Source organism: Uloborus diversus, chromosome 4 (genome assembly GCF_026930045.1).
Source record: "Uloborus diversus isolate 005 chromosome 4, Udiv.v.3.1, whole genome shotgun sequence".
In the NCBI taxonomy this organism is placed as follows: domain Eukaryota; kingdom Metazoa; phylum Arthropoda; class Arachnida; order Araneae; family Uloboridae; genus Uloborus; species Uloborus diversus.
Window position 1 is genome coordinate 29,740,376 of NC_072734.1, and position 72,089 is coordinate 29,812,464.

Below are 72,089 nucleotides of genomic sequence, written 5' to 3' on the forward strand. Positions count from 1 at the left end.
CGCGCGCACTAGGCCAGTAGGACAGTTGGGGGCTCTTCATTGTTACGCAACAATGGGGGGAGAGTTATTCAAGGTCGTGTTGAGGGAACGCAGAATGCCCCAATCCCGAAAGAGGGGGTTAATGGGTGCGGGAAATGTGCGGAGGTGAAATGCCCTAAATTTTCGAATCAAAAAAATGCCCTACGCTTTTTGTAGCTCATGTTAAGGAAAATGTATAAATGCTTTCATTTTCTCATGGTTACGATGTTGTATCCATAAAACAATTTTGTCTCTTCTGAAAATATGTCTTCATGATCTAATTTTACTGTAAAAGTTATTGCTAATGTGATTGTGAAATGTATGGAGTTATAACGCAGACACAAAATTACAACAAGAGCAACAACAACAATAATGTTGATGATGTTGGAGATGATAGTTTCAATAACAATGACAGTGATGACAATAATAATAATAATAATAATAATAATAATAATAATAATAATAATAATAATAATATTAATAATTCGGGTGCCATTCTATACGACAACCAACAAGGATGGCGCACAGTAGAGTTGCTGGCGCGAGCGAGCGACAGCAAAGACGGAAATAGCATTAGGCGTCCATTAAACAATATTTTGTAAATAGCCTAGTCGTAATTAAGTTACTCAAATCCTCATTTTTTAGTAAAACCATAAACTAACTTCATTGTCACTTGGAGTGCAAGTTCATTCGTGTCCCTGAAACTGGCGCCAGAACCTACAATAGTAATAACAACAACGAAATAATTCTTTGAAAAAAAAAATTATTACAATGATTATTTGGTAGTTTTAATAACAATATACTATAACAACTACAGCAACAACAACAATAATAATAATAATAATTTATTATTATATTTATTATTATTATTGTTGTAATAATGATAATTATTGTTGTTGTGAATGTTATTGTATTAGTTTTAATAATAATGATGATATTATTATTATTATTATCATTATTATAATAATTAAAATTAATGATAGTAATAATACTAATTATTGTTGTTGTAAATATTATTGTACTAGTTTTAACAATAATATTAATAATAATATAATGATAATTATGATGATAACAAATATACTTTTTGGTGTAATTATTTTTATTATTATTATTAAAATTAATAACAGTAATAACACTAATTATTGTTGTTTTAAATATTGTTGTACTATAGTTTTAATAATAATAATAATGTAATGATAATGATGATGATAACAATTATCATTTTTGTTATTATTATTATTATTATTATTATTATTATTATGAAAAAAATATTATTACTATTATTATTATTAATGATAATAATAATTATTTTTGTTTTTGTTGTAAATATTACTGTACTAGTGTTAATAATTGTAATAATGATAATAGTAATAATGTATTAATAATAATAGTAATAATAATACAGTCGGTCCCCGATTTAACGAACCTCTATTTAACGAATTTCGCGTTTTAGCGAATGTTTTTCATTCCTCGACTAAAATGAAGGCAAAAACTCTATTCACCGAATAATGAACCCCGAATTAACAAATATTTTTAACAGCCGAATTTTTTTTTTTTTTTTTTTGATAATTTGAGTTAGGAAATATTGGAAAGTTTTCCAGATGATGTATGTTGTGCGAAGCAGAAAAAGACGTTTCTTGGAATCAGCAATGTTTGACGGGCGAGTGGGCAACCAATGAATAACCATTCTGTTATTCATGAAGCGATAATGAAACTCTCATTAGAACTTACTTTTTGCTTTACATGGAATGGAAACTGTAAAAACATCTCATGCAGTAGGCTGTAAATGAAACAATAATTTCCTCTCTCCATAAAGTCGAAAGAGAACTATTTCGAGTCAAGTATCAAGGAAATCTTCAAAATTTATTACTCAGCGTAACAAAATTTCAAATTAACTATCGTGTGTAAAAAGTCGCGGAATCCTGAATAAAAAGTGAACACTTTCTAATTATGGATATTTTTGCGCAGCTGCTTATTGGAGCTTTTCGGTAAAGTGCAATTTTTTTTTCGCACCCCGATGTTACGAATAACCCCGATTTAATGTAAAAAAGTTTCGGAACCGATGAATTCGTTAAATCGGGGTCCGACTAATAAATACATAAACCCCTAAATACATGCGTTGAGTGATTTACTTTTTTTGGAAAATGACAGCTGGAGCATGCTTTTTATGTGACCAAAGTTACGGAGGGCAAAATTGATACTATCCAAAGAAATACTTATATCTTCGTGAATATAAGGGATACTTTCACGAAAGCCTAAAATAGTTGTACAAGCTAATTTCTGAAATGTACAGTTTATTCCCAGATTTACAATGAAGTATGATCAAAAAGCGTGTTTGCTTTTTTTTCAATTTGTTGCTGATCCCCTGAAGGCGTAATGCATGAGGATTTAATATTTTTTGAAAAATGTCAGCTGAAGCATACCTTTCATCAAACAAAAGTTACAGAATATTTGTTCTCCTATTTCTCGGGAAATTCTTTAAAATGTTAATTTTTGCAAGTGATGCAGTTTCTTGGTCCGCGACTGCATATAGTATCTTCTTTTCGGGAAAGATCAAAACCTTGTACAATACAACATTTAAATGGCGCAAAGACATTGGCGAACGAAAGCCCTATAATTTACGGTGAATCACTGCCAAGGGCGCCCATATGCAAAATTTTAAGGGGGTCTCAGTATTTTCCCTATATGGTTTAGCATGATATTTTCCCATAAACCGATTTTAGTACAGATTAGAGTTATTAAAATTTGACATTTTTAATAACATACTCATTAATTGCTGGACAAGAAATGTTTTTACATTTTTGCAAAGAAAAAAGTACTAAAAACAAGGAAATTCTGTTTTCAAAAGGGGGGCCTTGAGCCCCCACTTGCTCCCCTCCACATATCTGCGCCTTTGATCACTGGTTAATGCTGAAAAATTTCCAATTTCGTTCTTCCGCAACATAACTTTTAACATAAATGAACCCAGAAGAAACTGAGAATAGTATAGTTCTGCTTGCCCGCGTGTGCAAGGCTGTTCTAATAACTTGAAGATCATTTCCCACCACCCTCAGATGAATACACGAGGCTAGTTGGTGTCTTTTCGAGTTTCTATGGAACTTCAGTGAGCATCATATGTATCAGACAGGTGACTTTTTCACTGAACCATGGCTAATGGTACTTTATCGCCAACTGAGCGGTTCGCCTTGGTCGCAAGAACGTATCATGGCTTATTGTGAACACACTGCATTACGCAATTAATTGATTTCTTCGGCATTCAACTGCGACCAATGTCCAAAGATTTTTTTCTTTTTTTTTTTTCACGTTGAAAGTAAAAGTGCCGTGGACAGGTGGAGGGCAGTAACTGCAAATTTTTCGTTTTCCCCCTTTTTTTTTTTTTTTTGAATTTTTGACGTCGATTGCACGTTGGCTTTATTGTACTAGCTTGCTTATTTGGTTTCCGCTGAAAATAAGTGCGGAAAAAACGTCTAACATTTCCCATTTCCCTATTGTTAATACTGAATATAAAACGCGTTACGTCAAATATCTCGACAGCTCATTTCTGCAGATACTGCCCACGGCAGTATACTTGTGCAACACATTGAGAGCTAATCTTATTAAAGGTTTTTTTTTTTTTTTTTTTTGTTATGCTGTGAACACCTAGTGAGTGAAACTAAGGCCCTGTAAGGGAATCAAATTACATTGAATATCTGTGGAGGAGAAGAAACGAAATGCTCCGTAAAATTCTAAACTAAATGAAGGGCCACGGGGACGAATGATCATCGTCCACCATGCACATATTTTCCTCAAAAAGTTTTTAGGCTTGAAATATCGAATCTTTTCCAAGTTAGCCTCATTCTTCCCTATTAAAACTCAGTCACTTTAATTTTTCTTGCCTGAATAATATTACTCTTAGATAATGTCTAATCCACTTGTTATGATTTATACTTGGTCCCATACGTTAACCAGAATTTATTTGGAAAATGCATTTTGATCGTTCCTCCCCGTAGCCCTTCAAATATTATCATTGAGGTATGTTTTTCAACCAGATTCTACTCTTTATGCAAACGTTGAAATTATTCTGATACGTCAAATATGATAATGCAAGGTCAATAACTAGCAAAATACTTAATAAATATGTAACATTAATTACACAGTTCAGCATTCTAACAGACGTGGCCAGCTTGTTTCTCTTAGATATGTGTACACTGTTAAAACTACAGGTTGCATTCGGCACCTTTCAGGGGTGAAACGCTTGTTCACCAGCGGCACCCAATACGGAGCCGAAATTGCACCTCTAACTAGGGTGAAAAACAGGCACCTTTCAAAAAGTAGGCAGCCGGGGTGAAAAGAATGAACCTACGGAGAGAGAAATGGCACCCCTTACTGTAGATCCTCCTCCCCCCCTCCCCCGTATTGTGTGCTTTTTTTGAATATAATTGTGTTTTTTTTTAATAGTTTTGTTTTGATTCATGATAGTCTACGTTTTGCACACTTTGCACATTGCATGAATTCAGTACTGGAAATGATTAAAACTTGTAATTACAGCATTTGATCATATTTCAGAGTTTTCAACATAGTTAAGGAGTGCTCATTGCTTTAATTCATCTGATCGTTCTCTACATCAGTGTTTCTCAACCTCTTTTGACCCACGGGTCGGTAAAAGCAAATGAAAAACATTGCGGACTTGTGAAATTTTTATCCTTTTCTAAAAAATAAATAATAATAATTATAATAGCTCTCGGGGCGGTAAAAAAACGTGTGAAAAAACTCTGCGTACTGATAAGTTTTTTTTTTTTTTTGCAAAGTAATATTAAAAATGAATAAAACAATAAATATCTACAGACTTTATTTGGTATCCAAGAATTGTCACAAATATATTTAAAGTTAAAGACGAGTAATTATTTCAATAATCATAGTTAAGTTAATGATTATTTGTGAGAAATAACCGCACCGAAAGTAAAGTGTAGATGTACTTATGGAATTATTTACATGAAGAGTCAAAAATATTCTGGGATATTAAAGTCACGGAAAAACAAAATCCTTTCTCGAACGTTAAAAATTTCAATCAAGAGTAACAATAAAATAAAATGCATATGAAATTTTTCGACAGTTGAAAAACCTAAAGAAATAAGAAATTCCTAACGCTAACGAAACATTATAAGCTAACAGGAAATGATTCAAACACTTGAACGAAAAAGAAAAAAAAAGCTAGACGGAGAGAGATTTCCTTTTTATTTTTTGCACTCGCTGTTGTGTAGTAATCTACGAAGCACAAGAATCATTTTATTTAGGTTCTCACTTGTTGATTAGTGATAAATTGCGGTTATTATTTTGGTGATTAAATGTTGCTTATCGAGTACTCAAGAAAATAATGATAGATATATTTCGTAGCGTTTTTAATGATGGAAATTTCACGACAGTAACGGTCAACTGAAAAGCAACAACTAACGGTACTACGATATCGTAACGGACTAACGGTAACTAAAAAGCATTAAACGTACTTTTGACTATGTTTGAAAGCCCTAAAAGCTACGAAGTGATCAAAAGCTGTACTTACTTGTTATTTTAAAGAATTATCCTAGAAAAGTTGAGATTTAATCCAATAGTGTACTTCATTCAATGTGAAAGACATAGAAGCCACGCTTAGATGCAACCTATCATTCGTCCGCCATATTGAAGTGGTTGAATGGTGAATATATGCCGGAAGCGCATGCGCTAACAAGTCATTTTGCGATTGCTTATTGTTTTGGCACCCCTGTCTACGATTGTCTGCTGTTTTCGCACCCCTGCTCTACTTCCTGGCTAGTATTGCACCCTTGGGCCTCATGCTTTCACCTTAGGGGGAATATATTCACTCGTCTGGAACCTCTGGTTATAACAGTGTAATTCAGTAACTTTAGGAGTTCATTCATTGTGGCCCATCAGAGTTTACCCTTTAAAATTTATTTATAGTCGCCTGCATTAGATTTTTTTAACTTATCGTCTGGGATGAGTGCGCATGAATCTTTGCTATATGGTACCGAAAGACGCACGCTCATTGCAGACGATAAACTAAAATATAATGCAGACGATGCTAAATTAATTTTACAGGCAAAACTTCGGCACAATAAATAAATTCTCTCTATTACGATTCGAGACTGAACATATTCTTTTCGTAGAAGGAAGATTAATATCGACCAGAAAACTTATTTAAATTTTGAGATCCTTCAAAAATAGACTTAAATTGAAACGAAAAAGGAAGTTGAAATATATGATAATTATGAAGGCTATATATATAGTAATAAAATGGAAAAAGCAAGTGTGAGACTGTTTTTGGCGGAGTTCTATTTTCTGTGTTTTAAAATCATGTCTTCGTATCATATTAGTATTATAATTGGGTAAAAATTGTGTCTGGGCACTATAGCACTTAAAGAGAACCTTAATTTTTCATGAGTTCTTGCTTAAATGGAATCCAGGCTCGGGGGGAGGCTGGGGGAGAGGTCACTTGCATTTCACGCCCCCCCCCCCCCCTAAACTTTTCATTCGCTGACATAGATCCCTTGAACACCGGAGTGGTCCATGTAGACCATTTTGGGTAGCCTTGTAGTAGAGTCATATAGAAAAGAAAACTTTATATTAACAATTTTATTTTATTTAAATTTATTTTCAATATCCATGATCCGATAGAGTTGGTGCAAAAGTTGGCTGCGAAAATAGAGAGAGGAGGAAGTTCAAGAGAGAGAGTGATGAATATAACTTGAAGCGAGAGTCGGCAGTATTCGTGCATTATGAACTTCCAGATCGTTTCAATTGAATTTCACACTTGCGTTTTAAATTGCGAAGTACTCCTCCCCTTCCCCGTTAGCAAGAATTCGTTTTGCGCTTCTGGACAACATCAGTCTCCCGCCCCATTTGCACCATTGACTCAATTTGATTAGGTGGACCTGAAGTTCGTCCAGAACTAAACGAACCTAATTTTTCGTATACTCACCATCGATGTTCTAACATCAGCCAAATCTCTTATTTAGCTATGCCTGCAAATTATTTCAACTAGATCTTTTCAACAATTGAGACAATTTTCAGAAATCAAAATACGTTTATTTATGCGAAAGGAAACAATTTCCTGAATACAAATATCGTGTTTCTTTGTGAAACAGGAAAACTATTAGATAATACAATGAAATCTCGTTACAACGAATTCCAATACAACGAAAGATCTGTTTGACGTATAAATTTTCAGTCCCGATCTAATTCCCATTACGGCGCTTGACTTTCATTACAATGAAATTCTCGTTACAACGAGTAAAATTCTCGTTACCTTGAAATTCTTTGTAACGGGATTCCCCTATGAAACAGATGCGAAATTTAAACTTTCAAAATGTAAGGCGTTATGCTTCTGAGCATCCCCCCAACTATCGATAATATTTTTACAGAAAATATTTTTAATTCAACAACTTTTTTCCTAACACTTAAGCGTACACACGTAGTATCAAAACTGAATTACAATAGAAATTTCTCTCGGTATGAAATTCAGAATCTGAATTAGCAACATAACTTAATAAATAAACTAAAAAACGATGAATGGTTAATTATTGATGCTCAACACACGCACCTAATTTAAGGCCGCTCTATGAGTAAACCTTCAGGTTTTTGTTGCAAATATATTTAAAAATTTAGAATGGAAGTTTGGTATAGTAAAAATATTAATAATAACAAATAATAATAATTATTGTTATAATTATAATAATGAATATTAACAGTGTAATAATAATAATAATAAAACTATTATCAATATAACAATAATAATAATATTGAGTAATATGATAATAATAATAATAATAATAATAATAATAATTATTATTATTATAATTAATATTAAAAATATAATAATCATTAATATTAACAAATAAAAAATAATAATACTTAATATTAACAACATAAAAAATGATAATAATAACAAATAAAAAAATAATAATTAATTTTTAAAATATAACAATGATAATTAATGTCAATAATATAATAATAATAATAACAAATAATAATAAGAAGAAGAATTAAAACAACAATGATAATAATAATTCATAATAGATTTTCTAATGCAATGATAATAAAATTATTATTTTTATTATTCTAATCATCGTCATTAAAAACTGAACCCGTTTTCTATGAAATTAAATTAACTCCTACCCCTATATTTTACACATATTTTTTTTCTTAGAATATTTCTTTGGCCTTGAATTATGCATGTCAATTCTGAGAATATATGATATAAACTTTTCTCCTCTGTAGGAAAAATACAGCGACGCAAAAATTCTGGATGTACTACTTGCAGTACATGAAGGCTTTCCTTTTTTTTTCTGTGTGGTGTAACCCAATTGCATTTCTCGCTTTTGCAAAATTTCGTTTGATTTTATCTGCATTCCGCGCCAAAATTATTTGTTGTTGTACAATTTGATTGCAGTCAAGTTGTTTAAACCATGGCTGCGTAGTCGAAGGAAAAATGACCAACTACGACTTCGGGAATTTTAGAGCCTTCGACTCCGGCTCCTTTAAACCAAAACCAGTTTGACACCGCCTTGGCTTATCACTGTATTTTTATTCTTTTGAAACGTTTATTTTTTCTTCTTCTTTTTTTTTCTTTTCGAATTTTTATTTTGAAAATTTGATTACTCTATGTTTCTAAAATTTCTAGTTTTACGTAATTTTCAAACTATCTTTCTAAATTTTTATGAACTGTCTCACCCGTTTATAGTGAAGCCGAAGGGAGAAAGCAAAAATTTCGTTATAGCAGTCATTTTGTAAAAAAAAAAAAAAAGCTAAATGCTAAATAACAGAGTACAACGTGAAACGGAATTAAAGCTATTACATTATAGCCACAAATTCGCTATATACGGCCTCGCTATAAGCGGCCGAAACTGTATTACCTGCAACCTTAATAATTCCCAAAATTACACTTAACAAAAATGTGAAAAGCATTAGCAAAAAAAAAAAAAAAAACCCTAGAATCGTGATTGCAAAAAAAAATAGGAATCCTCTACTAAGATCTCGATCTTCAAGCCCCCCCCCCCCAAAAAAAAAAAAATAAATAAATAAAAAGAAAGAAAATAAGCAAAATAATAACTTGTAAACAACTCTATATTCCAACATTTCACAATTTGGATTTGAAAATTACAATAAACAATTCCCCCCCCCCCCCCCTCTCGTTAAGATTTGCTCCTGAATCTGCCACGGGCAGAACAAAATGTCTGCTTTTTCGCAGTGGCGTATTTATATGTCCACCGTGCATTTTTGGTGGACCCCTTTGTCTGCCACAAAACTTCGTTTCCATTTATCATATGCATTTTTAAATTTTCTCGATCCCCTATGTTCGTGGGGGGCCCCTCGAAATTCCGACAAGGGAAAATCCACCACTGCTTTTCCGTGAAATGGCCCTCATAAGCAGCACCCGATTGACCTCTGACGCTTGGGGAAGCGCAATCTCAATTCGGGGATCTCCAATTTTTAGTTAGGGAAAATTTCCTAAAAATTCTACGTTAGATATTTTGTTCTTTACGTTAGCGCAGTAATTCTCAAAGAAAAGGGTGGTAAGTTATTGAATCAGATTTGTCACAAAACAAAATTAATTGCTTTAAAAGTACGTTGTAACACAATTGGGCCAAATTTTATTGAAGCAGTTCTTATGCTATGCGCTTTGAAACAGCGTTTAAAATCAGAAACTAAAATTTTTAACACAATTTTCCAGTCATTTTTGGGTTCCCTGAAAATTCTGAGGGGAAACTCAAGCTTCCTGAGCCTTTTGGGTGATCAGAACCTGCCCGTGAGTGAAATCTGAGCGCTCCCCACCCCCCAGACCCGTCTTTTAGGGGCTTAGACCATTGATTCTAAGTTTAGGGGGTCAGGAGGGGCAATTGACCCTCCTTGACTTTTAGAAATCAAAACATGTCCAGAAATGTAGGAGTGGCCTTTGCGGTTTTTCAGTTTGCGTCGGGTATACATACTCTTTGACACCCCCCCTCCTGGAAGAATTTGAAATGGCGGGCATGGTCTCTCCCCCCCCCCCTTGAAAACATTCCTCAACACGCCACTATTTTATGTTTTAGAAAGAGGAAAATGGGAGAGAGAGAGCACAAGCAGAAATTTTGAAATAAATTTGAGGAAATAATGACTTATTGATGACAACCAAACCAGCCACTGGTCCGACCGAAGTGATAAACGAAGATACCCTTGAGTTATAGACGCCCGTTCTGTACATCCTAGTTCCGCATTTCGCCAGCACAGCTACACCGAAATTAAACTTGACCTTGAGCACAATAGATTGTCTATTATTGCCGACCCCCTACCACCCACCAATGCACTAGCTAGCTTATGCCCAATTTCCAAGCTGGCCCAAATTCGGCAGTTGGAGACAACCAGGGAAGCCCGAACAATGGAGACAGATAGAAGAGCAGGCGGGGTCTCTGACGTCACGGGTCGTGCGATTATGTTCGGTCTGCGGGGAGGTGGAGTCTCCTGCCTAGCTAGAGACCTCTAGAGAGACTGGTGACGTCACGTAACCTTGAACTGCCTGCCGCTCGCTACAATGTCAATAACCCTTTCCTTACATGTTATGCGACCGTTCCCTCTTCTTTTTTTCTTCTTCTCGTCTGTTTTTTTCTGTCCGTTTTTTTCTTCTTCGCTTCTTCCCTAAATGCACTTGTACTGGATCGTGTCTGGAGTCGCTTGTTGCTAGCTATGTTTCTTTTTTTAATGTGGCAAAGGTTGCGTATACGGCAGGTTCTTATCAGGCGAGCGGGTTTTTCGAACATGGAAGAGACTCATGAGCGAGCGCGAATTTTCTTCCACTCTGCTGGGACAGAAAACTTTTGATCTCAGGCAGTATTTTTCGGTCATTATTTCGGAAAGTGTATATTTCTCGATTTGTTATGAGTGAAGTCGAAGCCAGGACTGTATGCAAATGTATATGTGCATATGCAATTGCATATTTTATCTCTCTCTCACTCTCTATTATACGCATAGAAACAAAATTAAATAAAAGCACATTACTACGGTTTTTGTTTGCTTTAAGTTTTTTTTTTTTTTTTTTTTTTTTTTTTTTTTGCGTTTGAGATCTGTAGTTGTTGAAAACATATTTTCAGTTTTATAAATGAAATTAAGTGAGAAGAAAAGGAAACACAAAGAAAGCCTCTAAGAACATATTGTAATTTATTGCAATAAAAGTTAACAAGAAGTTTCGTCCAGAGCAAAACGAGCCATTATCGACTTTCTAGTATCTAATCAATGTTCTCAAAGTTAGGCAAGACTGAATGACATGTCAAACATACCTTTTTAACATTTTAATCTGATTTCTAGAAACAAAATATCCATCGCATATGTGATGAAATAGACACGGAAAAAATTAAAAGACGAACAAAGAAAATAGCCGCACCTTTAAAGGATGCAACTAATATATTTTGTCCATAAAAGAACTTCTTAGATCGATTTAAAGAGTAAAAAATTAAAAGTAAAAAAATTCATCCAAATAAATATTTTTTATCAAAAAAAAAGCTAAACTCTTTCTTATGGGTAAAAATATATGGCCTCGGAATATATTTCCCCCCCTGTTGCAACAAATCAAATAAATAATTAGGAAAACCACAGAATGAAAAAAAATTCATTATTTAACAGTAAAAACCAGGACTGTCGGAGTCGTGGAGTGAGAGTCAGGCTGATTTTATGGCAAAGGAATCGGAGTTGGGGGTTTCAAATTCCAAGAGTCAGAGTCGGTCATTTTTCCTCAAAGTCCGCAACTCTGCCAGTGCTTGCGGAGTCGGAGTCGGACTGATTTGGGATCAAGAAATCAGAGTTGGGAGTTGATGAGGGCTAAAATTCCAAAAGTCAGAGTCGGTCATTTTCCTGTGAGTCTGCATTTCTGCCAAAGCTAAGAAGTTAGTGTCCGAAGTCGGAGTCCGATAAATTTTGCGATACAGGAGTTGGAGTCGCACAGTCGGGAGTTGCTCATCAAGAACTATCTCCAACAAAGGTTGTTTGAAGCAAATCTTCCTTTAAGTTTGAGATCCAAATTGAATTTAAGTTTCCCCGTTCGTTGGCGCTAAAATTAATGTAATTGAACTGTTCAAAATTGAACGGAAAATTGTTCAAATCAAAAACATATTTTATGTAGATGTTCTTCATCAAGAGCTTTTTCCAACAAAGTTTTCCAAGCAGCGGAGTTTCGTAGTAGTGAAGTCAGAGTCAGATTGATTTTGATGTACAGGAATCGGAGCCGACGGCCCTCAAATTGAAGGAACCGGAGTTCGGAGTTGGTCGTTTTCCCTTCGAGTCCACAGCCCTGGGAAAAAAACATTTGCGCTATGAATTCATTTCACTTTGATTCAGTCATATAAATCCCTGAATTGTGTCAATGTTAAGTTTACAAAATTAAGTCTACAAGCAATATGGGTGATTCTCCAAAAACCTGACGTTTTCCAATCACTTTTTTTTTAAAAATAAAAATGCTGAAAAAAAAAATTATACTTTTTGCTAGGAACTTATTAAGAGAAAAATAGACTTGACCACTTAAACTATGTTGCACCCTCAAAAGAGGGGGTGAAATTTTCATACAGCAAGAGACTGACGCAGCACCATGAGAGTTACAAAATGAATTTCTTCATGGGTTATCTAAAATGTAACTATAATAATAAAGAAATAACTGAAACCTAAATCAAAAAGAATGGTAATAAAATGACAAAACAAAAATTTATGTAAAACCTCCATTCACGGACACCCCCAATTTCTTCGAGTACAAGTCCGACATAGGTTTTTCCATATTATTCATTCTGAATAGCTTACTTCGAGTAACGGACATTCATTTCAAAAAAAAAAAATCGATTGTTACATTAAAACTTTCTTTAAGCTAGCCATACACAATATGATAATATTGACAAAAAGAAAAGTTACCTTATCATTACGTGCAAATTGTTTTATGGTTTACGTGCGAATTGTTTTATGGTTAAACAACTTTTGTGTTCGGTTTCTGGGACATAATATTGTTAGAATTTTGGAGAATAACCCATATATGAAAACCGAAGAACAAAATAACAATTAATTTGTAGATTTTTAAAGAATCGAGATGAAAAATTTTATGTGATAAAATCAATGCAGGTAAAAATTGTTTCTTTCTTACAAAAAGTGTGTAAAAACGTTTAAAATCGCTGCGCCATTTCTGTATAGGTTTCGCAAGTTTTCAGTTCAGTACAACCTCGATTTTGCGAAACCCATTTAATCGGAATATCGTTTAGCCGACGTCGCTTTGAATTTAATTTAATTTTTTGTTTTGTTTTGTTTTGTTTATTTATGTAGTAGTAGTAGTAATAATAGTTGTAATAAATTGTAATAATAATTTATTTTTTCTGTTTTTGTGTCAGTAAATGTATGACTTCAGGATCACTGGAAGGAGGCAGCCATCCCTAATCCTTCACGCATTTCTGTCACTTTTTTTTTCCTTTTTTCTTTTTTTGCAAGCATATAACAGTAGAAATTTTTTAAATGCTAGTGTAAATAATGCTAGGATTTTAAAGTACTATTAACCTTGAAAGCGTTCGAGTCTTACAGTAAAGTGTTGTGTTTAGATGTTTATTTTTATTTAAAACTAAAGAGTTAAACTTAAAGTTAACTGCATTATTAATTAAATAATGAATACTGAAATTTATTTTAATATCCTTTTAAATTCACATTGCATTCTCTGATTAGCAGGTGCCATTTATGTTAAACGAATTTATTGTTGATAATTACAGCAGCAGTTTTTAACACCATGATGAACTAACTGTTTCAAAGAAGGAATTTAATATTACTTTTATACATTAACTTAAAATACATTAATAGTCATTTTATAAGAGTGTAAAAGGTCGTTCCATGTAAAATCGACCCCCCCCCCCCCAAATAAGTGAATAAAATCCTTAATAGTTTAAGAGTCCATGAGTGCAAGACCTGCGTCATAGTGTAAAGGTCTAAAATTTTTCCGCGTAAACAAATTACAGCAGGTAAAAACGGTTCGCTAGTATTTAAGCTGAATCGCTCTCGGTTTGGCAGAAAACAGGGAGCAAAGGTGCGTAAAATGCAGCAAAAGCTAAACATCATAGATTCATTCTAATGTCACGTGACCTGGTGGTCCCCATCCAACCATCTCCGATTCGGAGGACCTTTCATTAAGAGAGGTACAGACAAGTCTTTGGAACTAACCTATGTAAATTTTCAGCTTCCAAGACACAAACCATGAGGGTGCTCACCCCCCTATAAGAGCAGGGATGCACCCCCTTCTAAATATCGCATCCCCCCCCCCCCAAATCAAGAGACCCTTCCTTAAAAAATGAGGAAAATACCCCTCAAAACAACCCCCACAATTTTGATTCCCCAATAATTTCAATGGCACAGTCTGCGCTATATGATCCCCTCCCCCTAGTGGCCATCCCTGAAATCTAGGATTATTTCAAAAAGGAAAGGAAAAGTGGGCACCAAAATGGCCTCCATTGATGGATACCTAAATATGGCAATTCGCTTGACAAAGCTGATCCATTTTGGAGTCTTTTCTTTTGTTGATCCTAGATTCTCAGGATTTGAGCCTTGGAAGCTGAAAATTTGTACAGGTTAGTTTCAAAGGCATGTCTGCAACTCTATAAAATTTCGTTCAAATTGGAGATGATCGGGTGGAGACACCGAGGTCACTTGACTGACCCAGGGCCGACGGTAGGCCATGCCAGCCTAGTCGGAAACTAGGGGCCCGGCCCTTTTTGGGAACTCGGCTCGGAATTCATATATTTTATCAGTTTCATGGGGGAAGGGTTGCCCGGTGTCCAAACTGACAAAGGGCCTGCCTTGGCTCTCGGCGGGCCCTGGGAATGACTCAATGCTGTTTAGTTTTTGATTCTCTCACCTTTAATTATCTGCTTCCTGCCAAAGTCAGCGTAACTCAGCTTGAAAATAGCGAACCTTTCTTACCTGCTGTGATGGACTTACGCAGAAAAATTTTGGGGCCTAAAACTATGACGTAGGTTTGCCGTTCACGGGCTCTTGTTAACCTTACCATCTCAGATTTTCATGTAACTTTCAGAAGTCTTACGCTTTGACATTTTAAAATAAGATATCATTTTTAAAAAAAATTATCCTTCCTATCCAGTGGCGCACACAAGGGAGGGGTCCAGGGGGTCTGGACCCCTCCCATAGGTCTTGCTTTTTTACCGATTGATTATGATTCTATGTATTTTGTACGTAGAATAATTTCAAACAAAGGTAACAATACTTTCAGTTGTTATAAGTGAAATAATACAATCCTTATGTTAAAAGATTTTTTAAAATGTTGTGCACTTTTTCTGTAATGAATTGCTTGTAAGAAGCAGAATGGTGATTATAAATGAATATACTGCAATAACCATGTTTTTAGTTTTGTAATTACAGAATAAAATGAGATTCTCTGAACTTGAATCCATTTTTCAATTATAAGAAAAGTAAAAGCATAAATTATTTTGCTCTCTGGTTATTAATTTAAGTATATTTCATTAAACAATGCTAATTAATTTTCAATAGTTTATTTTTTACTGTTTTTCATTCCCGGGAATCGATAAAATCAAGCCAATATATTTGACGGCATATTGGGGTATGATAGGAGAATAAGACTTTTGACCTTGGACCCTCCCCTTACAAAATTCCTGTGTGCGCCACTGTTCCTATCTTATGAGTAATTAGTTTTTGAAATTCGTTAAAAAGCACTTTAATTTTTCATGTGCTAGTAGTGCTTTAAAATGTTATGACTTAAGTTCTGTATTGGCTCATTTTAAAGACAATTATATGCACTTAAATATGTAATTTGAATAAATGTTCAGAAATTTCCTTTTCATAAAATTTTGAAACTTAAAACTTCAAAATGTTTTCAGATTCCTTTGAAAATTTAAAAAAAAAAATTGATTCTTAATATGCTTTGATGAAAACATCGAAACATTTTCAGAGTGAGATCATAAAGAAATCAGCAGATATTAAGAAATGTAGCAAAAACTGCGAAAATTTTCTTACGTTATTTACTGTAACTGTTGATCCATTCATGGTCCGACTCTCAAAATGTTGCACGTATTCGTTAAACTGCATCATAAATCTTTTCTTTTTTTTTTTTTCAAAATTTTTAAAAGACAATTTTGTTTTACAAATTAATAATTTTATTTATTTATAATTTATTTATGATTTATTTATTTACAATTTAACTTTTATTACTTGGTTCCACTTTTTTTAGTTAAATATTTTAGAATATTTTTATTTTTTAATTTAGTGGAAAAAAAAATCTGAAAAATTATTCAAAATACATATCTGTTTAAAGTTTATACAATTGTCTTCAAATCTGTAGCTGCCATTGAACTGGAGTTTTATATTTCGAAGCACTGCCAGCAAATTTTAAAAATGCTTTCTAACGAATTTTAAAAATTAATTGCTCATAAGTTATAAATGATAGATTTTTTTTTAATGTATCGAAATTTAAGATTGCGTAAGATTTCTGAAAGTTTCATGTAACTCCGAAACGGTCAGGTTGAGTAGGAGAAGAATACAGTGAGACACGAAAATTCAATTGCATTTTTTATTATTAAAAAACGCAGAAATCTATTTCTTTCAAATGGTACAGTATTTATCACTGCAATAGGTATTATAAAATTATTTTTTCTTCGTTTTTTTCGATAGGGAGCCATACCATGTTTGCACACCTCTTTCTGTTATGCAAATGTATTTTTATCTACCAGTGTGATAATCTACTCAGCTCTATAAGAGGTTTTTGCCTGAGCATGGTTTTAGCTACTCCAGACTTATGAGCATAAAGCTAGAACGCAGCTGCAATCTCTGGATGCTGTAACTGACATTTTCGGTGTTTGCTTGCAATTCCGTTTTAGCTCTGCCCATGGGGCCGTAATTTGTAGCTTTATATCCAACTGAGGTGCATATAATGTTTTCTGACCTTTAAAATGTTCACGAAATTATTTATATTCTTCAGTATACTATATAAGTTTATTTCAAATAAAAAACCGTATTTAAAGTCCTAAATTTTTCGGTAGAGGGACCCCTTGCACATTTTTTAAACAAGGGTGTATGTCCCTCTAAGAGCGATCCCCCCCCCCCAACCGAGATTGAGAGTATCCACAAAAACGACGAAAAGGACCCTCTAAAACGGTGACTCCCTACTTAGACCGAGGTTAGCTCCCCCCCCCCCTGCTCGAGTTCTAGATCCGCCACTGCATGGGAGCAGTGAGTAACGAATTAATGGTGGTCCTTCATTGCAAAATATAAACTCAATAGCTGTCATTCTCAGACAAAGAGAATTAACAACATGATTCTACTGCTTAAAAAAAAACGCTAATTAATATAGGCTATTGTAAGATTAATAATACCGATATGTAAAGTTTATGTTAACAGTTTAGAGACAGCGTAAGAAACAATGGAGATATTTTACTTCGATGTGTTCAAACTATGATGACATAGTAGTTTTTCTCACATGATACTTAAAAGCAACCTTTTTTCTATAATATGTATTGTTCACAGTATGTCGATCTGACTTTTCAAAAGTTTTACCAGGTGGAAATATCCAAACAGAAAATATATTGTACTCACTTCTTCCCTATTTAGTTGATTTTACATGGTTTGACCCGATATGTATTTCAATTCAGAGTTAAGGTTTCTGCTGTCTCCTAGCAAGTCATTTTCAATTTTAATCCGGAACCTTCGATTTAACGGATTTGGTCCGGTTCCAATCACTTCGGTAAACCGCGTCTTCTGTATAACTTCAACCGTAACGTTTCTATTCTGAGCAGATCTTCGAATTAGACTCTTTATGCATCTCCAGACACATATCCATTCATATTTTTCCAAGAAAGGTGTCTGCACTTGTTTGCCTTAAAACACAATTTTTATTCATTATGCAATTGTCTACGTTTGCAGACAATACAGGAAATCGGGAAAAACAGTGTACCTGTCGTTTGTTTTTGCATGTGTGTTTATGACTGTTTCCAACGATATGACAATATGCGATATTCTGATTCATGCTATTCAAATTTCTTCATAGTTTTAGTATCCAAATAATCTGTGCAGGAATACAGAACCTACAGTCCGGCGACATAGGCACCGGCAGAATCATGTGAAGAAGCGGTGCACCCTCATATAAAAAAGAGAGAAAAAAGTTTACTAGGGGAAACTAGTTTATTTATTTATTATTATTATTTATTTATTTATTTTTTAAAAAATATTTTCTAATGTTTAAATTTTGTTTTAGTTTTTTGCATTATTATTTTTTACTTTATTGTTTAGATATAAATTTTTATTATTAATTTTTATTCTTCAATTATTTTATGCATTTTTTTTTTTTTTACAATTTATTTATTCACTAGCTGCGTTGCCCGGCTTTGGCCGGTCTACCTTGAAAAGAAACCATTGCGTCAAGTGATCTTCAATAACCAGGATTTAAATGAAAAAAAAATCATCATGCAAAATTTTCTCACCAAACAATGACGACAGATACTAAAATACTTTTAAGAAATTAAAATAAAATGAGAAAGATGAATTTAAAAGGCGTAACCATGGAAACACAAAATAAAATAAGTTTAAGAATTGATAATGAGAAAGATGAAAATAAACAATGGATTCAAAAAGCGTTACCGTGGAAACGCAAAATAAAATGGTTAAAAACTTGAATAGAGAACAGATTTTTGAACTTTATTTAATTCGCTTGTAACTTTTTTTCTAATGGAGATAGAGGGTTAAACTTTCGACTTTAGGTCGAGTTAGATCTGCAGTAAAAAAAGCAGCTTTTTAAAATGGTGTCAAAAAGAAAACTGTGGGACAATTCCTTCACTTTTTATTGATGGATTTAATGAAGAAAGTAGTGCCTAAATTTCAGCTAAGCCTAAAAAAATTCGAGCTAAAAACGTAAAAAACTCCCGCCGCAATTAAGTTGGAACATTGAAACAAATTGCGTAGAACGCGAAAAATTCTTCCCTTTCCAACGATATATAATATTACTATTTGCGAGTAATTTTTCACTCCCATATTCGGGAATTTATGTGAAAATTGGGCCTAAATTGGAATTAAAAAAAGAACTATTCATCAAATTGTTTTCGAACTGGTCTGTAAACCTTCTCAGGACTTAAAGGAACAAATTGTGAAAATTTCAGCAAAATTGATCAGGTAGTTTTCGTGTTTTGCGAGTTCAAACACACAGACGCTTTTTGGAGACTTCATTTTATACTATGTACAGATTGGGCCTAAATTGGAATAAAAAAAAGAACTAGTCATCAAATTGTTTTCGAACTGGTCTGCAAACCTTCCCAGGACTTAAAGGAACAAAGTGTGAAAATTTCAGCAAAATCGATCGGGTATAGTTTTTGTGTTTTGCGAGTTCAAACACACAGACGCTTTTTGGAGACTTCATTTTATACTATGTACATACTAGAAAATTTGAAAACTTAACATTCAAAAAGGCAATTTTAAGCCGTCTTTGACGTGAAAAGGACGTTTAAAAGACGTGGCTTACAAAGCATTTTGGGGGAAAATGAGCTCAGAAACTTTCCTCGGTAATTTCTCGAAATTGAAATTTCAAGAATCGCTATTTTAGTCAACCTTTGATGATGTTAGGGGAACACTCGATTCGGAGATGTTTATGGGGTTTTGAAACATTCTCCCGGAATTATTACGAAACTGAAGTTCTAAAACGCAATTTTATAATACCTCTTTCAACGGAAAAGGAAAGGCTTGATGACTTCCTTGGCAAAAAAAAAAAAAAAAAAAAAAAAAAAAAAAAAAAAAAAATGCTGTTTTCTCCCCCCTCCTCAATAATGTAATCAGATGCGTAGTAAAAGGTAAGTTAAAAAATCAACCGCCCCCTCCTTGAAGCACTTCTGGATCCGTCCTTGCAGGCAGGGCCGTCCGAAGAGCTGACGGTGCCCGGGGCGAAAGTTTCCTGGCGCCCCCCACCCCTAAACACACAGAAAAATCAAGTTAGTTATAACTTATAACTTCAATGCATAATACATGATTGTTTTTTTTTTTTACATATTAATGAACAGAAGAATCAGAGGGGCATAAAAAAGAAATTAATATTCTTCATGATGTACTTGAAGTTTAAGTATTTTGCAGTTTCTTCTGCGCTTAAAATGAATTTAATTAATTTATTGCATATTACCATTTGTTTAAAAAATAATTAAATTTTTAAAAAATAGTGAATTAAATTGTTTAAAATTAATGTTATTTTACTTTTAGAAACCACGGGGTGAAAGTGCACCTTTATGCAGTCCCCTGCCGTCGATGACGGGCATATACGTGAGATCGAGAGTTCATGTTGTATTTTGTAATTTTAAAAATATTTTGTAGTTCGTCCTTTTTTAATTAATTAAATTTTGCTTTTTAAAGCTAGAGGGTGAGGCCGCTCTTCTTACCAGCGCTCATGAGATTAATATGTTTCGTGTTGTACTTCGTAGTTTACGTATCTAAAATGAATTTAATTTTATTCATTTAAAAAAAGAAATTATTAATTTTTTAACTATACATTTAAAAAAAAATATTTTTTTCCCCTAAGCAAGAACGAGAAAGCAGAGACGAGAAATTAATTTTTAAGGTTACAAATTTGAAAATCCCCCCCCCCCGGGTGGGATTACCACAAATTACTGCCCCGGGTGTCACCCATATTAGGTGTGCCACTGGATTTAAATGATTGAGCGAGTAAAAGAAATCAACTTTTTCACTTTGCCCCGCATGTACTTGACTGAATGTAGAAAACATTTAAAGTGCAAATAAGCTTAATATTAAGTAAAAAAATATTTCACAGACTATTAGAAGCTCTCGATAACAAAAATAAATTTTGACTTGCAACAAAATATTACAGTATGAGTATCAATTTTTGAAAATTGCTTGTATTATTACATGCTTTAATATTCCGTGGTATTTTTTTAGCATTATGAACTGACTACTTGTGCTGCTATATAGTTAAAATATTACAAGATAGGTGGCGCTAAAAGCAGAGTAAATATTTCACCATTTAACTTCGCCCCTAATTCCCTTGCTTTTCTCATCTCTTCTTTTCCTGTCATCTTTTATTCAATCCTTAGAAAGTTACTTTTTTTTTTTTTTTTGAATTCAGTAGAACCTCATTAATCCGCACTAATAAGGGATCCAGGTCGTCCGAATTAATGAAAGTTCGGATCAAACAAAATAACCTATAAATCCAGCCAAGGTGCATAAACAAACTACTTTACACAGCAAAAATTGTGTTTTGGAGAAAGGAGAATGAAATATAAAACTGCATAAGATAAAATTACAAAAATACGAGTACATTCCAAAAACACAAAATAAGGCCTTCAGAACATACTATTGCGCTAACTCGTCTTTTCATTTATCTACAGCTAAATGGCTGCTCGGATTAATCGAAATCCGGTTTGATGGGGTCTGGATTAATAAGCGCTTACTGTTATCACTTTTATTATGCTTAGCCCTGTTTTTCGTGTATATTTCACTTCTCCAAAATGCTTCTAAAAAATGTGAAGGAGTTAAAAAAAAAAAGAAATAAAATTTACAATTTCTCTGGTATCAAGAAACATTTTGACAGAACCAATTTTCTGTATTAAATATCAAGACCGTTAATCTTCCCCATCATTAAAAACCGGTTAATAAAAATAATTCAAAATATTGGTTACCAAGAAAACCTTCGAGCGCATAGCGCACCTGTCTTTATTCCATGGGTGATTTTTTATGCCTGCCGCATAACGGTTCCGCACTTTTCTCACAGCATTCCTTAGGAAGTCCCCTATTTTTCAACCCCTCAACCCTTTCTTACCACTATTTAAACCATGGGAGAAATCCTTGCCCTAGTTAACCAAACCCTTTGTATCCTGCGATGCAGGTTAACTCTTAACCTACTTTTGAGTCTTTGTACTTTTTTTCCTTTCAAAAGTGAAAGAATTTAAAAATGCTTTTGTAGTTCTTGACCGAGATTTTGGAGTAATAGATATACTGCAGAAATGAAATTTAAAAAAGAGGAAAAATACAGTGAAACATACCTGTTTCGATTTATATATATCTTCAAGGATCTTCGCACATATTTTATTTATTTTTATTTTTTAAGAAATATAGGTTTTTTTTTTGGATTATTTCTTAATCCACATCGAAGTAAGTATAAGCCGAAGTATCAAATGATCAATAAAACACAATTTTATCTGTAGAAAATTATAAAATCGTTAAAAACTGTAGTATTTCGTAAATCACATTACACGCATTTTTATTGATGTGTCTAATTCGAGTCCGATTAAAATATTGGGGGTCCCAAACACTTTGCTGGGGGCCCTCCCACTCAATGGGAGCCAGGGGTGACGACTGAAGAAGTGTGGCAATGTTTTAACCATTCGCTCAAAATACTTGATGAGGTGCTAAGCCCTCCACACAAGTAAGCACAGGAAATTTCGAAAAACTAAACCAATCAAGGAGAAAATGTTTTTTGGCGGTTTAAACGAAAAATGGTGGAGAAATCCAATACATGAAAACGTCTAACTAGCAGAAAACTACAAATGTTTCTAAGTCGTTTCCTTTAGGGATATGTTTAGAAGAAAATTACGGCTGCATATTCTTCTCAGAAACAACTTTTGAAACCTTATTAAAATGTACAACCGTATAAAAATGGTACATACGCATAAAATGATGCTTTAAAGATCAATATATTACAGGTAATTATATAAAGATGAAGACTGTAAAGTGTTCGAACAAAATACTTATTTTGTGCAATGTAAGAAATTATATGCTCCACGCGGTTACATTGCGTAACACTTGACAGGGATCCCAAGATTAATATGGGATCTCCATAATTGCGTAATGGGGCTTTCCGCGATTGCCTACTGTGCAGATGCATGAGAGCACCTGAGTTATAATGCTATAGACAGTCGTGAAGGCTGAGTGGAAAAAACCTCCTGACCGAATAGCGGGATAACTTTATGGCATATCTTTTGACCGCTATTCGGGAAAAAGGGCAACTTGGCTGCCCATCATGTATATTGTGTCAGTAAGTAGAAATATAAATTAGCTTGTGTGTGTTGTGAACATGGTCTCTTCAATTCGCTCCCTCTCCAAAAGTTGATTTATGAAAAATGCGAAAAAGATGTGGCTAAGAATCCTCTGCATGCAAAGACAATACAGTAGATGCTATGTTTCGAATTTTAAATAAATTGTTGTATTTGGGATTCACACATTAATTGCTAATTCTGCTGAGGCAGTACATCACGCCCAATTTGGTAGCAGTAATACTTACATTTGAAAAGAAAAAAAAAATAAATAAATAAAATTCCATGTTTTTCACTCGATTGTTATAAATCCATTATTGGCAGAAGATGGGAGAAAGCACAATGATTTAAAAATTTTATCTCTTGACATTTTCTGTTTGTTAACAAATAAAATACTTGTGATTGATTTTTGCACATAAGCAAGAGTTTGTAAAAGATTTATTTTCCCCTCTTGATTCTGATTTTGCGAAAATCAGAAGTTGTGATTATGCGTAAGGAACGAAAATTTGTAGGAAAGATATAGAAGATAGTTTCGTGATAGCCACAACATACTAGATTTTCTTTTGTCTTTAATGATTGAATTGTCAGGAAAAATAAACAGGATTTTCTCCACAATGGGAACTATAACTTGTTTTCTGTGACCGCTTCCGGAAATAGAATAGGGAGAGAAATAATTCACCTACTTGGAGCCATAAAAAATCCATTCGATCTAAAAAATAAATAAATAAATAAATAATAATAAAAAAAACCACCATCACGACAAATTGAGTTGTGATAGAGTCTATCTGTCACTGAAAAAATCTTAACTTCCGTCCTTAGCAGAAATTCAATGTACAGGGTGTCTCATAAATGTAGTTACAAACTTTTAGAGAAAGAAGATTAAATCTGAAAATCTGAGAATTGCCTTTTACCCGTAAAGTCAGGGGGAAATCGTAGCAGAGGGAGAAAACATGACGGAAGCCGTCGATTAATCGAAGTGATCGGTTTCGGTTAATCGGAAACTCCGGATAAAAGAGACTAAAACGATGATCAGATTTTGAAGCTCGAAATTCTGGCCCCTTTTATTCTTATTCTTTTAAACAACAAATAAGTTATTTCATTATTGTTGCTATTGTGATGGATATGGTATGTGTCCCTTCAAAGTGTTTGTCTGAAGCTATGGTTAATCATTACTCTAAAAACTGTTCGTAAATGGGCTATCCACAAATGATATCAGGCTATTTTTTCTTCAAAATTTTGATCCCCTCCCTCCTTGCCACAAAGTATCACACTTCGCCATATTTTTTCCTCTCCTGTGTTACATGTCACGATATTTTTCATAAACACATTCAAAAAAAAAAAAAAAAAAAAAAAAAAAAAAACATGATGTCACACTTACCCCTCCCTCCCCTTGTCACAAACTGGCACAATTTCACAACCCAACAAAGCGTGACATCATTTGTGAGCAACCCCTAATTGATCGCTTACTTGCAGTCCTAGAATCAGTACTTTAACAGCATCAGGGCTGCCCACAGTAGGGATTATGGCGCAAGTTGCGCCATCAAAATTTTTGGGGGGATTTTTTAATTTTTTAAAATTTATTACTTTAAATTTATTTATCAAGGTATTTTTAATTTGAAGAATTTATTTTATTTATTCTGTTTATATTTAATTTAATTTATTTATTTAGTTTGTATGTGTGCAAGGGCGCCCATATAGGGGGCAAGGGGGAGCTCGAGCTCCCCTTAAAAATTAGAACTTCCTTGCTTTGAGTACTTTTTTTCTCTGCAAAAATGTAAAAACATTTGTTCTCCAGCCATTAATGAATAAGTAATTAAATACGTCAAATTTTAATAACTCTAACCTGCACTAAAATCAGTTTCCATGGGGAAAATATCCTGCTAAACCATGGTTAAAATATCTGTGCCCCCCTTACAATTTTGCATATGGGCGCCCATGTATGTGTGTGTGTATGTGGTATGTCATTGGCGGAGCACAGAACTTTTCTAATAAAATTATAATTATAATAATACTTAAACGCAAATAAATAAATAAATAAATAAATAAAAATATTAAAAAATAAATATAAAAAAAATAAAAAAGAGGGAAAAGGGGTTGAGAAAAATGGGGGGGGGCGGATTTTGCGCCCTTGAACTTGGGGGGGGGGATGGACACCCCTGAACAGCATTACTATTTTCGGGAATATTCGGGGTAAATGCTAGAAATTCCGGAGCAAGAGATGAGTTTTAAAAACTTGGGACTGTAAAATCGGGACGCAAGGCCACCTCACTAAAACTGTTGTCAGGAGGAATTTGTACAGTCAAAAAAATTCAATTTGTTCAACAGTGCCCGGCTGCTGGAGGAAATTTCAAGTATCTGTTGTAATTACAAATTGCTTTCATCTACTAACAGTTTGTATCATTTGTGTCCATTTCATTTTTCCAGAATTTTCTCTGGTGGGGATGGGGGAGTCATATAGCAGTCCTCACTTTTAAATATGTATTAAGGTACCTGAAATGGAAATAAGGCGGGGGTGGATCGATAAATTATTTTGGAAGGGGGCACCGTATCGGTTCATTGCTCAGTGGCAATAATTGTCGAGCAAAAGTAGTTTTATTCAATTATATTTTGTGTTTTTTTTCACAAAAATTAAGAATAACTTTAGCCCCTAGCTTTTATATAGACTCTAAACAATGAAGACATATTTCATAAAATAATAATAATAATAATAAAAATATGCTAATCAGATTATTTTGCACTTCAAACAACAAATTTTGCGACCAACAATCGTGGATGCGTGGAGAGACAATGGAAAATTGTGACTCCCTTGAGAGTCAAACATATATGAATAATGAACTAAAATTTTGTAATTTTTTCCCTTTGCAGCAATTTTTTCTAATTAAAATCACAAATGAACTGCCCAGTTTCAGATTAGGTAGGAGGACAGAGCCCTTGCCTAGGGTAGCAAATTTAAGTGTAGCTCCAAAACGAAGATCCAAAAGGATGCCATGACCTCCTTGACGAGACAAAAGAATGCTTAAAATTGCGTTTTTAGGACTTTAATTTCAGAAAACTTTCGATAGGAGACGACTGAATCTCCCTCCCTCCAGCAATGTCGACAAATATAACCTAAAATTGCGTATTTAAAACTTCAGTTTCGGATAATTTTAGGGAACAGTGCCAATTCTCCCTAAGCAAAGCTACGGTCCCAAAAAATAGCTTCAAATTGACTTCAATTTTGAAAGAATTTTATTAAAGAACTCCAACAATTCTGTCTCCTATAATCTCGAAAAAGCTCCTAAAATTGCGACTTTTAATTTCAATTTTGAAAATTTCTCCATGGACCGTGAATATACACAACTCTTTATCCTTGCAACCAAGCACAACCAAAGATTAATTAAAACTATTTTTCATACGCCAATTTCAAAAATTTTCTGGGGGTGATCCTCCCTACTTTTCTCTCTCCTCCGTCCTTCATCTGATGTCGCCGAAGACAGACGTTGAAATGCGTTTTTACGATTAGTATAAATTTCGGTATCTACTTTCTTCAAAGATATAAATTTTACCTAAGGAGTTTCTTACTATAAAACTTCTCTTTCCTTTTGTAAGTTCATCCTCCTTCTGTTTTTTTTTCTTTTAAATTAGAACTTGATACAGAAATTTGAAGAAAGATTTATGCGAACGTTAAGTATTAGTCAAAATATGCAAATTGCTCTTGAGGGGCGGCACATTAGGTCTTTGCACGTGGGTGGCCGACACCCTAGGATCGGCCCTGCCTCTGGGCCTTCTCTTGTGTGCGCCACTGATCTTAATTTATTTTAGTTTTTTTTTTTTTTTTTTTTTTGTAACTCTTCTTTACTGCTTCTTTTACATACTGTTACGAAACTATAGAGAATGGATTTATCACGAAGATAGGATCCGAACTTGGATCTTTTTCTGAGAAAGTGTTAGTTTGTGTTAAGTCTTATCCCGCGTAATGCAGTTTAAATTGTGAGAGGGGGGGGGGGGAGGAATTGAGTTATCTTTCAACTGCATAGCTTTTAAAGCATTTTTAAAACCTGTCTTTCATTCGATAAATTTATTGATAATAATATCAGTTAACGAATGAATGAAATAAACCGTTGTGCAAGAATTAAATACAATAATAAGTGTTAACATTTTAGCTGTCTATTTCTGGTTGTCGGTTTACTTTTCTAATTAACAAGTATGTCTGGATTATTTATTTTATTTTTTGTACTTTCTGTAAATTTTCAATGCATAAAAAACGTTAGCAAGGCATTCTATTTTGCACTTAGCTTACTTTTGTTGAAAACAAGCTATTTTTTTTCTGAGATTTAAAAAAAAATGCTAAATAAAATATTCTTCCTTTGTACTTCGCTGTATTTTTTTGCCTACAACTAATTAGCAACTATCTCCCACTTTTTCATTCCTAATTCTTGTGGAGAAGAAAATCCATTAACAGTTCCGAAAACGACAAAAACTGAAGGTAACGTTATTTTTTTCTCGTGCGTGAAGGAATTACACGAAACCGTAACCGTGCTCACAGTTCGATGCAGAGGAACTAAATTTTACGCCGAAATAAAAGTGATTATTTCATTGAAAAAAAAAAGTGTTACGATTTTTTTTATTAACTTTCCTCGAACGGAACATTTTTTTCCTTCAGCTCACAAGGGTGAAAAAAAGAAAAGAAAAAGAAGGCTTAAAAAAACTTTACTCGAAACCGGTGCTTGCTTCTCCATCACCGTGGAACGTGTAACTGCACACTTATTTTTTTTTTAAACCGCATCGTATTCGCAACTCCAACGAACTATAGGGGGCACTGAAGTCACTGTCTAATGGCGGAATTGAAAACTACAACAAACGCACATGGTAACGAAGAAAATGCTAAAAGTGTTGTGATTTTTGTTCGTACGTATGATTTTTTCGCTTTATTCTTTTAAAATTAATTTTCAAAGTCTTGTGGATATTCTGGACCACGTAGAAAGAAATGAGAATTCAAGAAGCATTACTAAACGTCAAAGATTCATGCAAACTACGTAGTTCGTAGTTCTAAGCAGCTATTTCCACGATGTTGAATTCGATATTTATCAATTCTTGATAAAACTAAATAATAATTGTGGCCTGACAAGAATTACAATTAATGCTAGAAAATTCAATGTGACATTACAAATTGTTATCGAAAGAAGATGATACTTTTTTGCCTTGCTTGGCTAGCGCTTATTTTTTTTTTTCCATTTGTAGTTGAGTTATTTCTCTCGAATTCCCGAATCGGTTCATTTAAAAATTTTCTGTTTCGATTTTTCTAATTTCTGAGTTACGATTTAATTGTGTCATGTTATGCAAATCATCAACAAAATTCTCACGGATATATGGTGGTAGTTTTCTTTTCAGTTGATTGACCATTATTTCCTTTCACTTATCGAATTCTGTAATCTTACTACCATTTTATTCCACTCATGATAAAAATTAAAAATGGTTTAACTAAAAACGCGAAATCTCGCCAAGGCTACTTTGCTCGCACAATACTAAAAATTAATAACCCTAAACAAATTTGGCGAAACCTTTCAGCTGAGAATAAAAGGAATAAAGTAAATTCTTTCTCGGTTATTCATTTTGTTCTACGATAATATATTCAAGAAAATATTTTGCATACTGTCCATTCCAACTAAATGCTGCTGTAAAATATGGTAAGTTTAATTAATTTAAGATTAAAAAAACCCCCATATTCTTACAAATTCATACAAAACAATAAAAAATTTTACCTGGTATAACGTTATCCAATTTTGTTAATCCAGAGTTTTCTTGTTTACGCTTCCACCATTTAATACTTTTGAGAAGCTAAGAAGCTTTCGAAATTATTTTGAGAAGCTCGAGAATACTACTAAGGGACGAATTAATTTCTGTTGTTGAAGGCGTTCTTAGACATGTTGAATGCGTTACTCAGAACAAACTGACCGCGTTTACGTCAACAGACACACGTGATGCGCAACGTGGCAATGTTTTAGGTGCAGACGCAGTTTTATAAATCACCGCAAGGTAGCGTATTCGAGCGCTGGAGTTGCGAATTGGTACACTTTTTTTAACCAGCCTATAAAAAGGGGGAAGAATTTTCTCCTTTAACTGCGCGTGGGGAGGGGGGTGCGAAAAAATTTCTTTTTATTATTATTTTTTTTTAATGGCGGAGCAGTTTTCGAGCCCGACGGGAAGCGGAGCTGTGAGGCTTTTTCCGGGGTAGATTCGAACGATCGCAGCGCCAAAATACGTCCGCCGTCTCTCATCACCCCATCCCTACACCTCAAATCAGTTTTCGCCTGCGAGCGACTGTCGGGTTAGGCCTAGCTCCACTGACTACTCGCAGCGCTCCACAGGTAGTGTTGTGTGGAAAACGCCTGTATTTTGAGCTTCTGGTTTTTGTTTCCTATGGTTGCTGTGTCTGGGAAAAAAACTAGCGGATCTTCTTTTTTCTACTGTGTGAACTCGGCAAGTCGATTTTTGTGTGTCGTGTGTGTGATGGATATGCGGATTTTTACCGAAGCGAAATATTTGTTTTGCCCGGAATATCAACGGGATTGTGCCGCTCGATGGAATTCCCGATTATACCGTACTTTAGGCTTAACTGCTGTCGGCGCGGTAAGTCCAGAACGCATGTTAATTTATTTAATTTTATCAAAGTTGAATTTTTACATCTTGACTATTTCTACTGCACGGCGTATATTTTCACATAAATGTGGAATAAAATACACGGCGGGAAAATGAAGTCTCAAAGGAAAACAATTATACATGTAATGTTTTTAAAAATTGGAATTTTTTTAAATGGGCAGAATTTTTTTTTGAGTACGTATTTCTGGTTATTCTGCTTCTGAGAAACCTTTTTTCCCCGTATTAACAACCTAAAAGTTGCAGTGTTTCTTTTTTCGGTGTGTAATAAATAAATAATAAAGATACGGTTAAGAAATAAACCGTAAATGTCCATTTGTTGATACATTTCGAAAATAAGACTAGAGTAAAAAAAAAGTCGATCTATCGTTATCACATAAAAATACTGGGGGGAAAAATTGTTAGACTGCGCAAACTTCAAAAAGAAGAAGAAAAAAAATGCATCGATAATTGTGCAATCTTTTAGCCTTTTAATTAAAAAAACCTTGAAAACATACAATTGAGCCCCTTTGACTGGATGCGGCATTTCAACGGGATGCTGGTGAACATTTACAATCTGCTGGTAAACATTCACGTGTTTTCCGCTCACTTCTCTGTTGACGTACGATTCGATTATTTTTTCCGGAATAGCTATTTACTACATAAAACTTCAATCAAAGCCATTCTATTAACTCTGTAAAGGTAAATAGTTAACAAATGTATCCCTTTATTTATTTATTTTTAAATTAAAGTTAAAAAAGGTAAAAAAAAAGATGAAAGTGTTTTAACATTTAATTTTCGCTTGGTTTTGCACCTAACAAATTGCTGTGACATAAATATCGACTTTCTTAAGTTCACTTTACATATCACATTTATAACTTATTTCTAATTTTATGACATTAAATCAAACTTGTAGTTGTCAAGAAATGTTGTTCCATTAAAATAGGATTAATAGCATGTTAAATCTGTGTTGAACATATGCAATTGCCAGTTCATTACACAAAGTAAGTACTAAACATGCTTCTTTGGCTATAACATGCTTCAATTCGATTCAGTAATATTGATTTAAAAAAAGAAAAAATCCACTACTGCCGTTTATAAACAACATTGAACTAATTTCATTACATTTAAGTTACATTGGGATTTTAAATGGAATTTAACTTGAAAATTAACACTTTCATTTTCTTTTAAGAAATCATATTTGAGAAATTCCAGAGAACAAAGTATAAAAAGTTATTTTTAAAATTTCTTGCACAAATTTCTATCAGTGTAAAAATTAAAAGAAAATTGTTTGAATTTGAGATCCAATATTAAAACAAAATTTAAATAATTGCTACAGCAAATTTGCGATTTATTGCATTACCAAGGGGGGAAAAAAACTTTCTAAAACAATAGTCTGAATGAAAAATATCCTATTTTAAATATAAGTGCACATCTTGAATTTATAAATAAACACAGAAACAGTAACAGGCTATTGGCAATATTAGACAGTTTCCAGCTCATTTATAAACCCCCTGTAAAATTCAAGTGGGAAAAAAAATTAACTAAAACTTTTTCTGAACCTCTTATTCCATTACAAGTTTAAAGTGTTTGCAACCAACTATTCCCAGTACTTTCCCCACTATTGAAATAGTATGCTTTTCCTAGTTTCAAAATTAAATTGTATCAAAATGAGCAAACATTTTGTTTTTGCACTTGCATTGAAAATTGAAAACAATTATTTTTTGTAAAATTTTGTCAAGTAAAGCAAAAGAGGTGACTTGTTGAGAATAAAATATACACTTAATTCTTTGATTTATACATAAGTACAAAGCTATGTGAATTGAAATCGTAGATTTTGCAATTTAAAACCCATGTAAATAAACACAGCAAGATACATACAGTATAGTCATTTTACTGTGTAAATAATAGTAAGATATGTTAAAAACATAGCATTTTCATAAAATAGCAAATCAATGTCATAAAATTATAGTTCATACTTTGTATATAAAATAACAGATATATGTTGCTAATATAAACACACATTAAATTCATTTTGAATTGCGAATAAGAAACATAAGATGCGTAACAGATTTCAAAATTGTTGGTGGTTGAGACTAGTGATGTACCGGATCGTTAAAAAAGTAGATCCGTGGATATGGATACGGATCATTAGTTTCAAGATCTACGGATACGGATCTCAAAAATTTTTTTCCCAATTCAACTAACCAAGTGTAAAATTTGTTACGGAAGGTATTCCCGTCAGAATAATGGCACTGTTTCTTCAAAAAATGTCATCTACGGTGAAAATATAGTCAAGACTAGATGATTTACTCTTTAAAGAAATCTCCATAAAAATTGAGGAGGGAGCTGGAAGGAATGGATCAGCGCTGCATTAATGCTTAAATAGAATGTGAAAAAATTATTTCTAGCTTGCTAGGTAGATGTAGGATACAGGAGCAAGAGTGGTAAAACTGCTACTAGATAGGCTAGAAATAATTTTTCACATTTTATTTCAGCATAAATGCAGTGCTGACCCATTCCACCCAACTTATTCCGACCGATGATATAACAGAGTCGGGAACACCTTTACAAACAGTAAATAGAGTATATAGTTTAACTTTTTTAAAAGGATGCCGAGAAAAACCAAAATAAATAACGCAGAAACCCCAAATCAATAACAAAAACTAATATTAAATTAAAATTTATAAAAAAGAACCTCATATGAAGACCAATTTCGCAGGTCAGAACACACCACGTATAAAGGCTTAGAATTGCATTTGAAATTTACTTAACAAGATTATAGCTTTTCTGTATATAACTTGAGGAAGTTCCAAACAAATATCAAACGAAGAAAACTTAGTTTGTTCAATTTGGGGCCAATATTTTTAACGTACGGGTAAGTTTTACTACCATAATTCTGAAAAACGTTAAGTCGGTTTTTAATTAATATCTCCGGTAATTAAAGAGGCCAAGCTAAGAACACTTTCGATAAAGTCAGTTTTTGAATGAAAAAAGAACTTTCCAAATCGGTTCACCTGTTTAAGAGCTACGATGCCGCAAATTGACACACATTTTTAAAACTTATTACCCCTTCCTATTCACAATGGGGGGGTACTAATTGGCTTCTGAAATGATACCTTATAATTTATATGGGGAATAAAACCTAATTTAAACAGCATTAAAGTCTTTTATTCAAATATTTAAGAACTTTTAGAATAGAAAAGATCCCTTTAAGATCCGTCAAAAAAGTCACGGATACAGAACTTTATTTTCCCTCGAATATCTACGGATACGGATATCCGGAACATCACTAGTTGAAACCAGTGGAAATTGCTTCGGACCACTGTAAAGAGAATTACATAGTCCACGGAACCAGTGGTCAATCACCATCACCAACATTTTTATTTCTTTATTTTTTGCGTCTGCAGTAATTTTGTTGCAGTCATTAAATTTAAGTATATTTGTCTTGTATGAGTTCTAAATCAAAGCTAATTGAAAAATGCAGATGCCCAACATATTGAAGATTTTGTAGGGAAATAAAATCTAATTAAGTGGTTATAAATTTATGTAGAATTACATTTCATGATAAACAACATTTTCTGTTAAGTGGACCAGTCAATCTGTTTATAGATCAGTATATCTTCATGCTTACTGTTCCGCAGGACCAGTTATTTTTCGAAGGATTTCTAACATTGCTTAAAAAGATAAAGTTTAATAAGTCTTCAGTTTCATGAACTATCTGCATTTTTTTCTTCACTCACAAAATAAATAATTTAAGAAGTTTGTGTAATATACACAAAGGGAAAAAATAAACCACTTAATAAATGGCAAATCCGTTTAATTTAAATATGAAGAAATCTGCAAGGTAGTAAAGTACACACAAAGTTTCACATCCGTTTTGTGACCAGTGTTTCTAAAACACTGGTCTTAAAAACAGATTTTATGTTTTGCTGTACCTCACACAATTTTCAATACCTCCCAATGGTACAATTACTTTTAGAGAGGGGGGGGGGGGTGGAGTTAAGGGTTATTTTTTCCTTTTTCAAAGAAAATCTCATTTGGGGGGGGGGGGTATTTCTTATCATTTGAGGCAGGAGAAGGGGGTGCCATCGCTTTTGGGGAATGGGCACATCTGAATAAAGGAAAGTTATTCAATTAATTCAAATATAGGGTCGCGCTCATTTGTAATGAAGTCGAAGAGACCCAATAAAAATTTTGTAATAGCCATAATTTTGTTATAAAAAACTAATAACATTCATTAGGAACCTAAAATCTAAAGAGCTTTCTTTTTTCTGTGTAGCACAGACAGTTAGTATTTTTTGAATTGAATCAATTTTTCTCCTCTTTTTTTGATCCTTTCCAGTTTTCCCATAATTTTTTTTCATTCCTTTTTCTTTGAATGTTGGGTTATTTTGTTACATAGTAGCAAAAATATTTCACCACTACACTAGCACAGCTAGAATCTCGAGGGTTTTTGTTTTGATTAAAAGAGTTCTTGCGTTATAAACGACTACAGTAGGATTGGTAACATTGTTAAAACGAAAGCCTGTGAGGGATGTCCCCCCCCCCATTTGATGTGCCCAGTATCTCTACTTAGCTATGAATGAAATTCTTTTTTTTTTCATTTACAAACAAGTGAAATATAAACTATTAAGTTATAGCCGCATATTCTTGTAAATTTGTAGTCTACGACTTTCCCATAAATAGGCCTTAGGCATGCCTCTGTGTGTTTGCATATTTACAGCATCATAATACATTTTTATTTACCTTTTTTAAAATTCATTAATCTATGAACTGTAAAACTGATCATACAATAATACTAATGCTAAGTAACCTAAGAGATAGTATAATTATATGGATTTCCATGAGTTATAAAATATTTTGAAATTATGGACAGTTAGCAATATATATGCATGAAACCACATGTTTAAAAACATTTTTCGCTTATGGTGTGAGACGGATAGAATTTGCGTATGATCACTAGTTTACCCTGACGATTGCTCATACTCATACGACAGAGTATTCGTTTGTTCTGATTTCGGTTACCTTTTGTATGCTTTTAGTTAATCCGTGACGAACAGATAAATGATCTTGAACAGATAAATGTGTGTAAACATTCTTTCAGAACTTTGATTTGAACTGCTGATTTTTGATTGGGCAAAAATGCTTTGTGGTCTTATTAGCTGGCCTCAAGAAGCGGTTACTCAGGGTAAGATTGAGTCGAACATCTGGTGGTGAAACTATTAGAGCACTTTCTAGTATGCCCAATTAACCAGTGGCTCTGTTTCAGTGTTGCTCACCCTATGGGCACATGATGATGATCCATGCGGCTGTTATCATGTTTAATGTTATCAAAATAACATAAGCAAAATAACTGGGTTAATGTTATGAAAATCCAATCAATTCAATACTAGTGGCATCCGCACGACTTTTGCCCGTAGTAGAAAATTAAAAGGTCTTTTGGTTCGCCTGTATATTTACAAATAATGTATGATGAATTTCTCACCAATTAGCTTGCCCATGTTACGGTTCCACGTTATGATAACTTATTAATTTACTCGTCTATCTTGTGAAGGACGAGGCTCGGGGGGGGGGGGGGGGTTAGTCTGCTCAGGAAAATCTTCTTAAAATTGGAATAGAAAAAGTACAAAATCGAATTTTCAAAAAATTGCTTCGAGGTGCACACCCCCATGCTACAAACTAATTCTGTGCCAAATTTCATGAAAATTGGCCGATCGGTCTAGGCGTTATGCGCGTCACAGAGATCCTGACAGACAGACTTTCAGCTTTATTATAAGTAAGTAAAGATTATGAATGATTGTTGCAAATTTGAAGCCAAACTGTAAGGAATTGGTTTCAAAAAAAAAAAGAAAGAGATGAAGACTTTGTATCAGTAAAATAAGCACGCATTATAATGATAGTAAGAATTCTTATTGTTCCTTTTCACATTTTATCAAAAAATATTTCAATATAATTTAAATTTTCATATGTGTTCTGACCTGTGAGATTCATCTCCATATGAAGTGCAAGTCTCAGGTAAAAAACGATTGGACACACACCACTGCTCTTTTAGAACTATTCTGATTAGTGCTTGGTTAGCTGGTTATTTAATCTTTTTATTCGAGCAAGATCACGAAGAGATGTTAAACTAATATTGTTGAGAAATAGGGTTTGAGTTTCTTATTTTACTAGTTATTTGTATTCAGACTGTTGCTACTATTGATCCTAAAATCAGAATCAACTTTGCATCTCGAGAACTAAGTGTGGGGGCAAAACTTTTCATACATTATGCACATCATTGTCATTCTATGTACAATACTATAAAAAATCTGTAATCCAAACTGAAAGTATTGATTCTATCTATAACTTACATAATGATGAAAAGAGCAATATCTTGTAAAAATGAATCAATATAAACACTGAAATAGAGAGATACTAGATTGTATGCAAGTATTGCAATGAAATGATTTCTTGATTGAACAATATTACCAATTCTGTGTTATAATGTGTTTTTTGCCTTTACTTTTATGCTTCCTATTTTATGTTTTTCCCTATAAGATTTTTTATAACAGCTTTCATTCTTTTTACTATAAGATTTTGAATAGATTACTTGTTTTATTCTTAGTTGGCATTAGAGATTATTTTGTGGCAATGCTTTTGTGTACTGTCAGATCCTGACTTACGCGAGGGATGCATTCCAAGACTCCTCGCGTAAGTCGAAATTTCGCGTTGTGAAAACTGTTGTGTATATGACTTTTTTATATACGTACCCAATCATTTTAAACATTTTAAAATTGTTTTAGACCATTTTTAACTATATATTAAAGTCTCTTACACTAAGAGCTGAATTTTTAACATTTTTTTGAAAAAACTGCATTATTCAAACACTGCACTTAAGAGTATTATACAGTTGATACAATAAGTTAAATTTAAAACTTAAAAATTGAAGATGATGATTTAGGCTGCGCAATCTGATCGTCATTCTCATATATTTTTAAATACAGTAACTTCGCATTTACTTTTATAACATTTACATCTATGGTAACACCCCTCTTTCATGGTCTCTATAATCTACAATACAAAAGCAGAGTCCAATTTCATATTGTTTGTATTTTGGTTAAACACTACTCTGCGAGCTTCATATTAAAACTAAAGTCAGGACTTATACGGATTGCTTTCTCTTGATTTTTAATTATAAGTATGAAAGATTCACTTTCTAGTTGTTCAAGCATATCAAAAATCTTTAGGTTTTCGTAAAATTTCGCAATTTTTCGCTTTTTGTTTCCATCTTCAAACTTAAGATGAAACAGCGTGCCTAGGTTCCACAATTTTTCATCACCTTTTATATTTAGAATAAATAAATGAAAAATGAGGAGTGGTGATATATTCACACTAATAAAGCTATGTTTATAGTGCAGTGTGTGGGAACTTGTGCAGTCAGTTATACTGAAAGGAAGAAAGTACATTCACAAAGTCAGTGTTTCGTAGCGCATAACAAAGCCACAGGTTAGCATTACGATTCCTTTCTAAATGATTTCCTGTTGAGAGCGAGAAATCCGCTTTGGCTCTAAAATTCTTTGTTCCTGAAAAACTCGTGTTATAGCCATTTCGCATAAGGATCGTGTTGTAGCCGGAGACGACTGTACTTTATTTTAGTAGCTTGAGATTTAAGTGCTGCGAACAGTGGTTTTTGTTTTTCAAATTGTATGTGTATTTTACATGTTTTACTTCAGAACTAACTCTTACAACTTTTTTATGCATGCTATTCAGCGGCAAAAGCTTTTTGCAATTATGGTATTATTTGAAATTAAAGTATCTTCTCTTTAGTATGACTTCCCATTAGTACGAATACTCTGTTACAGTAATTGATGCATGAAGTCCTATTTGTTATTCTTTAAAATGCAATATTTTATTTTAAGGTCCGCTAGAACGTCCAAACAAAACGGGTCATTCCAATGTAGCGTGTAAAAATAAGTTTTAACTTCTTTGTAATTTTCAAGACTATGGATTTGAAAACTATTATTTTGAAATTTTATGTTTCTAAAAGTGAAATGTTTCAAATAGTGAAAGAAGTTATTTTGTGGGGTGAAAGGGTCAGAAAATTTAGTGAACTGCACAGAAATATTAGTCATTTTGACTTAATATTTTTTTGAAAAAGTTGGAAAAAGCCAAAAGCATCTACAGTAAGAGGAGAAACTAGTCATGCTTATTTATAGTGAAGTCAAAAGAAATTTTTTAAATTTTTATTATGGCTGCAATTTTGTTTTGAAAATTTAAATAACACATTAAAGTGAAATCGAAGATATTGTGTTATAGCCATGAATTCGCTATGTTTGGCTATGCTGTAAGCAGGTACAACTATATTTTTGAAAAAATTTCAAATAAGACTAGAAGCCCTAAATTATCTCTAGTTAAAAAAATAATTGCTAATTTTAAAGTGATATGCAGTTTGTACAATTGATGAATAATATTGAAACATTAAAAAATAGTGCTGTTGTTCATTACTTTGTTAGATTCTCTTCAAAAACTTATCATATTGATGAAAGTTGTTCCAATATTTTTTAATGTAACAAAATAAGAGGCAATATGTTGTACATTTAAATTACAGCAAACTCTTACTCTAGTGATAGATTTTGTTTGGATTCCAGTGGTTGAAAAAAGGAGCATCTACTGTTTTTTTTTCTTCTGTGAAACAGTTTGTCTTTGGTTACTCATTCTTTCTCAATTATTATTCAGCTAAATTCTTTATCCATTCATTCATCAGACAATGAGCATTGAGGATAGACTTTATCTTTTTTGATAATAATTTTTCAATTCTGTCTTTCATAGCTTTCAAATTTGGTAATAGGGATAATTTCGAATTTATGTTTAAAAAAATGCTTCAACTTTGTTTTTTGTAAGAAAAAAAAAGCAGTCGAAAACTATTTGTCGTTCAGTCCACATTGGGCTTTTCTTTCTTTTACACACTGATGAAGGGGCTTGCATTTGACAGCCCCGAAACAGCTGTTTGCTGGGTTTTTAACTCTATTTTAATACTTTATTTGTACTTGATACACATTGTTGTTGTTTTACTCACTTTGTTTTTTATAATTACAAATCTAAAGGATTTACTTTTTTTGTGTAGCACAAAATATAACTATTTTTTTTGTCTAAATTGATTTTTCCTGCCTTTGCATGTTCCTTCTGAAATTTTGTTCCAGCTCATTCTAAAAAAATTCATCAATAGATTACGGTCAGTGACCGGCAAACTGTAGTTCGGCAAACGACTGTAAAAATAATATTCTGCCCTTAAACCTTAATGACCGTAAAAATATAGGTTTGCCCGCAGTCTTTTCCCCCATAAGATAGATGGGCAGTGATCATACATTGGCATTTAAGCTTGTAAAAGTTACATTTATTTTTCATATTCACTGCTTATTGAAAAATTTAAAAAAAAAATGTAATGGCTTGATTGACCTCAAAAGACCACTGGTTCCTGCGGCTATTGGGTTTTATTTTGTAATGCTCTGTGTTGGTTTTAATGGTCTCCGACAAGCAGAGTACCTGTGATTTTGAACATTGCATAAACCTTTTTATTTATCAAATTTCTGCACTTTTTCCACTTTGATTTTTTTTTTTGCTGTTAATATGTTTTACTTTTTTTATGTCGCTTTTTTTTTTTGAGATTTTTTTCGTGTTTTCTTTCATTTTAGTTTTTAATTTTGTAAGTATTTAAATATTATTTAAGAAGTTTCTTCCTTCAAAACCTCATTTAGAAAACCTACCTTTAAATAAAGTGGAGGTGGCCAAGAAGCCACCATACCATTATATAAAATTTATATTTTGACATTTGAATTTATGCTTTAAAAAAATTGCTTATTACAAGAATGCAAATTCCAAAAATGTAAAAACAAAGGTCTATGATGAGTAGGCGCAAGAAGCTCTAAATGTAATAAAGTGTAATATAAATGTTTTAGAAATTAGCATTTGTTTGAATATTCATACTGGGGGTATAAACATAGTGTTTGTATTTTCATTTGAAGGAAATTTATAAAAGCATTATATTCACAGCAAATACCTGATTCTGCATAATTCAAATACTTTTCAAAAAGTTTTTCTTGCATTGTGATACATTTATGAATGAAATTATGATAACGTAGTGCCATTGCATCAGTAATTATTGAAAATACCTATTGATACATATGGAAAAAAAACACTTATCTTTTTAGTTAATTTAAGTTTTAATTATTTAATATTGACAAATCACAGCAATGATGCAAATATAGATTACAATAAATTTGAATTTTTAAAATTGATAGTAAATTCTAATAATGAAAATAAATTACCAGCCATTTTGTTTTTGGCCTGGAATAGCTCTTATTATTTTAATATTAATGGTATAATATTATATATTAATTTAAAATATTCAATTAATTTAAAAAATGTTTAAATTCAAATATTAACTTTATAATTTAATGCAGCTATTGTCCAGTATTGAAAGATGTGAAATCAATAAAAAATAATCGTTAGCGAGTGAGAGAGAGCCAGCCATGGGGAAGGCTTCCTCCCAGAACCGCTAGTTTTTACACATATGGTAATTTACACTTATATGGTAAGCAACAAATAAGTACCAAAAACCCCAGGAGGCAGTTTTTGGTTGCACTTAGCATTTTTGTCTGTATCACAAAATAGTTACTGCATTTCATGTTTTTTTTTTTTTTTTGATCACAAGTTTTCAACAATCCTGTCAACTTTATTACTAATCGAAAATTCTGCAATTAAAATTAAACGCGCAAAAGCTATTTAAGCTTCACACATATTTAAAAAAAAAACATTTATATTGCCCACTAAATGTTAATTATTTCCTGGAACTCATTTTGATGCACACCATGTTATCAAATGCTACTTCGCTATTTCAGTTTGAATTAAATATTTTATTCATTTGTTGTTTTCAAGATTGGTGAATATGTTGCTTGCTGATTGTTAATGGGGGGGGGGGGGATCGATTGTGTGCATACAGAAATTTTGTAATATTTACTTTGGTTAGTACGTTTTGTAATTCATGTTTCAATCTGTAGGCAAGTTTATTTCAATTTATGTTCTTTTCTGTTTTGTTTTCTGTAATGTTATTTGTATCAAAATCTGCTTTATAGTTGAAAAACAAGGCAGTTATGAGCGGATTACAGCACATGATTTTATCGACTGCCATTTAAAAATTTTATTCTCCCTTGATTTCTATTTAGTAAAATGGGACACATTTTCTGTTTTATGAATCAATTTTTTTGTGCCTTTAAATTTTAATTAAATGTAAAGTAAAACCTGCAGTGGCTGACACCGCACTAGTGGTTGACACTGATACATAAAGAAAAAATTAATCAACAAGAGAAACGCAAGTGTTAAAAGTTAAGCCTTGCAAATTTTATGCACTATTTTAAAATTTTAACAATTTAATAATTTTTCTTGTTAATTTCTTTTTTATTTTTTAAGTGTCAACTACTATTTCAGTGTTAACTGCGGGTGATTTTAACTTAGTTTTACCGTCAACTTTTTTACGCAACAGGGGCGGATCCAGAAAATTTTGTAAGGGGGGTCAAATTTCAATCGCCAGTGTTTTCCTCCAACGTAAAAAAGTATCAGTCAAGCAGGTGTGACAACCCACCAAGGAGATCGGTGCATTTCCTTATATGCTACACAGCACCGTCCCTCAAATGAGATCAAAACACTTTCAATTTACAGCCTCCCCTAAATTTTTCAATGGCACAGCCTGATTTCTTCAGGCAAACAAGCTGGTCACATTACCGTAAGCTTTTACTATATAAGATTACAGCTGTAAAATAGATGGAAAAAAAAAGCATAAACGACATGCGGTTTGATGTTGAAGAGAACTCTGAAAAAGGTTAAACTCATATTAAAGATGCTTGTTCTTTTGAAAATGAACTCAAAATAGCAAGAAATACTTTGCATAACCAAGAGAAGTAAAGTTAATATTGATTATATTTTCCGGTTCTAAAAAAATTGAATTTAATAAGAATTATAGTAAAATTCTTGTCACAGGGGGGTCAGCTGACCCTTTGACCCTCCCCTGATTCCGCCCCTGTTACGCAATGGAGAAAATTTAATATTCTATCATTGCCATCACAGATGTTATTATTGCCTCTGCAAAGAAAAACATACTTGAACAATATTAACTGCTGATGAAATGTAAAAAATTTAAATATGAACTTGGTTTGAATAATGTTTTGCCCAATCGGGGGGTGTCATTTTGCCGCGTTATTATTTGACGTTGGTCCACGTTTCATCGCAGTACTTGAAGCTGTAGTGAGTGACATTTGTTCACCGTCCCTCCAACCAAGGACAACTGACCACGAGATAGTTAACGGAAATTCGTCGGTCACGCCATGGGCGGAGTTAAGTTGTCCAATAGCATTCAAGTGTTAGTTTTTATCCAATTGTTAGTTAGGCTCACATTTGGACTTTTCCGGGCTTTTCAAACTGTCTTGCTTCATTTCTTTATGTGAGCATTTTGAATTCGTTTTTTCCTCCCATTCATTTCGTCTTTCTTGCACTATGTGAGTTTTTGAGAAACATACGCTTGGAAATGATTTGCGTGTTTTTCACGATAAGTCTTCATTGTTCTATTTTATAGTCTTTACTAGTAGGGGTGCCCCCCCAAGTTCAATAGCGCAATTCCCCCCCCCCCCCCCAAATTTTCTCAACCCTCTTTCCCTTTTTTATTTTCTAACTCTTTTTATTTATTTCTCTTTATTTTAAAAATATTTTTAATTATTTTTAAAAATATTATTTATTTATGTATTTAAATTATTATTGTTGTTATTTTATTGGAAAAGTTCTGTGCTACGCCAATGACACACACACACACACACAAACTAAATAAATAAACGAAATAAAATAGAAACAAAATAAAATGAATAACTTAAATTCAAAATAAATCCGTAAATAAATTTAAATAAATAAATAAAACATTTAAAAATCCCCCCCCAACAAAAATTTTGATGGCGCAACTTGCGCCATAATCCCCCCTGTGGGCACCCCTGTTTACTAGCTCCGGCAGTTCTTTTTAATTTCATGTTAATTTTTGCATGTGAAGCGGAATTTAAACTAGTATTAAAATGAGAAAAGGTTTGAAGAGTGACGGTTCCCGAATTTATTTTGTTAGAAATTGAGCCCTGTTTTTTTACTATTGCTGATGAAACTTGAAGCTCAAGCTCAAATTGTAATGTGATTTCGACAGAAACAGTATTTGTTTTTAAAGATATAATGGATATTTATGAAAACACAGATTATTCAATGTTTGAAACGGTACGTGTATTGTACATTTATTGAATGTTAACTGTCTAATACTTAGTATTCTAGTGACGCAACCAGGTCTCTTACTGCCGTCTACCGTAATGAACTTAAAAAAAAAATAATAATGATAATAATAATATTCATTATTATTTTTAAACTAGAAATTCGCGCGTCAAGGTATGACGGGTGAAAATTGCTTCTACTTATTGAAGTAGTTGCCTGCTTGATAATATTTTTATAGTTGAACTTTTAACCCTAACTCCAGTGAATTAACCCTAAAATCCTGTAGATAGTGTTTATTGCTGACCACTTTTTGGTTTTTTCATTCTCCTAAAATGAGTCTTACCAGTAAAACAGTTAAGTGACCAGATCCAGTTCAGCCCCGTCAAAATGAAGCATCTCCCTGCATGTTAAATATTACAAAAAATTCAAATTATCCTGCCGTGGAGCGATTTTCATTGTTGATGACGTTAGTGTTACTCTATCATTCGCTATTATATATATGAGGATTTCAAATATATCTGTTTCTCTATTAAAATTGCAAATTTCATTGTTTAAATATACTTATTAAAAAGAAAGTAAGCTAAAAATATTAGTTTTTTTAATTTCAAATATATCTGTTTCTCTATTAAAATTGCAAATTTCATTGTTTAAATATACTTATTAAAAAGAAAGTAAGCTAAAAATATTAGTTTTCGTATGCACGTTGCAGAGTCACATTTCTGCAATAAAACTATACTTTTACTAGTCGCCAGTTAAAGAAGGAAGGAAAGAAAAGCATCGGCTTCTCTTATCTTTACTAATAATAAAGCTCAAAGTCTCTCTGTCAGGGTGTCTGGATCTCTGCGACGCGCATAGCGCCTAGACCATTCGGCATTTTCATGAAATTTGGCACAAAGTTAGTTTGTAGCATGGGGTGTGCACCTTGAAGCGATTTTTCGAAAATTCGATTTTGTTCTTTTCCTATTTCAATTTTAAGAACATTTTCCGGAGCAAAATTATTATAAGATGAAAATAAATTATGAAATGATCATGACGTGGAATGGGAGAGCGAATGAACATAGCCAATTGGCGAGAAATTCATCATCCATTATTTGTAAATATACAGGCGAACCAAATGATCTTTTAATTTTCTGCTACGGGCAAAGCCGTGCTGGTACCACTAATCTTTCTTATAAAGGATGACTTATTTCGGCAACTGGTTTTCGGTCATGTTTTAATTTATTTCATAAATTTAAGTACGCTTTTTAGAAATAGCTTTGATAAATATAATATTTTTTTCGCCAGCACAAGCAAATAAGTAGTTCTAAAAATAAGAAACTAAATTTTACTTCTAAGACGATATTTACCGTCATAAACAGGAAAAGAGAAGGTAAAATATGGTAAATTTAATAAATTAACTAAATAAATAATTTGTAGAGAAATGAAAAAAATAATCGCATGAAATTAAAAATAACCTATGAAAATAGAAGAAAAAACTTTTCCACTTCTTTGGGAAAAAAGTTAACCTTTTCAGCATGGTTCATTGATTCAAATCAGCTTGATTTAAATCAAGTGATTTTTTAAACAAAATTATTGATTAAAATCAGTTGATTTAATTTTTGAAAATGAATTTTGCATTTTTAGAATGTGTTGCTCTAAATTTAATACTGCATTACACAATCTTAACTTCAACTGTCAAAACACTACATAGATCCCTCTTTCTGTTGTGTGTAACAGATTTTCAGACTCTATTGCAATATTGCTTTTACTCCAAAATATGTTCAAAACAAAATAAAAATTGTCTGTTTTTCTTATACACTAATATAGTTAAGAACAGTAATTGTTGAACATATTATTTATATAAAAATGTACATGATGATAAAACCTTATCTTTAAGCAAAACAAAACAAAATCACATCTTATGTAAGCATTATATAACGTAATTACAAATCTTAAATATTTGTTGAATATTTTGAGAACTTATTCTGATTTTAAAAGTAAGCTGAATGGATTCATTAGTTCACATTGCTTTAATTATCAAGGTTTTTTGCCTTCTTTATCCCAATTGAACAATTGAATCCGTTTTAGAACTTTTGTTGACTCTAAGCTGATTTCCATAGAAAACTGCCAAATTTTAAGAATTTAAAAGGTATGAAAATTATACTCTACAGTTATCAAGGGAAGGGAGGGAGGTAAACGCTTAATTTAATTTGAATCATGCAGTTGTATTAAAGCTGTTCTACTTATGCCTATTATTAAAAAAAAAAAAAAAAAAGCTCTGCCATGAAATGAAAATAATTAAAAAGTTGCTTTTTCATCCATGAAATATGTTATGTTTATTTCATACAATTAAAGTAATTAACACTGTAGTACATATTAAAGTAATTGATATTTACAAATTTTTGTTGATTAAAAAAAAATAAGAATAATCTGATTTAAATAAAAAATATCCGATTTAAATGATTAAAAAAAATCACAAACCCTGCTTTTCAGCTTATTTCTTATTTTATACGTTTCTGAATGCTCAAAATTTCTTATAACAACAGTATATGTTTTCATAGAATTTTGAAGTTCTGTTTCCCTCATTTCTTTTTAAATAATACATTTTTTCGGTGTTATATACTGTTACTCAAATTAAAACTTAAAAAAATAATAATGTTGTATAAAACATAAAACTTTTTGCCGCTTTGATTGCAAAACTTCTATATTAGTAGCAAGGGCGCCCATATAGGGGGGCAAGGGGGGCTCAAGCCCCTCCCCCTTGGAAATGAGAACTTCCTTGCTTTTAGTGCTTTTTTCTTTGCAAAAATGTATAAAAATTTCTTTTCCAGCCATTAATGAATAAGGTATTAAAAATGTCAAATTTTAATGTCTCTAATATGTACTGAAATAGTTTTCCATGGGAAAAATATTCTGCTAAACCATGGGGAAATTTTTTGAGGCCCCCCCCCCTTAAAATTTTGCATATGAGCGCCCTTGTAGTACTAAATCACAACTCTTTTATAGAATTGTGAACACGTCGTATAGCAAGGCGGACACTTTGTAGCTCTAGTTAATTGTTGGGTTAATATAACGGATGTCAAAATTGCACAGATTAGCACTGCGATGGAAAAAAAAAAAAAATGGTCGAGTTAATAGCCCATCAGATTGTCGCTAATATCCACCTTCTTTCTGCGTTACGGTTTTTACCTGTAATCCTGAGTTATGTTTTTCATTCTGCTTATTACCAACTATCACACTTACGTAATGAAGTTATTTTAATAGCAAATTTGCGTGTGAATATCAATTTATTTTCGTACCCAATTTTGCAATTGAATTGCATGGAAATTATCGTGCTGTGCCATCTCGGCCATAAAATGCACTAGAACTATTTTTGGTTTTTGAAAGTGACAATTCTTTTCTTCTCATGAAGGTTCTCGATTTTCATTCTAACTCACTTTTTGAGGTTGTCCGATTTTGTGAAAATCTTGAATTATCAACTGTGGAACCAAATGAAACGTTTGTAAAATTTTGCTGATATACCTGTGCTCTAAAATAAAACCGTGTGATTTTGGGATATTTTCTTATTACTTCCTTTTACAAAAAAGGAAGTATTGTATTCGCAAAAGAATTTTCACTCAAAAATCGGCCTTAATTTTCATTTTGCTCACCCACGAATGAATGTTGAGTTTTTTTTTCAACCCGACCACACATGGATATGTGCCTAGGAACATACAGACACCCGAAATATCCATTTTGACAATCCTCGAGTTAATTACAACGCGTTTTCTCGTGACGTCTGTATGTATGTGCGTATGTTTGTATGTATGTCGCATAACTCAAGAACGGAATGTCCTAGAAAGTTGAAATTTTGTACATAGACTGGAGACTCCTAGTGGGGTCTAGTTGTGCACTTTCCTTTTTGGTTGCATTCGGATGCTCCAAAGGGGGTCTTTTGCCCCTTTTTGGGGGGAAAACATTGTTAATTTCGATGTAAACTCAAGTGGTGCTACAATTTGGCGGACACTTGGCGATATATCGCCAGTCTTTTGGTCGCCAAGTTTTCGGCAACTTATTTTATTTCATTATATATATATTTTTAAATCAGGTTTTAATTTATCCACTGTTGGTGATATTCAGAGAGTAAACTATTGAATCACATTAAAACTGCCAATAATTAGAAAATGACGTTAAATTGGAGTAAAAGGAAGTCATGTGATGCATACATCAGCTCGTTTTTTATGTCTACATCCTTTACCTCATTTCACGCTATCCGCTCACTTTTATTATACTTGGCCTGATCGTCACGAAAAATTCTGAGGCCTGCTTTTGCTTATATCTCAGCATCTAGACCACTTAGAGACTTCGGAATTTTACTAAATGATTTGCTTAATCTTAAGATATGACTTAATGTTGAAAAATTAAAATTCTAAATAAAACTATTATTTCGGTTGGAATGGAAAACAGCAAAATATTCCAAGGAGGGGGGAAAAAATTAAAATTCTCTTGTCAAACGTAGCCCATTCTGCTATTATTTTTTTTTTCTTCAGTTATTTTACTGTTTAGGAATTCACAGCATTAAATTAAAAGAATGAGCAACTTTAATTAATAAAACACCAAAGAGTTTACAATTGTCTTAAAATCCAAAAAAAAATAATCTTGTTTTCATGGTACCAGCGCTTAAAATTTATTAAAAGAACAAGACGACAGCTTAACTGGCAAAGTGTAAATAATATGCGCTAATTAGCTGCGGGTTCAAGTTTTTACTTCTTCAAAAATCACAGAACAATTAAATTTAATATTTAATAATGATATACTATTTATTAAAGCTATAATATATGACGATCTTAAAGGGGAAACAAAACTTTATATGGCGCCATGCATTTCCCTCAATGATTGGGAGCATATTTAAACTTTTGAAATGTCTTAGGGATGGGTAAGTTTTGAGAGGACTTCTTTTTTAATAACTTAGAATTACCATATTCCTTCTCATTTTCCTCTTTTGGTGAACTTAACAAGATGCTTTTTGATTAGTTGTTCAATTTTATAGCCTCAATTTTCGTTGAACAATTTTTCGAGTTTCGTTTTTTTCCCCCCTCCGAATTAACCAGATACCTCCAAGTATTTCTTCCAAACTATTGGAGAGATCAGCGAGTTTTTTTTTTTTTTCCGAATAAAATAAATATAAATAAAACAAGCCTTAAATATTATATAACAGTCTTTTGTTCTACTATTTCTTATTTAATGTCAATGTAAGTTACTTAAAAATTAAGCGAATAATTCAGCGGAGCTTAATATTGTTTATAGTCTTTTAGAGGGATGAAAAATACCAGTTTTTTACGACGTAAAAAATATGTTTTAATAAAAATTACCAATTTCACTTTCTTATACTTTTAAAATAATAAAATAATTAAAAATTAATTTTTACTTTTTAAGTAAATTAAAAATTAAGCGAAGCTTTATATTGTTTATAAGTCTTTTAGAGGGGGGAAAAATACCAGTTTTTTACGACGTAAAAAATTTTTTTTTTAATAAAAATTACCAATTTCACTCTTATACTTTTAAAATTTGAAACATTTTTTTGAAATATCCAGAATTTTTTACATCTGTTTTCTCGGTTGACAGGCTGTCTTTGACGAAACAGTTACAAAAAGTAAATTAAAACATCTTGGAAACAGTTTTATAGGCCTCGTAAAAGATTGATTTTTGCTATGCGACTTTCAAGATCGTTGTCACTAAACTGCTGACTGTCGCCATTGAATATTTTCCTGACTCAAATTACAGTTAAACCAATAGTAAACAGCAAGTTTTTTTTTTTTGGTTTGCAATTAAAAAAGAAAAAATACAAGTAACAATTGAATTATTGAATAAATAAAAACATTAAAACATAAAAAAGTAAATTATTAAATAATAAAATCATTAATTAAATAAATGATAAAATAGATTAAATAACTTGAAATGAATAAATAAAAAATTAATAAAAATTTTTATTTTCTGCATCACAAAATATTTTACACACTTTTCACGCCTTGTATCCATTCTATTCCACTCATTGAGCAAAAGAGATGTTCTTTTTCAGTGGCTCCTCTGACCCTAATTTCTGTCAAAGCATTTATTTTTACTAGCCGTAATTTTTGCAAAAATTAAGGTATTCGTTATTTTGCGAGCTGAAAAATTTATGTAAACAGAATCAAGGGTTGAAAATTCTGCAAGAAATTTTTTTTCTCGAGGTTTAAATTTTCGCGGTTACGACGGGTTCAGAAAAGTACTTAAAAATTGCTACTGCGAGAATCTTATCACTTTGGTGCAATTTCAAACAAAAGAATCGCTCATTTCATGTAAACGCTTCAAGATATGTTGAATGTGTGTTCAAGGGAAGGGGAAAAAAGATCATGCATATGTATTGGGATAAAGCCTATTTTATTCAATAATTAAATCTTCACTACACTTGTGGCTTTTTAAATCTGATACCCAACGTGCCTGAGGATGCGATGCATATGCATTCTTATTTAATATTAATACAATGCTTTCGTAGAATCATCAGAAGAAACTCTTTTATGCTGTAAGGCAATAAAATATTTTACGACTTCCTTTTCTGACAGCAGATGTTGGAATTAAAGTCGTCTATTAGTGATGCTGTTGGAATAAAGCGTAAAATTGAAACATAGTTACGCGTTATGTAAGAGAGCTTGCATAATGGGTCTTTTAACTGTTTTTTTTTTTTGGAACATGTTCTTTTTAGTAAATAGGGAAGTATGGAGCTTTAGGCAAGTGTTTCATAGCACTCCGAAGTAGAGAAAAGGGACAATAAAAATGGAATGGAACGATCAACAAGTGCCTATTAATTTTCCTTTGGAGAAAGTTTAGTTTGAGATTTTTTGTTCTAGTTTTAATTTGGGTTACTTAAATTTGGTTTTATATTTATTCCGTAATACTAGAAAGATCAAATATGGTCTATGTAACCAGGTTGTGTAGTGGTGTAACAGTGGTGAGAGGCAGATATTTGACCTTAGATTGGATTAAGACTTTTTTTTCCAGAAAGAGGAAAGCAGTAAATTTCATACTGTAAACATTTTGTCTGTAGTTTTATTTAAATTTTCATATCAAAGCATTTTTTTCCTAAGTCCGTTTCCTGTTTGAAAATATTATTTCATACACGTTAATATGAGAATAAACAAGTTTTTTTTTTCGATTTTTTTTTTTTTTTTTTAATGATTAATCATACTTTTTCATTTTTGCCGAAGTAGACTACTTAAAATGAAACACTAATCAGTGAAGAAATGTTGTGAATATTCTTAAGTCAAGAGATTTTCTTAGGAATGTAATTTATTACCAGTCATTCTGTTTTAAGTGAAACATAAATATTTACAAGCTTTGTTAAATAATGTTTCAGTCCGAAATTAAAAATCAAATACTGTTTGAATTTTATTTTTATTATTATTTTTTGGTTGTGCAAAAATTAATTTAAAGCACGTGTATAACCTAGTAAAAGTAATAGTTGTCTCACCATCCCTCATTTGTAGCTTAATGCGTTATTTTTTTTAACTTTATTTAATTTTTACACGCACTGAATATTTTTTCGAAAAACTTCTCTCCTTTTCAAGAATTTTCTGAGTTTTTTCCTCATTGTTCCAGTTAATGCTGACTTTCTGCAATGAAACAAAACGAATCTGCCAAAATAATTCGAAACTTAGTTTAGAGCTTATTTATCCAAAATAATTTAATCATTTCCAAATGATTTGCTTCACATTGGACTATTATTTTCTGCATATATTTGGTTTACCACAAGTCATTTTCTTTTTCCACAAAAAAAAAAAAAAAAAAAAAAAATTAAATTGAAAGAAATTAATTCGAATTTTTGGCATCTTGAATTTAAATTGTTTTTCGCAATCACGAGCGTGTGTGTTTGTGTAGACGCATGTGTGTGAGTGCGTGGGTGCGTAAGTGTGTGTATGCATGTGTGTGCATGTAGGTGTTCGTGTGTGTGTGCGTGTAGGCGTTCGTGTGTGTGTGTAGGCGTTCGTGTGTGTGTGTGTGTAGGTGTTCGTGTGTAAGTGTAGGCGTTCGTGTGTAAGTGTAGGCGTTCGTGTGTGTGTGTGTATGTAGGCATGTGTGTGTAGGACATGGACGCCACCGCCCAGCAAAAGTGGATTCCGGGGGACAGTGCTCAGGACCAGCCGCGCCGCCGCCGGTGGACGGTGGTGCTGCAGGCCTGGTCCAAGCTGAAAAAGGAACCGGAACATCAAGGACGGTCAAATGAGAACAATAAGCATCGTGATTGCTCAAAAAAAGAATAAATAAATAAAACAAATAAAAAAAATAAAAAATAAATAAATAAATTTCTCAAAATTAATGAAATTTGTACTAAAATGTATAAAAACTTCACAACAAAAGAACCCCAAAAATGTTGCATGAAAAACTCTTTGGATTGCTTTCGTGACACATTCCTCAAAAGGTGTCACAAAAAGCCATTAAGAAAATTCTAAATGAAATATTCGACTAGTGTCTTCTCTTTTATCATATGCAAAAAAGCAAATCTGCAGAAATTCTTTAGCCGGCCGGCCAGTAGAAATAAATTCATTTCTAGCCTTTTTTTTTTTTTTTTTTTTTGAAACGGTGGCTCAGGCTCGCGCCAAGCTTGATCGGCGCCGTCGTGCAAATGTCTTTTGAGCGCCTTTTTGCATTAGCGTTCTGCGAAAATATAGTTAATACCTGGAATGAGATTTTGTAGACAAAAATTCGTTTGGTATTTATTTAAAAAACAATGTGTAAAAATGTATATTTAATTTTGGATTACAGTGTACGTTTTGACTTCATATTTCGAAGTTATTTCGAGTTCAGTAGCTCCTCTGATGTGCTAAAATGCGTTTTGGAAAAAGAAAAAATATCAAAGTAAACGCCGCTCAAATTCTCTAATATTTAATTGATGAATATTAAAAAGAACTTTTATGCCTGTTAAAACAGTATCCCACCTTAAAATCTGAAACTGAAATCCCCTTTTTAGTAAAACCAATAATTCTAAAATACGGAAGGCATTGAATGTGATATCAAAAATACATTGTTCACAGCTCTTTTTTTTTTTGAACATACAAATAGTTAAAGAAAAGGGGGCTGTGGGGGGATCGAGTAATTATGGTCAAATCGCTACTGTTTGGAACTAAAATGTTAACCAAAATTGTTGTCTACATCTACAATATATACAAATATTACTCACAAAATATATGCAAATGGGTTTACAGTATTTTTTATGCAAAATAACACGAAATAGTTGAATTACCACGATAATTAAAAATCACAAAAAGGTATATTGCACAAATTATAATACAACATAACCACCTCAAGTTCCAAAATGGGGAACGAAAATTTCTTGCACCTCATATGCTCAGTCTTGTGTTAAAGACATAACGAAACAGCATTCACACAGAGAATTCACAGCATAAGGAAGAAAAATGCTAATGTATGAATTAATTAGTCATGTGTTTTCAGTGTAAAAGATTGCTTTTTTGAATAGCATGTTTAGACACAACAAGGCAATTTTTCCTTAGATAAGCAGTGAGAGGGTTGCTTGTTTCAAAATGAGCAGTGTAATTTTACCACCACCATTAAATATAATCAGGGCCTGATGAACACATGGTCTGGCAGATCCGTGGAACTGGACTCCGCAATTTTACGGGCATCAGAATGGGATAAATTTCCTTATTTCTTCCTTTTCTTTTTTGAAAACTTTATCTTGAAAAACGTGCAGATTTTCTTGTGAAAGGGACATTAAATTTTTTCAGAGCCTGGGCATCACTTTGGTTTGATCGGGACTTGGATGATGAAAAGTTCAATTTTATTTTTTTGGTTGGAGAGATCCCCCCCCCCCCTCATGAAGCAATTTTGATTTTTAGAGATCGTCGCCTTATTGTATGGCACCGACGGGACGGCCCTGCGGTATCCACTTCACCACTTTTTTTTATTCAAAGAGATAAATGATGTACTTTTTAAAAGTTAATACTTCCTGATTACATGAACTTATAGGCTGAGATAATTTGAATGCATCTACAAACGTAACTCAGCCACTAAAGTTTGGAGATAGTTACGTCTCGAAAATTTAGTCAAGCTTATTTTTATACGCTTTGTATTTTAAATTAAGAATTCAACATCAGGGAAAATGGAGAAAAAAGCAGTTTGAATTTTTAAAATATAACATTTGAATGTTATTCCTTTTTCTTTAATGTCATGTTTTTTTCTCTAAAAGCAAGAAAATAAGTAAATAAATAAATGAAAATAAATAATGAATATAAATAAATAAATGTAAAAAATCGAAACAGTATGCATCTTTCTCTCCCTCCCATGTACCGTCTTATTCTTAGAAATTTTTTTAAATAATATTGATCACCAACCCATTCAAAACGATTTTCATTCCTCTGAAACACCTCTAGGAGTATTTTCAAGCTTTGAAACGATAAACTTTAGAAATGCCTCTGAATGTAATATATTTTTAATAAATTTAGTTCATGAAGGCTGCATCTTGATTTTGGTGAAATTTTTTTCACTAATCACAAAATGCTTTTTGGGTCCTTCGTTTCCATTGTTCATTAACTAATTGTGTGCTTCATTGTTCATTGACTTTTTTTTTAAAGCGGCGATCGGTTGGCAATTGACAGACGATTTTTAATCGCTATTTTTTCCCCCTTTCAATTAATCACCTTTTGACCGATACTTACCGCTGATTTTGCCCTTTATCTTACTAGCCTAATCGACTGATCTAAACTCATTAAACTCGTCTATTATGCTTTCGCCCAAAGCGAGATTCGGAATTGTCAACCAACCATAAACCACCTATTCCTCGCACACTGAAAAGATTCCCAATCTATTCCTGCAGATGATTATGACGTCCCTCTAATGAATAATAAAGCGTTCCAAGAGACCCTTTGCATCGTGGGTGCGGAAGCGTGTGCCGGTATAGAACACCTGATCCGAGCCAGTGGTTTGTCCATCCTGCTGAAGAAAAGATTCCACCTACGCCCCGAGCAGGCCGAGCGATTCTTCCGCAAGACTTCTGAAGACCTGGATGATGATTTAAAAGCCTTCATCATCGACTGGATGACCGCCGGCCCCGTCGAGGTATCGATCATCGCCGGCATCGACGCCGTGTCCAGATGGCTGGACCTCATTGGTCAAGCTGATTGCATTAGCGTCTACGGGAGCCCCAACGTCCAGACCGCCAGAGTGGACATTCGATTTTTTTACCCAGACGCTAAACTCGTGGGCGATCTCCACAATCAGATGGGCGATGCCAGGCAGTACCTTGCTGAGACGGTCAGCCCTCTCCTGATAAAGGGGCTCGTTAAGTTGTGCAAGGAAAAGCCGCAAATCCCGGTCCTTTGGCTCGCGCAATGGCTTCTCGATAATAGACCACACGAGCGTTAAATCTGTTGCGGAGAAACCTGATTTTTTTTTTCTTTGTCATTTTCTTCTCGACCCGCCTTCAGGAGATTGGTCTCTTTTCTAGGCTGTTCACTTCGCTGGTTTTATATCGAGTTTAAGAGAAATTGTTGAGCATTTCGAGAAATAGTAGAACGATCTGTCTTACACTTTAAAGTTCGTTCTAGTGAAATACAGTGAAACCTGTGTAAGTTGACCACTTGCGGTGCAGTACTTTGGTGGTCAACTTAGACAGGTGGTCAACTTATAAAGGGGGTAGTGTTTTTTTTTTTTGTCATTTCCTTGCACCATGGACCATGTATTCATTTCTGGAATCATTGCCACTTACTCTTTCTGTTTAAGTCACTTTTATTGTTTAACATTACTTTGAAACAATAATTTAAAAACTTATTCAAATATTTTTGCCTTTTTTTCTCGTTTTTTACTATATTAGACATCGAAGTTTTAGAAATTCCGTATGTGTCAGCTAATTTTTGCCAACTTTCTTCCTTTTCATATAATTTTAATATTTCATACTTTTTATCAATCTCAAGTTCAACTAACTTTCTTTTTGAAACCATTTTATGTAAAACTTTTACACAAAGAGCAACAAGCTGGACTCTCCTAGTTCATAAAGGCAGTTGAAAATGAAAATATCCTATCTCTTAATCCCTTGCACCAGAACAAAGTAACTTTTCTCTGTAGCACAATTCCAGTGTTGCCTCAAAATATTGCTACTGGAAGAAAAGTCTTTGTACTTTTTCTACCGACACCCGTTTTTTATTTTCATTGAACAGAGAATACAAAAAGCGATCTCAAATAGAACAACAGAAGAAAAACAAGTTTCGGAGAATTAGGAGCAGCATAAGCTTGATGCTGTTGTTTTATTTAGTAGGTAAAATGCTGGTCTAAAGCATCAAAATTATTCTTGGAAAGCTATAAAAAATAATAATAATAAAAGAAAATAATTTGCTTGATTAAGTTAAAAAAAAAAAAAGAAATTGGTGGTCAACTTACAAAGGGTTTTTTACAATACTCCGAACCAAATTTGGTGTACATTAGTGGTCAAGATAGACAGGTGGTCAAGATAGAGAGGTGGTCAAGTTACAGAGGTTTTCCTTCATTATATAAGATAGGTCCAATTCCGTTCCCGACAAAAGCGGTCAACATAGACAGGTGGTCAACTTACAAAGGTGGTCAACTTTACAGGTTTTACTGTACTTAGTTTTTTTTTTTTTTTTTTTTTTTTTTTTTTTTTTTGCCGTTTCTGTACCGTTACTGTCGTCGTAATTGCTTTCCTGTTGAACCTCTTATGGAGGAACGGAAAAGTTAAATTGTTCTCCTAAAAAAATTGGAAACAGATCAACTTGTTTTAATGAGTTTCAAACTTAAATTTTTTTTAAAATGAATTTTCAATATATTTTTCTGGTTTTCTATTTTCTTTAGACGAATACTTAGCCACTCAGACACCTATCTTGTTTCGGAATATATGCTCTAATTGCACCGATTGGCAAAAATGAAGCGAAATGATTCCGCTCATACATCAGGGAAAAACATCTATAATCAGTTAATTTTTATGAATGTTTGTTATGCATGATTATTTCTCACTTTTCTGTTTTTTCACGTTGGTAAAATATTTAATGCTTTAAACCTATCTTTAAAAAAATAACGGTAAAATATGAATTATTCTTGTTATTGTAAAAGATAAATAATACGAGAGTTAAAAGCAACTTGAAAACATGAAGTTATGTCAGTAAAAAAAAGTAGTTTTTTGAGATATGATGGGAATGACTTTTGAATCAAATTTTTTGCTGGCATTTTTTCTTTCCTATTTTTTTCCTTTTATTTGTTTTATTATTCAGAGTTCATTCATGCTTTTACTTTATATATTTGGAGATAATATATTTTGAAAGGAAATAAAACACATTTTTTTCCCCCGTAAGTTCGATTTTTTTTATATTTGTATAATTTTTTAAAAATTGCTTATAAAGTTTCAGATAATGCAGCGTTTGTATTGTTGCTGTATTAAATTTTTTTCGTAAGGTGTACATGTTTCTGTAAATAGTTATAGAGATGTTAATATTCTTGAAATGGTGATAAATCCTATTTGAATCAATAAATGTTTTGAAGCATTCTGTCAATTTTTCCGTGTAAGTCATTTTTTGAGTTATATTTTAAAAACTTCCATTTTCCATAAAATACACCGCCAACTCAGTCATTCCATCCGAGGCCTGCAGTTTCGTGCTTATTAGCACTCATAAGCCCGAATGCACGAAACTGCAGTTTCGGATGGAATGACTGAGCTTGGCGGTGTATTTTATGTATTTCTGCCTTTGCCCTGTGCTGTAACTTACTGAAAATACCACGCCTTGCCTTCAATCTTCGAGTTGAACCGAACCATTGTTTCGGTCACTCGTCTGGTCAGTGCTAATTTAATATTAGCTACCAGTTTGTCTGGCTATCTTGGCTCCCTTAAGAGTTTTTCCACCTTCAGCTCAGTCACTTCCTTTTCCGAGCTGATGAGTGCTAATAAATACGAAACTGCAGTCCTCGGATGGAGTAACTGAGCTGTCGCTGGCAGTGTATTTTATGTTTCTCTGCCTTAGTCCTGGCTATAGGGCGGTAACTTACTGAAAAAAAAGACTTCCCTTTTGATTCATTAATCTTAACAGAATTTTTTTATCTGCAAATTTGATTTCAACTCCCTGTGTTGTATTTAGCAGCAAAGCAGGCGCAGATACATGATTTTGCTGAGAAGGGGTCAGTTTATTTAATTTCAGCTGTCTTTTGAAAATAATGTACATAATAAACAAGAAGTTCCTTCCAGACCTAAACGAACTTACTTTCCGTCTACCAATATCTGCATTCTATGTCAAATCAATTTTCTCTAAATTAGCTAAGACTGGTATTTTTATCTTACAAGAAAGAAAAAAAAAATAGTATTTTCTGATCAGGATTTGCATATCTGTTGTTTGAACTATTCAAAATTGAACGAAAAAATTTTCAAATCGAAAAAATCTAACCTAGGAATGAGGCGGTGTCCCAGCCGAGATCTTTCTACTACAGACTAACCGACAGACATTTATTTCCCAATCTCGTAACCCTACATTCACACCCCCCTCTATATTTTTTGAATAACCAAGCTTAACTGTTTGTAATGCGTTTACTATATACTTGCTATGTGTGTGTAACAAGCTTGTTAATCCATGGCGCAATCAAAAATGAATACTAATAGCAATTATAAAGTTAATGTCTAATAAAATTAACGAATTAATTTCAAGGTTGAACTTAAGCAAGCATAGAACATGGTACTTTTTAGCGTGAAATTTTGTAGCTGCCGGGGCACCCTTTAAGGGTGCCATTCATCTTACGGGTTTCCGGAAGGATCCAATGGCACTCTTAGAGGTGCCATACGGAACCAACTGGAACCTTTAAGGGTGCCATAGGGAGCCAAATGGCACTCATAAGAGGTGCCGCTGGTGCTACAACATTTTATCCTAAAAAGTGCCGTTTGCAATCTGCAATTTCAACAGTGTTCGATTCAAGTCATTAATTTAAAAGCATTTTTTAAAAACATTTGTTTCTTCACCCTACACTTATTTTAGCAGTATTTTTTACCATACATTAGCTTTCTTTTTTTTTTCTCCTTTTTCGTAAGTTTTATAGGATAAATAAAGTAGGCTTAAAAATAAATAAATAATATTAAAAACAAAACGGTACAGTATTTGATTAATTTTTCTTTAAAAATATCCTAAGTTCTTGCTGGATTTGAGCTTTTTAATTGGAGAGAAGTTTTCCAAGTCTAAACGACCTTTCAACTCTTTTCTTCGAACAAAAGTTCTTCCGATACTCTGTCGAATGTGCAGGTTTGGCTCCCTCGACATTAAAATAAATGGAAGATTTCCCGGTCAATATATTGTCCTTGAAAATTCGGTGAGCTGCGTGGGATTTCGTCTGCGTCCACGATGGAACGGAACCGGTTTGTTTCGAAGTGGCCAAGTTTGACCTCAAATAATTCTTTTCCGAAGCTTCAGTCGTCAAGAAGGACGGGATAAATGCATTTTGTTATTAATTACCCCATTATCGGGGAGATATCTGATTCTCCGTTTTAAAGTCGTGTGCTGAGGTGAGGGCTAAACCGATTCAAACCGGTTTTCTTCGATTTGTACTTTGCTGCTAGAAGTTTATAAAACGAATTATTTGGAAGTTTTTGTTTCCCTCGTTTGGTCTTTATTGTTCGGAGTCCATGGGATTGTCAGATGTGCTGTTACATCCTTTCTCGTGGCTCCGCTTCAAATCAACAATAGAATCATTTAACGAATTTTGCAGTCCAATTTTTGAAGTTGGAGCAAAAACCATAGATAAAATCATTCGTAGCGCAGCCATAATTCAACTACAACTAAAAATTTTAATGAACCCAGGTGCTTCGATGCCACTGCCATTCATTATACGTGGGTGACAGGATATTTGTGCAATGGTACAAGGCATAAATGTTTCTTTTTAAACTTAGAGTGATTTTTCTGAAAAATATGAAGGAAGTATGATCACACATGATTTTACTTTTAATTTTTGCGCTAACTTAAAAAATTGTTTAAAAGTATTGATGATGTTCAAAGAATACAATTATTTTTCACTTTTCAGAGCAATTTTTATAGGCAGTTTTAATGTCGTTCTTTTTTTTTTCCGAAAATGCTAAAATTTTGTATTCTAATTCTGCTAGATTATTTCATTATCAAATCTGAATGATAATTTTATTCGCACTGTGCACCTGTGCACTGTTAAAACTGTAGATTGCATATGGCACCTTATAGGTTGAAGTGCTCGTGGCACCAGCGACGCCCTCTTAAGGGTGCCATTTCGCTACCTATTGTACCCTTAAGGATGCCATAAAGAGCCAAAAGGGCACCCTTAAGGTGGTGCCGCTGGTAAGCATTTTACCCTAAAATAGGTCATATGCAACTCACAGTTTCCGTTTTTTATTTTATATGAAATGCTTTTATACTTAGCACAATGATCCGAGTTTCGCAACAAATAAATCATTACTTTTGCTTACCAAGATTTAATACGAACTCCAAAAATAAATAAATGGGGGGTGGGGTGGGGGAGAGTTAAGAACTAAGGGAACATTTTAATCAAACATAATTTAGGAAACTTGGGCTTCTTTTCTGCGCTTGTTTTAATCTAGAGCTTCTGATGTATAATCCCGATTTCTATTCTGCCTTCTATTATTAAACCTAAAGGAATGTATACAAATGCATTGTAAACGAAAGAGGCTGGGGGATATCGACTATGCAAATGAAACAGCTGTATTAATTTTTCAAAGAAAATGAAATTCCGAGTAAATTTTAAACAATATTCGTTTTGCTAGAGAAAGTCTATTTAAATTGCTCTATGGAAGGAATTTCGTAATTTTTGAGAGGCGTTTCATTGCAAAAACTTCCATTGTAGTCAAATTTCTATTTATTATTTCAAATTCCTATCAACTTAGTGCATTTTTTAACTCACTCACGGTTGCCTTCATTGGAAAAAATAATTCGACTTATCTTGATTTTATTCTCAAAATTTTGGGATACATTACGTAAAATATTCCAAAAAATCTTATTGAGTGATGAATAAATTCAAAAATAATGTTTCGTCTTCCCGTAATACCCCGAGTCGAAACTTGCTTCACTTCTCTTCCTCGAAACTTTTCCCGCTTTTGCTTTCGTCATCAATATTGATGAGCTCCTAAAACAGTTTTTCAATTGAATTATTTTGCAATTCCGCTGAATAATAAGCATTAAATTAATATCATTTCCCCACGGAATTCATCTCTTTTCCGCAAATAACTTCACAGTAAATAACGGAATCGTCTCTGCTGCCATATTGGGCATGTCACAGTCGATTCAAAGGCAACCTCGGGTAATTTATCTCTGAAATCACTTTCGCATGCATAAATAATGACTGCCAAAAGCGTAATGCTTCTCGCTCTTTTTCATTTTTCAAAAAAATACATTGGGACTTTTCTTTGCCTTTTATAAATCTTTGAATCTTAGACTCGGATTGTTTTAATATTTATGATGCGTCGAGTACTTCTGTCATGTTCACTTTTGTATTTCTTTTCAAGACAGCTGCTGTTTTTAAATAGTGCAAAAATGCAGAATAACCTTTTAATAAGAACATCAAAGGCTCTCTTCTTCATCAAAGGCTCAAACTTCTCTTTAATGAATTTTGCAATGTTAGTGATACACTTTTTTTAAATCCAATGAATAAACACGAAAAGTGTCTAGTTTTACACCTAACCTGCATCAATCGGTTGCCGTCCCTCATTCTCAAACCGTCAGACTGGAGCTATATATTTTACTGGAAAATAGGCCTTCTTGTAATTCAGAATTTCTAACTACACTGCTAGAAATTAAAAGAAAAAAAAACTATTAAAAGTTTAATACTGAATGACCGGAAAATATTGAATTTGTTCTTTGATTAAAAACGGTAATGTACCTGATCTTCAGCCCTCACGCAACGGTCCCCCGCTGTTTATCACTTGCTGTTGACCCGTATGCCACGCAACTCGGTCGGCGCATGCGCAAGTGTATTTATTTTCAGACCACCCCCTCATTCTCCAAAATCCTTTCTCTCGGCGTTTAAAAATTAATCGCCCGACATAGAACCTACAGGCCTTGACCTGATTTTTCAAGTGCGGCCCCCTTTTCGCGGTTCCCCTTTTGTCCCCATACGACCCATTGTTATGATCCCCGAAAAAGAGACTCCCGTTGATCGAAAAAAGCGTGACACTCAGCCATTGATGTCCCGCGTTCGAATTGCTTAATGCAACGTAACTCGCATTCTGTGCCGAAAATATGATTGCGTTTGCCTGTTTAATTTCATTGCATGTTTATTACTGTCGTCACCTTTGCAAAAGTGAAATACATTTGTGTGCTATCAGTGAACCTACTGACGTGAAAGCCGTGAAAGATCTTAATGTTATAGGGTCAATATAAGACCTTTCTTTGAAGCTCAAGGCTTGGCTCTTCACCGATTAGTCGTCTGTTGTCTTACATATAGGTTCACTGACCATTTTCAAAAAACATGACATTCAATTTGGGAATATAACCCAATTACGAGCTTTGAGCTGAATTCATTCATATGAAAACTATACAATCAGGACCAGATTACTGAATAGGCCAACTAGGCCATGGCGTTGGGAGCCCCTTAACTCTCTGAAGTTGTTTCACCCAATTACTAACATTGAAAAATTTGACTATAGTGGCCCCCGAAAAAGTTCTTCGCCTGGCCCCTCAATGCTTCTATCGGGCCCTTACCTTAATGTTCGAGATAAAACGTGTCATACTTATGTTTTTAATTTTGTCATATTATTTCAAAAAAAAAAAAAAAAAAAAAAGATATATGATTCTGAAATTTTTTCAAGTACCATGCTGGAAGTGTACTGCAAATTTTGGATCACCATACCAGTACATCTCCTGATGTATGTGCAAGGCCGTGGCCTACAAAAGGTCATGTCAGCCTTGTTAAAAACTAAGGGCCTGGAGTGAAATCTGAGTTGTTTAAATTTTGGTGGAGAGGACCCGGTGAGCAAACTGAAGAGGATCCCGCCTTGACTCTCGGCGGTCCTTTGTATGTGTTCTAAAAAGGATAGTTTTGGAAAAAAAACGGAATGCCATTTCTGGTTAGAAACGAAGCTATAAGCAATCTTTGATTCATTATAAAATTATCATTCCCTGAGTACTCAACAAACCTCTTTTCGTGCATTGTTAGGGTTTCTAAAACCCTTCTCGACATTCCGAGGCAATTCCCTGTAATCAATGTGTGCGTGACGATTGCGATTGGGAAGTGGTTACTCAAGTGATTCGCCCAATTGCTCTTTCGAATGCGGAGTTTTGGTTCGGCGACAGCACTCTTTTCTCCATCCATCACGACAGTCCGGACGATTTGTTCCCCGATCCGTTCTTGTCACCCACCGAAGACTTAACAAGCTCCCTTATTCTGGGGGAAGGAGAAGAATCTTTCTGCAGAGATTGAAAATCAATACCGGGGGATAAGTATTTCTCGCCCTTTGATGGCAAATTTCGGTTCCGTCGTAAACAGAAATCGAATTCCGACAAAAAAATATGGAAGTCGAAGATGGAGAGGAAAAAAAAATCTGATGGAAAAGTTCTGGTCGAGAACTCGTTAAGTCAAATCTCGTTTAAGGTTTAAAAGGAAAAAAAAATTCAAAGAATTTTTTTTCGGAGGGGACACGGATGGAACGAGATTTTCTCAGGTGATATAGACCAACCATTGCAGTCGATCGTAAGAACAGGAGTTGAAGCAATTTACCTAGGATTTTTCTAATTTCATTTGATTTGAGGCTTTCATTGAATCAAATGAGTCGGAAGTTAATGAAAATTATGAGAATGAAGTGAGATTTTTCTGTTGAAGCATGTGATGATATTTTTCCAAATTAAAGTTTAGGAAAAAATTAATCCCCGATCCCAGACATGTTTCTTTGAATCCCGACTAAAATGTTTCAAGCGATTAAAATAATAATATAATAAATTTAAGATATTTGCAAGAGAAAATACCAGAAAATTTAGTCTGTGAGGGAAAATTTGCAAATCAACAAAACATCATCGAGTCGCTAAAAAAAAAAAAAAAAGACCTACCTCATTTTTGATGAAACATATGGTCAACTGTATAAGAAAAGATAAACTTGCGAATTGTGTTTCGAATATTTTTTTTCTAATAGGAAGAAGATTTAATTAAATTAGAATGAACATCAATTTGAAAATTTAAAATGATGACTAAGTTTTCTCTCAAAATTTTAATCAGCCTTAAAGTTGTTAGTCTCCATACATTAATTTTCAAGCACTGGTAACCCAGTGCTTTCCAGCTATTTGGTTCGAGCACTATTTCACAATTAATTTAAATAATTCACCTCTGAAGCTAAAATATGCTTTGAAAATTTTGTTTATGTTATAGTTACAGGCCCTTTTTACTTAACGACTTCTCTGATTCATTACAGCCACTCGCATTTACAACCTCAGTGATCAATCCAATTTCGACAGAGGATGATTTTTTTCCCAAGCGGGGGAAGCAGAAACTACAAATTGTGTACATTAACAAAACTTTGTAGTAAGATTATTAACGATTATATACAAGATTTATATTGGACTAAAACATCAAATCGACATGAGAAGTGATAAATGTATGCAAGGCATGTGTGAAAAAATACACTGGCGAACAATATCGAATCTCCTGACAAACTTGAGCAAGCTGAGGTAATTCAAGAAATTGCGGACATTGCCAAGGAGCTTAATTTAGATGTTGAAGGGGGAGTCATTGCCGAATTTAATGGGTTTTGCCGTTGGAGGAAATGAGGATTTAACAGAGTTAGCAGTACTGCAGCGTTTGCAAGAGGAATAAAGGGAAAGAACTGATGAGTGAAAAAGATGTTCACTAATGGGTCAGGTGGTGTTCTCTAAAATTGATTCGGCTGTGGGGCTATGTTGTAACTTGAGGCTATGGATCTAAATGCTGAATGTTCAACTAACTTTGATGATAATTAAGATATTTGAGTGGTATTTTAAAGTTCTGTAGAAAATTTTCTCACTGGGGAAAGAAAAAAGATTACAAAGCAAATCACAATTATGAGTTCCTTTCCAACTATTGCATCCAGAAATTCCGCCCTGGAAGGTACAATTGTTTCACCGTGATTCAGGGTTGTTTGATTCAAACATCATTGGTCTAAACCAAGTGGTTAAAAAAAGTGTGGTTTTTTTCAAAAATGGTGTTTTTAAAAATCTTCATCGTATTCCCCCAATTATTTTCATACATTTTACATATTATTGCAAAGAGTAAAATCTAATTGATGCAAAGTAACTAGCAAAGCTTTATAGATAAATTACAGGCTTAATAAATTTAGAAACTTACATTTTTTAAGGTAATGCAACTTTGCTAAATGGAGGCTAAATTACACAGAGAAAAAAATCCAAAAGTTGCTCTTTTTTTATTTATTCAATTATCATTATTTTTCAGTCTTTTGCATTTCAGAGTAGTCCAAAAAGCATATTTTAACCAAAATTTCATTTACTACCTTATTTGCTTGATTGCTTAATATTTATTGAGATTATGTACCATTGAAGCGATGCATAGTGTATATAAATTTTAACGCTGGACGATTTGATGACAAGAGGAAAGAAATAACTGAAGAAGTCCAAGAACACTTAGAGTATGCATAAAATTGCGCTTATACCTGCACGTTTTTTGCAACCGCGATAGACGATGGAGTCAGAAGGAAAATAAATAAAATTATGAAAACAGAAAATATAATGTAACTCAGTGCTCTTAAAAAAATAATGCCAAATTTTCACCTTTCATAGACCTTTTTTTTTTTAAAATCCCAATATAATAAAAGAAGTCTGGTGTATGAATGGTGAAAGAATCAATAAACATTAATTTTTATGACAGGCTTCATTAGTAAAATATGTTAAAAGAGTATTTTCATACTAAGGCTTTTAATTATTATTTTTTCTTTGATAAAGAAAATTGTGTTCCTAATTGCATTAAACCAGGAGAAGTGTCTAAAATGGAAAACCTAGGTATAATAATTTTTTTGAAATTGTTGTCACTGATACATTAGGTAAATAAATTACATGATTTGTAACTTAAGAAAAAAAAAATCGTTGTTCTTTCGATTTTTAAAGTTCTGTAATGTACATCAGACTTGTGATTCATTTGTAGATATTGCAAAATACTTTCCATGTTTAGGAATGTGTGATTTTAATTTTACTTTTTTATTAATCGTAGATAGCTATGATTATGAGGAAATTAAATTTGCAAGAATTTATACTTGGTTATTTGTAATTAATGTCTGAACTATCGCAGTAAATTATTTCTTTGATTATTTATACCAAGGTCCATTTACGTATATTTTTTATCATTTTTAAAGATTTTCAAAGAATATCTCCTATAGAAATCTGTACGTATGAGGAAATGAAATTACAAGATTTTACTCTTAGTTATTTAATTAACTACGAACAAATCAGGTACAAATATGAACATTAAACATTCCTTAACAATTAATTGATAAAATCTTTATGATTTTCCAAAAATAAAATTGTTTTTCTTACGAATCGTATTTAAACAAAATAAACTCGGTTCAAACAAACAAACAAAAATAAATAAATAAAAATAAAATAAAATAAAAATAAATAAATAAATAAATAAATTTATTATTTTTTCCCCCCAAAGAAATAAGTTGCGATATCTCTCGCACTTGAAACACCTACAGTTTAACAATAATTAAAACGTATGACAATGGTACGCCTGTACATTTTACACATGCATGCTTTTTCATGAATACGTACAACACATTGTGATTTGGATGACAGGAGTCAAAGAACTTAAAAGACGACAATATGATTTAAAAAAAAAAAAATAATTTTGCAATAATTATAATTTCGAAAAGATTTATACGATTCTTACAGAATTTGGAGTTTAAAAGTTTTTTTAAGAAAGCTTTTTTTTCTGTGAGCAATAAAAATCAGTCTTTTCTTCCTAGGTGGTATGTGAGTGACTTACAAAATAATGAGATGTCAATCTAAATACTTAAAAAAATACATTGCTGATATGAGGCAGTCAGAAGTGAGGAATATACAAGAGCACTTTTTTAAAGTTATGAGAAAAACGTGCGGTGCGAAATTAAAACTTAGGGTTTTCTTTTGATGAAAAGTTTTTCGAAATCATGCTGTTACAGTAGCAACAAGGCTGTTACCATCCGGCTTTCTTCCCAAAACAGATTAGGATTTCTCTTGCCATTATTTGCACTTATTATCTCCAAATTTTTGATTTTGGTGCTTAACCTGTTTCAAGCCCGTCTTTTAATTGGGTCAAAAGGATCAATTACCCCCCTCCCCTGTCTCTGAAAAAGTATGTTTTTACACATAAGTGGGGATGGTTTTGGTTGTTTTCCGATAAAATTTGTATTCAGTCTCTGCAAACGTCGTCTGTTGTCGTTTTTTTTCCCCTCGAGGTATATACGATGGGAGAATTAATACAAAATCTATCGCCTTCTCAGAATCATTCGCAATTCTAGAGCTTGAATGTGCCATTTTGTGATGATAAAAGAAATTAGTCAAAGTGGTAAAACATACCATTCCTAAAATCCTCAAGACTTAAAAAAATCCATTTCAAATGAATGCAAATAAAATCACGAAGAAAAATTACTCTCTTTCACGAAGTTTAAAGCAGGTTATAAGTTACTGAAATTGTTTGTTTTACCTCTTTCAGCAATCATTATCCAGAGACTGCAGCGCCTCCTATAGTTTATTTGAATTGCGAATAAGTAAACGAATAATCATTTTACTTTTGCAGACGATATCTTTAAATCTACAACTTAAATGTTTTTTTTTAAGGTTTTATTTTTCAATGAAATAAACTATCCACCGTACCTAAGAAATGTTTTTGAATCGTTAAAGTTGAGGAATTCTACTGATTCGAAAACCTGGATAATCATTCTGTCTCAAGTTTCTTTTCTTTTTTTTTCAATTCTAAAGTTATTTTAGTACACACGAAATAGTTCGTATAGTCATTTCTGGGCAATCCACGACCTTCTTTCGACCAAAGGCATTCCTGTCGTTCGTTATCTGGGAGATTGTTCTTAGAGCTGGGTTGAGTGGGCATGCGCTGTTCATTTCATTCCATTTTCCCTCCATTTCGAACAAATTTGTTTTCTCGTCTGCGCAAACATGCTTTGGAAATTCTTTTACGAAAGAATGTCGTGTGACTCGCGGATACAAGAGTCTTTCATTGTTTTATTTTGAGAATAATCATCTATGTCTCCCCAGTCCCCAAAAGATCTGGAATGATTTGGCCGGAATAAAAACTAGCATGGAGCAAATGTTGGAAAAAAAAAGAAAAAATGTGGTTATCAATTTTATTTTTTTAAACAAAATTTCAAAATGAAATTTTCTTTTCATTATATTTTTTTTATACTCAAATGTTTTCAGACTTTCGATTAGGCAGACAGAATCGTTGCTTGTTTTGCGTTACAGTGGTTCATGTTGTACTTCAGAATGAGTAGGACGTAAGAATAACGTTCTGAGATGAAGTATTAGGCCCAAAAAGTCGTTTTTAACTGAATATTTGAAATTAGAGTCACTACTGTTGGAAAAAGATATTTTTATTGACTTGAAAAAAACAAAAAAAGAAAGAATGAAATGTTTTAGAACAATTGACTGCTCTATTTTATGTAGTCAAATACGCATTGAAAGTAAAAGTTAAAATTAAATTTGGTAAATTGGTCTTGTAACTTCATAATAACCAGCTTTGTAATACAAACTTCGCAGAGTGAAGATTTGCAAACTAAAGACATATAGAGGGCTTCAAGTCAGTTGTTTTCCCTTTTTCCTACTCAAAAAAATAAATATATCAAAGAAACCTGGGTTTTTTTTTTCAAATAAATAAAATTTTGAAAGTTTTTATTTTTAATTAACGATGTAATTACACTCATTCCTCATTTTCGAAGTATTTTGCCATGTAATCAGGGTTTTAAAATATCATGATATTTTCCAAAATATCCGATATTTTGATATATATCGGATATTTTGATATACAGTTGACTCTCTGTTTAACGACTTTCAAGGGACCAAGGACGTAGCCAAGGGGTGGGTCCATGGGGTCCGGACCCCCCCCCCCTTCCCGAAAGACCCCTCTCCTTTTTTCTCAGTTGTTGCATCTCGCATCAACAAAATTTTTCCGAAAGATAATGATTTTATAAAACTCAGCATTCTCTCCCCTTAAATATTCCCAGTAATCGGCAATTTTCTCATCGCTTGAGTCAATTCAGAACACGAGAACCTCGTGCAACAACTGCAACTTCCCAATTTTCGTCTGCTTTTTGCTGTGTCACCTACTCCGTCCGAAACGGGGGAAAATGTCCCTTTCGACTTTCAAACTAGCTGGGTCCTGTGACCTTGAAATTCAGCCCCTCTCCTTGGTCCATCAAATTGCCATTGGCAAAGTAAAAACAAGCATTTATTGCCACTTCCGCCGTATCCCACAGTCTCATTGGCGTGGTTTTCTTTATTTCTATCTCTTTTCTTTTTGGATTTTCGTGGATTTCGTAGACGCATGTTGTACGAAAGACAGCCAGAGTGAGGTGCGTTCCTGGTGAATCAGTAATTGAATTCCGATTCTTTTCTGTTTTAACACGCAGTTTTTATCTACGTCATACTTATAGGAAACATATCTTAAACAAAATTTTGCATGCAAAAGAAAATTAAGTTTACCCAAACTAGGTAAGTCGCAGTGCTCCCTTTTAAAGTTTTCTTGATAATACGAGCAATTTTACGTGTTAATGTGTTTTTCCATTTAAAAACTAATTTTAGATTCTAAGCCAGCAGCGAAAAAAGAAATTCTACACATTTCGTGTGTTTGAGGATGAGAAAAATAAGTATTGATTTTTTTTTCATTTTAACTCTATATTTTTGGCATGGTTCATTTCAGATTCATTTTATATTTTGATAAAAATTTTATTTGAACTTTTAGATTACTTTTAACATCTCTCTCCTTTCTGAGTAACAAATTACGTAGATTTTTTACTGATGTTTTCCCCCCAATATTTAAGCATGATCATGGAACATATTAAATGCCCATAAATAAATTCGTGTTTGAAGGTAAAATAAATAAAATAAATGAATAAATAAAACTTGAAGTTGATGTAACAAACTTTTTACGGTATTAAAACTTTATAGAAAAATAAAATTGAGAATTACTTGAATATTTTACTGTGATCAGTTTATGAAATTACAAGTTCGGCCATATTAACGCATGTAATAAGTAATTTATTAGAAATTATTACTTTTAAATCTTACTGAATTGTGATTCTATGATCCCAACAGTTAGTTTTTAATTGACGAAAAAAAATCTTATTCGATGTTGTTCCATTAAACATATTTGTATTTGCATCATTGGAATACATTTTCTGGTTTTTATTCACTGGCTTTGTTCTAAGGAGTTATTTAATTAGCATCTATGCATCCATCTTTAGTAAATTGTGAAGGTAGCATTAAACGTAACAAAAAACAGGCATGTGCATTTAACTATAAATTACTAGGTGAAAATTACCGCTATTTACTGCGTTACAAGCAAAGAAACAAAAAAGGTGAATACGAGGTAAATGTTTTTGAGCTTTTCTTTTATATATTGCCTTTTTTTTTCAACATTTATTTTCTCCAAGCTAAAGATATTTACTATTTCTTGCAATAGAGTGTTTTGCTAACATCGTATTGAAGAAAAAAAATCATTACCTGCGTCGTAAAATATGATATGTATTGTTGTTAAAATTAACAACATGTTGTTAAAATAAAATTACACAGATGCTTAATTTATTTCATTAGGTATACATTCCATTAATCGGCATGTAAAATATCCCTTAGGTCGTTTGACTGTAAATACTCTTGACAAAATTAAATTCATTTTGCAGTTTCACATCGAAAAGTGTTTAGGTGTCTCTATCTGGTGGAAACTGGGCATCAAATTTTCCTCTGACATTCACATCCACGCCTTAATGGTGGCATATGAATGACTGGACGCCATATCGTTGGTTCACACTTGTTTCGCAAAAGGCTAAAGCTTCTAACACTGCCCCATTAGAAAGAAAAAAAATAATGATAAAAAACGGCAATACGCCTTTTCCAATATTTAAAATTTTTTCGAACAGTTTTCACCCTTTGAGGAAAAGTGACTTCACTTGAGAACTCCATTCATTTCTTGCTTCTCTTTTTTTTTTTTTCAGCTAACTGAAATCACTGTGTCAGTTGGCTGAAGAAAGAAAAAAAATATATAGATAAAAAATGGTTGCATCAAAGGAAGCCTCCGTCCCTCAAAGAGTTAATAGTTTATTCAGTAAATTACCGCCCAATTAGCCAGGGCTAAAGCAGAATTACGTGAAATAAACCGCCAGCTGGCGGTTTATTTCACGCAGTTAATAGTTTGTTCAAGCTTTTAATTGATGATTAGGAATGATAATTAGAAAACGGATAAGATTGGAAATATCATTCTATTTCGTATTATCAAAAGAACATTGTAAATGTAAATAAATAAAACTAATTCAAGCTTTTTAAATGAAACCTTGTTAATATTTTCGTTGAGAGAGTTGTGGGATTTTGCCTGAAATGTTGTTCAAATTGGACAGGGTTACGTTATATAACATTCATATAGTTATACATTCGACTCCATAGATATAGATGTATTTATCCTCATAATAAATAATGCCGATGATCGAGTAACCCGCGTGTTTCAACAATGAATTCGCGCCACGGCATAATATGTATTTTGATAGTATGTTTTGGTAATGATTAACATTCAGGGAAAGGCTTTATTATGACAAGGCTGAACTCGATCCGGTAACTTAACAGTTTTATTGGTAAGACTGTGTCATCTCAGAGGAATGAAGAAACAAAAACAATGAGAGCTATCTACTGGAGTTTAAGATTAATCCACTGGTGTTAGAGTTAAAAAATTTCAACTATCAAAATATCACCAAACAGGGAATTGCTTCGTTCAAATGTAGAAGAGTTGAAGCAATTTACACCCGTCATACCTTGACGGGTGACTTTCTATAGTTTTCAAATAAAATGGCATAAGTAGAAATGTACGTGTTTTGTTGAAATATATTACAAAGCTTTAATATTTGATTAAATTATCGCATGCATTTTCCAAGTAATTCCTAGAACAGTTTTCGTTTTCCGTTTTTCTTTTATTGTGCCCTTTTTATTAATAGAAAATATATCACTCATTTTCAGGAGGACAGAGGTTCATCCATATTTGGAAACTTTGTATTTGATAACTTTCAGTTTAATGTTAATTTACAAACTTTCAATAATTTACCACTTAATTTTAAATTTTTGTTAACTAATTTTAGCTAATGGCTCTATTAATTTCAATTATTTAATTAATTTTAGATAATAATCATATTTTAATAATCAGTTTTAATTGGATTTATCTCATCTTGTGTAACTATCACCTACTAATTCTGCTTTAGCATGCCTCCTCTTTTGAAGTTCGTGCAACCTTGGACCCCCCCCCCCCCCCTTAACAAAGTTCTAGCTACGTGCCTGCAGAAAATCGTTCTTAAGTTGAAAGCGACCTTAAATAAAATGCTTTTAACGCTATAGTGGACCATCTGGGGCCGTGAAAAACCGCCGTTAAATAGAGAAAGTCGTTAAATAGAGCGTCGTTAAACAGAGAGCCAACCATCCATATTTTCAATCAGCACAAACTTAAGTCTTTAAAATAGTAAATGCATCCTGAAACCACTCTTTCATTATTATTATTACAATATGTAGACTTAAAATTAACGTTGCTTTCATTATTTATATTTAATATTTCATTTTACATTTTTATCAATTTTAATGGAGTTAATTTAGCATTAGCTGATTTACACATTCTTATTCTATTAGCTACTTTTACACAGTTATATGGTTCAGGAATAAAAAATATGCATCTGTCACTGCTAGAGATAAAAACAGTCGGGGAAAAAAAACCCGGAAAATTTCGGTAAAAGACGGAAAAAATCCGTTTTTTTTCCCCGAAGTAGTTAATTTCCACTCCGGAAACATTGAAAAAAATATTTTCTACTTTTCAGGAAGTTTTAATTGAAATTTTCAGCAAAACGTGATTAGAAATTTCTCATGGGCCATTCCACGAAAAAGTCAACCCTTTGTGCCCCACGTGACGGTTCATATATTTCATTAAAAACTGATCATTTTAAAGGGTAACAACGAAGTTTTTTGCTGAAGTCACACACAAGTTCGTAATTAGTTAAGCGGAAGAAAA

The 72,089-nt window shown here is 33.0% G+C and overlaps 1 protein-coding gene across 1 annotated transcript; it reads left to right on the plus strand.

The window, feature by feature from the left end:
- The first annotated feature begins 29,337 nt into the window (after positions 1 to 29,337).
- Positions 29,338 to 54,356, plus strand: LOC129220402 (nucleoside diphosphate kinase homolog 5-like). Its single transcript, XM_054854817.1, has 2 exons — positions 29,338 to 29,627; positions 53,731 to 54,356. Exons 1-2 carry the CDS (start codon positions 29,579 to 29,581, stop codon positions 54,276 to 54,278), a joined length of 597 nt encoding a protein of 198 aa, XP_054710792.1. The 5' UTR covers positions 29,338 to 29,578; the 3' UTR covers positions 54,279 to 54,356.
- The last annotated feature ends 17,733 nt before the right edge of the window (positions 54,357 to 72,089 follow it).

Excerpts from the sequence above, each read along its gene's own strand:
- LOC129220402 (XM_054854817.1), top strand. The coding sequence starts at position 29,579 with ATGGAATTCCCGATTATACCGTACTTTAGGCTTAACTGCTGTCGGCGC. Across the intron at positions 29,628-53,730 it reads GCTTAACTGCTGTCGGCGCG|ATGATTATGACGTCCCTCTA; the intron begins GTAAGTCCAGAA and ends CTATTCCTGCAG.